Below are 71,882 nucleotides of genomic sequence, written 5' to 3'. Positions count from 1 at the left end.
CAACAAGATGGAAAATAACCCACGACAAAGGTTAACACTAATCATGTCTTATCTTCCAGCCGTAAGGGTCGAGGACCGTAACGCGGCATGTTCACCATCCAAAGAACAGCAAGATGGACGGTAACCTACGTCCAAGATTAACTCTTTATCTTAGCGTTTCTTGTCTTATATTATTTAATCTTGTCTTATCTTACAGCTTCCATGGTCGAAGACCGTAACGCGACATCGGCACCATCGAAGGAACAGCAAGGGGGCTGTCAACCCATGCCCCAGATCAATAACCTTGTTGGCAAGGAACAAACAACTGCTACCGGTAGGTTGTCAACGGACACTTGAATTTGTCTCATTATTGATATATACTAATAGAGATATTCGAACATTGTGTTTAACGAACTTTTCATTACAAAAATAAGAATACAAAGAGAATATTTATTACCAACCTGACTTAAGTGCAAAATCTTTAGAAAACTATCATTTACGAAGATATAGGATTTTAATGAAATTGATTTTGAACACCGTCGGATACCCCCGCTGCCCGATTACGCTCCACGCCTCATCATGTAAACTGAATGTGTACCGAGGGTGCCGACGGTAGATTTTGGACAGTATGACAACGATCAAGAGGGCGTCTCGCTGTATCTTTTATTTGAATACCAAGGCAGATTATTTTGTGAAAAACTTGGGATTGTTTTGTTTTCAATGAAACTACTTTAAAAAAATCAGAGTGGTGTTGTTTCGTCTAGGAACGGAATTTTATTATACAAAATAAATGTTTCCTTCTTTTAGCCACCTCAGTAAATCATAAACCGAGCCAAGAGCATCTGCCAGTCAAACAGCAACAGCCACAGAAACCGGAAATGGCCAAAATATCTCCAATAGAAAAAGAGCGAGAACGGAAACCCCAACCGGATGTGAAGACAAATTCAGACGGTAGTGGAAGAACAACGGCAGCTGGTGCGAAGGATGACGGAAAGCGAACGGTGGCAGCTCGCGAGGAAAGGAAGTCTGTAAACATGCCAGGTAAATCGAGTGGGTGTATAATCCCGCCAACGTTCAAGTTCAGATAACTTATATTTGTCTATGTTTTCTTGTAAAACATGGATTTTTAACGAAGTAGCGTGCTGTCAATTCCTCATATTTTGATAAAATTATTTAAGCATCAATCTGTATTAGTCAGCCAGCATATTTTAATACTGTACATCATGGTAATTATTTTTTTCGGTGTTTGTTTCAATGCTGTTTTATGAAGAATGCAAAAGTACACATAGTTGCACGTTTCATCAAAACTTTTCCTATAGTTTGTTAATTGCTTCTTTAAGAACAACGACTTGACATATCGGGCTTAAAATAGTGCACGTGACCTTGAATATTTTTTTTGTATTAAGTAGTGAATTACAGACAAAGCATGGATCGATGTAAGCTTTGAAAGACATTTTCAATTACCACTTATGATAAACCTTTTCAAACACGCAGACAGGCCATTGTGTATTTAAATAGAAAATGAAACGCAAATTACTCTCCTAGCCTATTCCACATTTTTTCCCGATCAGAACAACGTTAAGAATACTAAATATTAATAACAATAGTTTTAACCCTGGTGATATCAAGGTGAGAACTTTACGAAGCTTTCTTAAAAAGATAATATCAATCGAACAATGTAACAGAATTTTAATTGCCGCCAATTTTGCTATTTCGAATATAAACGGCAGCGGCACATTTCGGCTGTAAACTAACACAATAGTCGACCTTAACGGCAAACATATAAATAACAAATTATAAATAGTCAATAAACTAGCAAGGGAAGAAATGATTTGGCGAAAGTCATGACAACTGAACGTTTACAGACCTGTTATATGTACATGGACGAAAATTGTACTTAAAATACTCTATTGTGCTTAAGAATAGAAGCGGGATGGCTTTAATTAATCATTCGATGTTTTGATGAGTGTAAATGATCACAAATTACGGGCTACCTTTGGTTTTAGATAACCATCGGTGTATTCAATAACCGAATAAAGACAAATAAAATGTTAAGGTCGAATAAATTCGGATACTTTTAGCGCGTGGCTCAAAGATTGGAAGGAATGTAAAGTTATATCTGGAAATATGTTGAATGTGATAACTTAATCGTAAAAACTGTTGGAATGAATGCGTTTAATTACAAGCGCATACATGTGAAATTTAACTACAGGCTTGAAAAAACACTATTGTTCCTGTAAATAGTGACAGTAGAACTTTCTAATCGCCTCGGGTCCGGGCAGAAATCGTACAAACAGTATTTATTAAAACTTATAAAAACGCATGAATAAGTGAGTAACATGAATACACTGGAGTTTGTACAAACCCGCGGGAAGTCTTAGGAGTAACGCTATAGGATGTGATGGAAAGGAATAGAACATTACTTTATAGCATTTACTTTTTTGTGCCAATTACACCTTACTTTAGTGTGCCAAAAATTATTTAATTCTCAAAAATGGACAGTTTATACCTAGCAAACGCGTATTCGGTACAGCAGGCATCGCGCTTTAAGGACGGCGTGACGGAAGTTGCGCCGCCACACCACGCTCGTAGGTTCGGATATGCGATAAACAAAGTTCGCTTTAGCCGCTACATGAGCGACCGGAGAGTTTCTTCCGGCCGGATGTCGGCGGCGTCTCGGAAGCTCTTTGATGATGTAGTGAGTTTTGAGGAGGATATTGAACGTATTCGTATTTCAATTTCAGGCGCGGCCGGTCGCAGTACACAACAAGATGACCGAAAACGGTGAGTGCTTTCCATTTCATACTCGAAAACGAGGATCTCCCATTTCTTTTCAAACAGCATTTTTGTATCAAACGTATTTTTGCTCATTCTTTAACAAACCATGGTGAGAAATGTTTACATTAGTTATTATTAATAAACACAGTTTTTATTTACACAACTAATTATAAGACGGGCGGTTTTTTGTCCATATAACCTAATTCGTATCGAGATTAATTTCAATACGCTTTGTATACAGTACGCGTAACGTCGTGGCGTAACATCGTGGCGTAACGTCGTGAAACAAATATTGGTGATCTGATTTTAATGAGATTGGATATACTTTCGAAATCATAATACCCATAAAGGTTGAACTAATCATTTTGATAATCTTCTTCCTAACAGGTCCGAAACATTTACCAAAAGCGTCGACGTGGCGGGTGGAGGGAAGGAAACATCTACAGCAAAACAAGGGTATGCACTATGCACTAGCGGATTCAGGGAGGCGAGGGGGCGGGGGTCAAACGTCTGTGTGCGAATGAGAAATCAGAAAAACATATGAAAATATGACACCATAATGCATTATACTCAGCCTTAAACAGCTTTTAGTCGTGAGGTGGGGTGGGGTGGGGGAAGTAACACAATTTTCGACATTTTTATGGTATATCCTTTGTGGATTCGAAGGTGAGGTGAACATTCGATGCTGCGCCCCCTCTAACGAGTCGCTGGTATGTGAACCAAGCTACCTCTTAAATCGTGGATTTAAAACGTCGAATTCTTAAATAACAACAATCTCAAAAATCATTGTTTTGTTGTTGGATTTTTTAGGGGGGCGGGGACGGGGGTATCCTTGGCTTGTCCCTGTAACTTCCATTGTAATATTGATACTGCGAAACAATGGACAGAAAAGAAATGTTCGAAACGAAAACCGATTAACAATATACGTATATAGTTCTTAGCTTTTGAGTTAAAATGCCTTTCTCTTTGTGAGTAATCATTTTTTATTTAGCTAAATCTTTTGAACATGGTTTGCACTCAACGTGTTCAACAATTCCATACCAAATAATGAATATCCATGCATATCGATCTGAAAGCTTCCAAGTCCAATCATGTTTAATTAAAATAAATCATATATAAATACAGAAGTATAGTATACGTGGGCACTGTGCAAATCACCTTTTGTGGAGATAAGTCACGATGCTCCTAGCTCAGAGGCCAATCACTGTGGAAATATTGCACCTAGGCGTCAGCCCACATAAATATTTACCATTCCACTATTAATTATACACTTATTATGTACTTCGATTGGTTGTGGCAAAATTGACTCATGTGCGTCTTGCTTGGATCGCATTTGCTATTATATCTCAGGTATTGAATCCATTATGAGGTAAAACGTTGATGTTGTTAAACCAAACATTATGTAGGTATCCTTTTCAGCGGAGAAAGGATATGTAAACCGCCGTTTTGGTCATGAAAAATGAAAATTTAGCTGTCCCGTATGCTAATGACGCCGATGGATGAATTCCCGATGGCGTCGTAAATTAAACGTACACCCCCATTCTGACACGTCATGAATGCGTTTATTATTAATACTACCTATATTAACGTATGGAACAGTACCTATTACTCGCACCAATATTTAAGTTGAATGTTTACAAAATTTAAAGAGCAAATAATTGAGCACCTAGTGTAAATATAGGTACATTCATTTGAAAATAATTTGAAAACTTTAATATTTTCATTTTTATTTCCAAATCTGTAACTTAAATTATGCTTGCTATTTGGATACAGTTTTTCGATAATGCTATAGAAAGCCGTTATATTTGAAGTTACCGGAAGTTACCGCCAGATGACCACGGGCCGGCCGAACCTCCAAGGCTTCCTTCAGTGACAGTTCCGCTAAAGACGGCGGAACCCACACGTCAGCCGTCACCGGAACCGGATCCGCGTCACGTGTTGACCGTCAGGCAACAGCAGGCGGAGGCGGACCGGAAGCGCGCCCGCGAGCAGAAAGAACGACAACTGGAAAATCAGAGACAAAAAGAGAAGGAGCGCGAAATTACAATCGAAGCATCGCCGCGCAGAGCAACTTCCGAGAAAACTGACAAAAGTTGGTCAACTATTAAGTCGAGTAAACAAAATCCAGCAGCCAGTTCCTTACAGCCAGCGATGAAGTCTAAAACGTCAATGGAAATTTCGCAAGTCCCGCCATTAGAAATGTCGGACCGGAAACGAAGGGAGGTTACTATTGTAGATCCGAAAACTATGAAAGCGTATGACACTGAAGAGGGTGAAATTATGGATGAAGCGTTTATGCACGAATATGAGTACAAGCACGGTGCGGATTTACATTCTAAGACATTTAATGAAATGACAGATGAAGAAAAAATAGAATACTTTAGAGACTATATGAAAATGAGACCGGAACAAATTCGCGAGTTAACGTTTCACCCAAGAGTTACGGAGCCTAAAACTATCCACAGAGCTTACACGGGCGTTGACGTAGGCAATTGGGGCAGAAATAGAGTTAAGTCAAGTACACGGCCAAAATCTCGTAGAGTTAGCGTGTATAAGAAAGTAAAGACTGTCGCGCCACCGCAAAGGAAGGCGTTCGTACATAGTAGGTTACAAGGCGTGGTTTATAGACACATTAATAAAGTTTACGGCGCATCACCGCGCGAAGAACGAGAAAAACGTTTCTTTGAGAAACTTGCGCGGGTTCAAATGGATGATATGCAGCATCAGTATGAACTGTTGGCAGATCGGGAGCGGCGAACGTTCGAGGCCAAGCTACGACAACGTGATCAATTAAAACGTGTACGCAAAAAGTTCGAGGAAGACTCATGGCGACGTTTCATGACACAGTACGTGACCTCAAAGGTTGTCGAATCGGAGTATAGTAATAGACAGGACTATGGACTTCCAAACAATATTTCACGCGGACGTCCGCATCATGCTAACCCCTATGCAAGAAGTCAACGTCAAATGTATGCGTTGACGCCAAATCGACGTCAAAAACTGAACCAGAAAAAGTTCTCAAGCATGTTCAAATACAATATGGGCCCCGAGTATAAGGCTGGAGGGAAACCAATGAAGTTTGAAGGAATTGACACCGTCTACATTGATACGGAAGATGAGCAAGGTGAGTACAATTATTTCGATTTCGTCAACAGAATATTCGCGCCTAGGAATCGCACACGATGTAAATATACTCAGTCAAGACAATCGGAACAATTCTCAGACTATAGATTTTTAAGGAGGAAAATATGTATATGGAAATGGTAATCCTTTTTGATTTTTGCCGAGAAACCAAACTACCAGTAAATGAAAGTTATTCCAACACAAATTCAATATTACAAATATTGCTGAAATAATTATATAAGTGTTTTGTAATGCATAAAAAGTTTGAGAAATACATATGTTGCTTGTGATGTTTTAGCTGAAGAAAACTACCAACAGAAATCAATTCCAGGTTTGAATTCTAACAGAGGCTTTATTTAGTGCAGAATGCTTAGAACTAAATGTCATTTCTAATCAGATTCGTTCAAAGCTTTTGATCATGTGTGCATTTAATTTTGATAGAAGCAGATTGTGTGTTGGCTGTTGTATACTAACAAATGTGGTCAATTTCAGTAATTCATGATCAACGGACTATAAAAATCCACGAATTAATTCTAATGCTAGTGCAATATTTTCAATGGATAACTCATTCATTTCTCAGTGTTCAATAGATGTAGTATCATGTTAGTGCATTGGAGGTTGCTGAGTCTAGAAGTTTTTATTAACTTTAAGTTATAAAGTCATACAACGAAACAACCTGTTAGAGATCTTTAAATCCTTCTATGTTTATATGTTTTGTCTAACAATTTTTAAGAAAGTTTGGTTTCTTGTTACCTTCCACTTTGCAAGGGAAGTAACGCCAGGTTCAGGTATCTGGATATGATATCGAGATTATGTATCCTTGCGGCATTTTTGTTGCACTATTTACAACGCCTGTAGCTCCTTATAACATCAACATCTTATAAAACAAATACTTTTTTTAAAACGTATCGTTTCGTGTTACCTTGTTGTTTTTGAGAAAGTAGTTTAAGATTATTTGTATTTAATATCGCCAAGAACGTATTGCTCGGTATTCATGTATTTATTTCAAAGTCGGACTATACTCTTTATACTCTCAAATATACTCTTATATTTGCACTTATAGTTCATATACAAAGCTTTAAAATATACCAACATTACATGTAACATCAATTATATGCCTGGTGGATGGTGGATGAAACACCTTTGTTCATGTTGTAGGTCAGCCCAAACGCAAGAAGCAGAACGTTGATGCCATTATGCGGGAGGCGAAACGTATACTTGACCAGTCAGGTACGTACCTTAGGGCGTTACAACGTCAACAGAATCACACAAACATGTGAGCAGATTGGCCGTGTGATTCGCAAGGATGTGCGTTTGATACAGTTTGCGTTTGAGTGTCGAACTAGGACATTCTTGCGTTTGGGGATATCTCAAATAAAGAAAATAAAAAAAATACTTAAACTGTTTTAAGATGAATAACTCATAATTGACCTCTCTCTCTCTCTCTCTCTCTCTCTCTCTCTCTTTTATATGGTTAACTATATATATATATGACTGTTTACTTATAGACAACGAAGACATTGACGATGAGCCTGAGCGCATTCGTCCTAAACCACGTGACCGACAACGCCCAGCTAGGCCACGCCCACAACACCGCAGATCCCGTGACGTGAGAAGCGATCGCGACGATCGGTCATCAATGACAACCACGACGAAATCAGGTCACACGGGGGTTAGTGGGACTTCGAGAACAACGGGATCTCGTAAACCAGCGCCTTCCAAGAACATCAAAGATATTATAAGTACTCGCCGCAAGGAACGCTATCAAGCTACTTCGTTTGAAACGATGAAAGAGAATTTGTTGAAAGACAGTGACACTCTTAACCGTAGTAATAATGTCCAAAAGTTCACCGCTCATTCCGATAAGTCGCCCGATGAAGGGTATTCTTCGAAAGTATCTGAGAGTGTTAAGAGCGAAGAAAATGCTCGACCTATCGGACGAAGTATGCGGACGCCTCCGGATTCCCCGGTGCAGAAAAATGTTACAAAGACCACTGTTACAAAAGTAACTAAAACAACGCACACTGGTGGAAAGAAAGACGATGATACAGTTAGTACAGCGAGCAAGTGGAAAGTTAACGAAGGCAATGTTTATCTTGATCATACAGAGACTCAGATGGGCTCTATGAACCAAAAGTCTGATTCCACTACTAAACGAATTCCAAGTCGAACACCCAGTCGTGTTTCAAAAGCCTCATTTAGACAGGAATCAAAACTGCCTTCACACTCTGAATCACCAACAAAAGACAAGAATCTTTCCTTAGATACAAAGCAAGCAAGTCGCGCACCATCACGAATTAGCGAGCAACTAGCAAGTAAAGAAAATAAAAATGCAAAAAGAGCGCCGTCAAGGACTAGTTTTGCAAATAACGATGCTAGTGTTGCTACGAACACTTCAAATAAAACCACGGTTACAACTACAACAACAACTGTTACCCAAGAAAACAAACGGACTCCCTCTAACACCGATTCTAGAACTGCGCCAAAGGACAATTCAAGTGCAGTCTTTCTCACACAGACAGGTGATGATGACGAGGAGAAAAGTCACAGTGACGTTACAGCCATTGATGCTGTAAATGAAGTAAACAGAAGCTTTCATGAAGATTCGGTAACTAAAAAGACCCCATCTGTTAATGCATCGAGAGAGACAATAAGCGCGGGCAGGTCCTCAGTGATGGGTAGTCAATCGCAAAACAAGAAACCATCAAGTATCCTCGTTTCGAAAAACACCCCAACTGGTGCTAATGGTTCGTTGAGAGAAAGCGAAAAACAACCCAAAAGGGTTAGTGTTGTAGATAATCCGCACCGAAGCGAGACTCCGGTTCAGTCTGATTATAGAAATATGAATGGACATGCTTCCCCATATGCAAAATCAACTACAAGTGATAAGCCAGTGCCAAAAACTTCAGTAACGCATAATGTTAATAAAAGAGTTACTGAGAAAGTAGTCGAGCATGAATATGAAAGAGGGCATGGTGCTCATCCCAATCAAGTTAAAAAGGTACCTCAGAAACAGAATGAACCGACAAAAAACTTAGACAATGATGCATTAGTTTCTAAAAAGATAACGTACCAAGACAGAAATAAACAAACACTAGTCTCAAATCCAAAACTTAAAAGATTGTCTAAAGATTCTGGACAGACAAATCAGACTCGTCCATCGCGATCGCGAACGCCGATAGGGGATGGCCGAACCGCGGTTAATGGGGATATTAAAATGAATCGCGATGAATACGAGAAAAAAAACGCGGGTAAACCTAAGAAATCAACCGGTCGGCGTTCAAAGAGTCCTGGGACGCGCAAACGATCGAGTTCCAGCGGTAGAAAAGGAAGAGGGAGAAAAAGGTCAACTTCTGGCGAACGCGCAAGAAAGAAGTCTACATCTAGAGAAAGGAAGCATGCTGTTACACCTTCTCGGTTTCCAGATATACAGAAGAAAAACGGTAAATGGGAGGTCAGTGTCCAAGAAGAGGAGAAGGTGACTGAAGTGGCACCCGCGGCGAGTCAATGGCGAGATTTGGTGAATAAGTATATTCGTCAGCCCAGCCCAAAGGTCGGCAGAACAGATGATAGATCGTTATTGGATTCTAATTTGGATACGGACGACGAGGATGAAGATATCTTTACGCGAATGCAGAAAAGATACGATCTTAGTGTTAACAGTGATTCAGATCGCGATTAGTCTCATATTAAACTGCATGTTGTATGCTGTTCAATGTAATGTTCAAATTAAGGTAAAATCAGATCGAGAACGTGGTAGAAATTATTAAAGATCATAGAGCAACCATTCACATTTACGCGTGCGGTCTGTGTCATTGCACTGTTATTCAAACGTCTTTTTACGGAACATGGGTGTGCTCCGTAATGGGTTTGAATGCATAATGACATGTATGCTCTCTATAAACACTGCCAAAGTATATAAAAACAACCAATGAACGTGTTATTCACTTTTGCGTTTGATGATTTAGGATCACTGGAAAGGATATCTCTATAATTTTATTATTTGTTGGCTTTCAAATGATCAAATCGAAAACGACGATGCAAATGCTTAATGTAGTTTAAGCATAATGCATGTGATATGTAGATTTAATAAAGACATAGGATTTATTTACATTTACCTTATTTGTGTTTTAGTATTAGTTACTGTACTTAAGAAAATGTTATATGTTATTAGAGATATATAGATTTTATAAAACATATATATTGAATCAAAAGTGCTGAACTCATTATAGAGAATCCATGATTTGTGTGTATTTATTGTCAGTGTGGATATACCATCGTCATGCAAAGTACTAAATTGTATTTAAAATTTATTGCTTTATGTTAGAACACATATTTTGTATAGTTTTATTTCTTACTTTTCTGTGATAAATGATAATAAAACACCACGATATAGAGCATTTGCCTGTTCATTTGCCAAATGTTCCACACGAGAAGACGGAGTGGCGCGTGCAAGACACATGTATGTACACGCCAAGATAACAGCTCTGTCAGTAGTCAAAATGCCTTTTACTTGAGCATGGTATAGCAACATAATTCAGAAGAAAAAAATTCTTAAACCGATTAAATGTCATGAAGAATGTTCACAAAAACTACGTATTTTGCAACACAGAATTTGTATGGTACGTTACCACTACGTATAAAAGGACAACATTTCATTTCAAGGGTCATTAAATGTGTAGGCCTTTCAATCAATCGTATATGATGTAGGAATGTTAAAGTGATGCAGGAAGTAGCACTCAACTTTCGTCATAGTATTTAGAAAGAGAGAGATGATTGTGAGTTTATTCACCCGTCTATACTGCACGATGCACGATGATACAAATAAACCATGATCGATGTTGAAATGCTACCGTCATTGTCTAAAAGCGTCCGAGTGGTCTGCCCTTGGTATATGTATCAGGCATTCCTAGTAGTATATCTCCGCCCCGAAACCACGCTTTTGAGTCTATGAATTAGTAAAACAATAACTTGAACAGAAATCTATAAGATAGACACAACCTTTAAGCACACTTTTATTATTGTTGACTCTATCGCATAATCCACACATCGACTAGTGTAGGTGACATAGCATTAGAATATTATTATTCAGTGAAGTAGCAAGTATGGTATATCATTTATAACATAACTTTTTGCCTCGTTCAAGCGAGGAGATAGATATAAGGCAAAGACGACGACGATGACTACTGGTCATAAATATTTAGCAAAGGAGTTTACGACCAAATACGCCCAAACTTATTTCAGAAAACACAGGAGTGTTCGGTACGCAAGAGGTACGGGTAAGACCCTGGTTTATAGTATCACCTGAGATGCACACAACAACACAAAGTTAGAGCATGTATAGACGTTTCAATTATTCAGTTAGTTTTAACTAAATATTCTTTTACAGCGATCTTGAACCAAGTAATTACTACATTATATTATCCTTATCATCTTGTTGGCACGATGTAACGCGAACATGTGATCTTGTGGTGTGCGGCAAATCGAGGTACCTCGAGAAAACCTACATGTCTGACGTGATGACCACAAACCAAGCTAACATGCGCCTTGAGGCCGAAAACAAACTTGTAACGCCCTTGCGCATTAAACAATCAGGTATTCGCTGGGAGTGGTACTTGTTGATTGAATAATTATCTATTATTTCATAGTTTATACATAAACATTATCAAAGGAAAAATTGCTGTAATAATCTTAACCAATACGTACATGTATATGCATTCTAACAAGTATTTATGACACTCGGTAACCTGACTTTAGCTTAGAAATAGCCACAATTGCAGTTTGAGGTTTTACACCCGTAGGAATTAGTATTACAATAGCTGTGATATTTTTGAAAAGCATGTCTATCTTTATATCTTGTACTAAAATGCAAAAACAAAGACTTTGCCTGTGCTTATTAAAAGATGATGTCCATTTTGTGTGGCATCCCGTATTAAAAAATAAACAAAATTGTGTAAACGTACTGTAAATGTTGCTATGGATTCTGATAAGAGAACAAATGATAATTTAAAACACAAACTGTATTTCTGTAGCAACAGTCTGTCAAAACGAAAATCGTCAGAGAACACGTATGGTGGCTCTTTGTATGGACTAGCTTAGAAAGTATCTCGAGATCAATGAAAGTATGAACGATTTATTCTTATTTTCTAATACCATGGCCTCTAAACGCCAGCTCCACCACTTTACGGTGGTGCAAAGAAAAAGAGCTGTCGACAGACACCCGTGGTGGAGCTGTGCCCTACGTTTACATGAACAAACGTGAGTATGATTTATATGTTATTTGATAATTTCATTTAACGGACATATTCCGAAAATCGGAGAATGTGGTAGAATGAGAATGGTAAAATTAACAGCACCTAGCCATTTGTTTTCGAAATAGTTTTCAGTAAGGTTAAGGTAGTTCGCGTAGAGTTTTGTTACCGCAAGTAGTATGCATAACCAGCATAATGTTCAATGAATGATAAACATAGCAACTGTTGTATTCATTCCAAAAGCGTTTACATTTAATATTACTTCAAGCGCAAAACATACTCGATAGCGCCACCACTAGGGCAACAGCGCCACCACTTTTATAAATATGTGCATTTTTCCTTTTTAAGAAGTGCTTATCAGTTTTGTTGTGTTCCGGCATAGGTACTATACATAACAGTTATGTTTGCATGCGTGAGAATGTTCTTACGGGGTGTATAAGCACCGAAATGTACTTGCTATGCAATCAGATCTTAAAATATGCACAAGTCCGATTCGGGAGAAAAGCTCCTGACACTACAGTTTGCACAGTATTGAAACGAAATAGTAACCAGCCTACAGTAGAAGGGTTCTTACACGGTACCACATTCTCCGATTTTCTAAATATGTCCGTTAAATGAAATTATCAAATAAAATATAAATCATACTCACGTTTGTTCATGTAAACATAGGGCACAGCTCCACCACGGAAGTGTCGACAGCTCTTTTTCTTTGCACCACCGTAAAGTGGTGGAGCTGGCGTTTAGAGGTCGTGAATACACTACAACCTCAGACCGCTTGGCTGTAATACAAAGACGATTTGACATATTTGGCACTGAGCATTTGACCGACTTGTGGTTAGAGAAATAATCTCTAACACGTTCACTTAATTTATAATACAAACTATGGTCGTATTCCTTTAGTGTGGAAACTTTGTATATGATTATAAAATAGGAAACATGGACGGTAATATTGAAATTTTATTAATTCGTATTATAAATATTTGAAAAAAATAAGATATTATAAACACAAACTTAATGTCTTTTGTGTGTTGGTTTTTTGTTCAATGTAATACTATTAGTGAATTAAACGTACGACGAACCATTCTATCGAAAGCAATTAAAGTATAACACATTTCCTTTAGCTTGAATAATTCCATTTTGTATCATTAATATTTTCAGAAAGGAGCACACACAGGTAAAACAATATTTTTTAATTGTTTATACACTTAATAATTATGGTGTAAATAATAAACTTTTATGATGATGATTATTTTTATTGATTTTTTTATGAAAACGAACAGAGCTCAATATTGGATCAATATTTTTTGATTATGACGCCGATAGATTTGCTGAGATCATTTTCTTCTTTCTGTTTTTCTGTGATTTCATTATAAAGATGAGCATCGTTTTCTACATTGTAATATCGCAATATAGATCACCAAATGACCACTTACGCCGTATACAACGTACGCCGGATATTGCTTACGCGTGCGCTGTATACGTTTACTACAAAAACGTATTCATCTCATACCGAACACAGCTCACCGTAAGCTGTGTACGTGCACAGCCGTATACAACTCATTTCATCATTGTCGCCGTCGCAGCAGCAGCAGCAGCAGCAGCAGCAGTATCGTCATCAACACAGTAGTAGTAGAAGTAGATGCAGCAGCAGTAGTAGTAGTAGTAGTAATAGCAGTAGCAGTAGCAGTCATAGAAGTAGCACTACTAGCAGAAGCTACTGCTTTTGCTTCTGCTACTGCTGCTACTTCTGCTACAGGAACAGTTACTGTTACTGCTTCTAGATGTACTTCTACTACTGCTTTGACGAGATTATGATGGTGGTGATAACAATCATGTATACTCACAATTATGTTTAATACTGGCCTCTCACTATGTGAGCTAAGAACGTTAAAACAAAAGACCTATTTCAAAATCATATGAGTATATACCCAGATAGAAACCTCTTACGTAAGCTGTGTACACGGCGTAAGTTATATACGGAGTCACAGAGCACCATAACTTACATTTAACGGGTGACGTAGCCGCTGGTGGAATATCACCGTATAAGTTTTTACTGTGATCTATTGCTGTAACAAACAGTGTATTTGTTCTTTTTATCATATGCCTCTAAATGACATTATAGGACAGCTAATTGATTTTTATCAGAAAAATCTGACAACTTGGCGGGCTAAATTTTAAAACAATGGAAAACATGTCAATTTGATTTTTTTTTCCTGTTTGAAACTATAATCACTATAAAGAACAGAAAACATATAGTAACATTATGTTTTTAATTGTTAGGTAAAACTAGATGTGTCAATGCTACAATTTAGAATCAATGCACTCGATTTCAGTTTAAATGAAGAACAGAAATACAAACATTACCAATATGTAGTTGTTGGCCATGTATTAAACCTATATATGAGTAATTTGATAAACAATACCAAAAATGCACGGTGTTACCAGTCATCAACATGTAATACTAATGATTAATGGAAATATTACAGAACTAGCGTCCAATTTCGTATGGTGACATTATATTATTGTTTCTTCCAGGAGTCGATCAAGACAGAGACACGCCCCGCTCCCAACACGGGGCCGTAAAAGTTCATCTTTAAATGCAAAATATGGAGGGACAGAACCGTATTATGACAAAAAGAGGAGGAGCCGATCCTTAGCCCCATCACGCACGAAATTGCCGCGATATTCGAAAGGCTACCACGCCCTGCTCGCGATGGTCAAAGATCTGAAAGACATGAAGGAGAAGAAGCTGTCAGAACCCAGGTACGAGATGCCATCTGAGTCCGCCAAGTTGGCGGCTAGAGTTGAGGCGAAACGGAAGAGAGAAAAGCAAAGGAGAAGTCGAAGTTATAGCAGAGGTAGGGGATGGTCGTCTTATTATTCTGTACTGTTTTTAATACACTTGATTGAAATCACATTTTATCGAAAGCCATGATTAGTTACCACCGTAGCTTAATTAAGGGTTTAATTGTTGCATAATACATTAAATACATATATCTGGTCTTAAACATAAAGATTCTCCCACTGAGAAAAACAACAACAAACCACAACTGTATATTACACATGTACTTTTATTTTAGTTTGATTTAAGGTCAAATTGCCTGATTATATTGTATCCCTTCTTATCATGAATAAAGCTTTGTTACGCCTATTTTTCGCACAAACGAACCCGTCATATGCTGGAAGAATTCATGCGTACTGTACGCAATCGTTTTCATAAAAAATGTAACCCCACACACTTGTGGAACTGAAATGTAACCCCACACACTTGTGGAACTGAAATGTAACCCCCACACACTTGTGGAACTGAAATGTAACCCCACACACTTGTGGAGCTGAAATGTAACCCCACACACTTGTGGAACTGAAATGTAACCCCACACACTTGTGGAACTGAAATGTCATCCCACACACTTGTGGAACTGAAATGTAACCCCAAACACTTGTGGAACTGAAATGTAACCCCACACACTTGTGGAACTGAAATGTAACCCCACACACTTGTGGAACTGAAATGTAACCCCACACACTTGTGGAACTGAAATGAATTAACCACGTGTTAAAAAGAAGATGAAAAAAGAAGTCGAATGTTCAAAACGCCATATTTTGGATAACACGTAATCTCTAAATGCACAATAAAATCAGTTAGATAGATGGACGTTTATGTAGAAAAACAAGAAAATCACAGAACCGAACAGAACCGAACCGAACAGAACCGAGCAGAATAGATCATAATCGAATAGAAAAATATATATTAATAAGTACATACAAAAATAGAAATAATCATTAACCAGTGGTGTAAGGGGATGAGAGCGGACTAGTGGTAAAGGTACCGCCTTGCACGAGGTAAGAGGTTGTGCGATCGAGCCCCACAAGGGGAACAACCGCATGACCTTTCGAAATTTACACCAGTACTTAAACAGAGTCGAGAGTTATTTGTACGTGTCAGCTTCAGCTTTATTTCTTCACAATCGGAATAAATTCGTATAGACTTAACATTTTTGATGAAGCAAGGCAGGGCTGCAACTATGAACGACGCTAGAAATGTACACATGACACTTAAAACTGTTTTAAGTTTGTCTTACTTTCACTATAATATTAACGTTCAGAATTGTTGGAAATGGTCTTGGTCTAAATTCATAAAAACATCCATTACAACGGATGGGACTCTTCTCTTTCCCACCCACATAACACATTGCGATAATATAGGCAAGCAACATAAATTCGACATGCCCGCAGAAATGCGAGTGTACCCAATCTTTATATCAGTTCTACTCGCATACATTCGTTCATAATATTTCATTTGTATATGCGCACACGCCCCCCCCCCCCCCCGCTAAAAACAAAAGAAACATACGAACAATACACATCCGTTAGTACGCACGCGCGCACGGATACATGACACAGCTTTCCAAGTATTTGATGTGCTTAAATTCATTGTCCAGTGGAAAGGCGAGAGGATGTTCCATTTGCTGAAAGGAGTTTGATTCTCTGTATGTATTTATAAAAACAACTATGTAATTAGGTTATCGGCAATGCACTTTATTTTCTACAGAAGTCTTAACTCATAACCCAAACAATGCATGTATGGATACGTGTTTCAACGGTAGATCAATATTGATCCACGACTAATTAAACCACACCGATACAAATTCAATTTCAATACTTATAACATAATACATGGGTGACCTACCTACTAATAATTATTAATATTATATAACCTTTTGCATGAACTTGATTAAACTATCTAATCCGCTTTAACGTAATCAAAACACGCAGTTTATGCTTTGTTTCGTCGTATTTCAGGTAGAGGCATTTATTTTGAAGAAAATGGTGAACAAATACCCTACTACCGATCAAGATCCGTAGAACAGGGCAAACGAAACAGCACAACGTATCGACCAGTGACGAACGAGGATGACATCATCAATATTACGTATACAGGTCGTGCATCGCGCCCAACTTCAAGGGAATCCTCTTACTCACGTTCTAGCAGACGTCGAAGAAATTCGTTAGTACAGAAGAAAGTGGAATCCGTTCGTCCGTCCGATCGAACTTCGTACGATTTTGGCGATTTACAAGCTCGGATTTATCAAGAAATTCAGAACACTTACGGCGCGCCGGATAGTGACGCTAAGCATAAACAGTTTTTCCTCACTCTCGCAGTCATGCAAAAGGAACACAATAATTTGAAACGTCTTAAATTGAGTAGCAGTGACAAGGCGCTGTTACAAAAGTCCTTCGACGAAATGAAGACTTTGAAAAAAGAGACAAATAGTATTTTAGTAGAGTCGAAAAAGCGAACGTCGCCACAGAGTAGACCCTTAAGTATTAATTCTAAACTACAGTCTCTTATGAAGAAAACACCGAAGGAGGACTATTATTTGCGAAGGGAGCGGTCGAAAGAAAGGTTGAGGCTGAAACCGCTGCGTAATCAGAACTCAGTATTGAAAAACGACTTTTATGATCGTCAAAGATTGAAGGGCGATTGGCGATACAACGTTCATCTTGAGCAGAGACAACGGCAAACAACAGGTTAGTTGGGCGTGTGTGAGAGTATATGTTATCAGTGTAACAATTGCGCATTTAATTATGTTTTTTTTTGTTTCATATATATATATAAGCAAGGTTAATAATGTAACAGTTAGTGTGGTAAAATCACAACTGATATGTTACAAGAAATGTATCTATGTGAGTGTGTGTTTGTACTGACTTTGTTTTAATATTTCGACTAATGATGCCGATATCATCATTTGTTTCATTTAACGCTATAAACAATAATGATTCCTAATGGAATAAGAACCACTTAGAAGTTTAATTAATAAATAAAACTCTTACACATGTTTTGTTTTATTTTTGACTCGTTCATATATTTGTGTTATTCTCTCGCTATTAGAATCCCAAAGGTTTCCGGTCCGTCAAGTAACAAAAGACTTCGGAAAGTCTCCAATCTCGAGCGCCTTCGCGAACACAGAAAGTGGGGGATCGGCGTATAAACACCGGAACCTACACAAACCTCATCAGTCCCAAGGCGTTCCCGTACAGTACAGGTATCGGGACGCGAAGGAATCGCTGCTCTACTCACACAGATCCCGACCGCCGCCATTGGTGAATGATTTGTCCCACAAACGTAGTGAGGGTGTCATAAGTTACGATGTCGCCTATAGGCACAGAATGCATGGATTCGCCAAGTGAAGAACATTTAACAAAACCATTTCTATCGTATTAAACAAATGAGATTAGAAATATATACATTGTAATAAACGATTAACATGCACACAAAATTGCGACATTATAATGCTGGTTAAACAGTGTACCGCTACCATACGTCATATTTTATTGATGCAATTACATGATAGATATTTCGTCTTGTGTGTTTTGTTTAACATTTGCTCAGTGCATTGTACATACATGTCAAGGAGCATAATTTAAAAACAAAATTCGTTTTCTTGCAAGGTATCTTGTTTGCTTTTTTATACGAAGTTTGTGAGTATATTTATCTTGTATGTGTCAGAAAATGTCAGACAGAGGAACTATATATAGCATGTCGAATCATTACAGTCAGCGTTTGTTTGATTAACGAGCTCAGCCAGATCAACAAACGGATTACTCGGGGATCTCAGCCCTGCACATATTTCTATCATTTCAAGTTTAATTTGTACACCATTTTAGAAATCCGAAATTTCCTAAAGAAGTATGTATATATGTTTACGGCAAGTAGTTAATACAATATATGCTTTTAGTCACACCTAGGAATTAGATTTTAACATTTTAATAACTTAACACATACTTGATCGTATTAGCTAAGTTCATGAACACCAGAAGTATATTGTAAGAGTGCTGGCAAAACCCCAGTTCATGCTTTTTTGTTAATTCTATGTCTCTTATAAATGATAGTGCTGTTCAATTTAACTATTTACTAAGATATATTAGCACGGATATATTATTGCAATAGCAACTGTTTTTTTCTGCTTACTTAGAAACGACTTGGAAATGGGTCTTAATTGTATATCCTTCCAATGAAAATTCGTCATTTTTTAATTGAAACCGAAAAATGTTTTTATTTTATTTTTTTATTTGAAGTTGCTACGTACGAGTCTAAGATCCAAACCGCCGCTCCTGTAAGGTAGAGATCGTGATCCGTAATGACGGGGATACCACATGCTAGGAGCAGCTTATGTCATTGTATATGCCATTCCCGCCGACGCAACATAAACAACTGGCTTAACTCAACACGCAATCTGCGGCACGATGTAATGATACCTAGTGGACAATTTAGTCGAAAGTTATATTGTGGCTTGATATTGAATTAATTTACGGGGCGTGTTTAATGGTCACTTGGTCCATCCGCGAGTTTTGCCATACCAATATTATTATGACGGCTGCCCACGCCAATTTCATGAACACAGCTTACATAAGTGCTATGTGCTGTACACATTACACTGCCAATAGTTGTCACATCAAGAGCTTGCATCGTTTGTGTTCAAGATAATTGCTAATGTATTGTAACGTCCCTGTCCTGTGTTGTAACGTCCCTGTCCTGTGTTGTAACGTCCCTGTCCTGTATTGTGACGTCCCTGTCCTGTGTTGTAACGTCCCTGTCCTGTATTGTAACGTTCCTGTCCTGTATTGTAACGTCCCTGTCCTGTGTTGTAACGTCTTTGTCCTGTATTGTAACGTCCCTCTCCTGTGTTGTAACGTCCCTCTCCTGTGTTGTAACGTCCCTGTCCTGTATTGTAACGTCCCTGTCCTGTATTGTAACGTCTCTGTCCTGTGCGCGTTGACGTTTGATTTGGACGTGAGAACGAGCTGAAATTTCACAGCCGTAAAATATCTTTAAATAGTTTAACTATTATCATTTTTATTTCAATGATACATAGATCTCCAATATAACAATGAGTCCATGTTATTAACGTCACGGAGTGCTCTTTGGGGATTATGCCCGGATATTCGCTCGGTGAAAGAAGCGGCAAAAAGATCTTCCGACATTTGCTGAAAAATAGACGCAATGGGTTATTATTGTATGTATTCACTTTCATCAATCTGGAAGAAATACATATTGAATAATAAACATGTCGCAATACACGCGGTTAATTCCTTTGGGGCTAGATTTGGACAAGAGAGTTGACTTTATTTCAAAACAATTTTTTATCGATTGATCTTTTAATTATTATCATATTTTATATCACTGATGAATCTCTATCAAAAACAGGAAAGTATATAATAATTATTCATGTCTGATTGGTATTGTGCAATGGATCTCACGTTCACTAATTTGACCTCCTGGTATGTTGAACATTATCTAAATCATATGCTGTCTGACTCTTAAATCTGGTTCATAATACCTCCTGCCAATTATATTCTAATGTTCTGTCAATGTTGTTTGAAAAGATAAGATTAGTACAAATTAAGAAAGAGTAATAAATGATAAAGAAAAATAATCTGCATATTAAGTAGTCGTTAGTCAACGGCTTGATTGAGCTAAGTATTCAGTAGTTATCGTTTTTAAAGAATGATTTGCCGATTTATCTAGGACCAAAGATACGCTAAACTTCCATTGAGCCTTTATTTTATTATCCTCTGGCCTTTGCTAGTTAAACAAGTTGTTTCTATTTCTACAGAAATTGGCCTACATAAGGATACAACATAAATTATAATGCATGCTTGACATTGCTTCAGACTTTGTAGCGCTACCAATACAGACTTGAAACAAGAATCTATCGGTACCATCTGATCCGGGGTGCAACCTCTTGAACATGGGCAGATACGACTGGAAGTGATTGACCCACTCGTTGAACGACTCTAATACCCTCCAAGCGGGAGGAGTTCAACAAAACAAGATATCCCGAGGATTTGTGGTTAAAGCTTGAAGAACATTTTTGTGGAAAGAGAAAAAAGTGACTTTTCCGGAGTGTCGTGATAGAAAGATAATTTGAGTCGAGTTGTTCGAGTCGACGGACATGATTGGTTAAAGCGTCAACCTAACCGCGTATATATGCATACGGCTTGAAATTATTCTATAATACAGATCAAGTTCGTACAGACGACGTTATATTTCTAACGGATATTTGTATTATAAAACTTTGAGAAAATGGATTTTATAATACTACTCGAATTAATAGTTTATATGCACATTGGAGTCACGATAGGTAAGATTTCAGGCTCAGTAGCCGGTCTTATTTTATTTTTGATAGAAAATATTCTACATGTCACCCTTGTTCAGTGTATGCTGGTTTTACCAGTGCTAAACCTACAAAATCAACTACTGTCAATAAACTCGTAATTATTATAACTTGTTACATGATGTTATGAGATATATTACATTAACCGATATTGATGATAATGATGATGATGATGATGATGATGATGATGATGATGATGATGATGATGAGGAGGAGGAGGAGGAGGAGGAGAAAGAGGAGGAGGATTGTAATGATGTCTGGTGCATGGCTGCTATACACAACAATGATTTTTACGGCTATTATAAATACAAATTATGTGTTTTTACCAACAGGTGAAGTTCACCGAGAAAAGCGTTTCGTTCTTCAGCGGGGAACGACCCGGTTCGCATTTCCCATTCCAACGACATACCCCATTCCGACACTTCCCCTTTACACGGGTATAACACCGCCGACAGTATCCACTAGAACATGGCCGACAAACAAACCAGGGATATTCTTCACTCCCCCGACACAGTCAATTATAAATGCGACACAGATAAATTGTCCGGCCAAAAGAGACGCGAGTCGTCAAAGAGTTCTTCTCGACGATAATTTGTTGAAGCAGGTGTACTTGGAATTGATAGGGAATTATGACCAGAGAGTCACCGCCGCAACGGCGGAAGAAGCGGCAAAGAACTTCCAACATCTGCTGAAAAGTAGAGGCAATGAGGTCATTATTTTATATATATATATTTACTATCACCAATCTGCAAGTAATACATATTGAATTATAAACATATGGCAATACACGCTTTAGCTTCTATGGGATTACGTACAAGTTGAGCAGATGGTGTCATAACTAAAAAATACAAAGTGACCAGGTGCCTTTTTATAAAGTATTTTTTTAGAAAACATCAATTTAGCGATTTTAAATATCCTCTACTTTTTATTATATTTATCCATACGAATATATTATTTAAACCATTTTCTTGTTGTTGTTTTTTGTTTTATTTTAAAAACATTCTTTACATTCAACAAAAAGGCAAAAGTCCACCAAGTTGAAACTTTCCACTCAATTGTTTCATGTCCCAGGGACGGCATACTAGAACTTGATTTAACTGGAATTTTGCAGATTCGATTTTGCTTATCTTGAAGTCTTAATATTAGCAAAAAAGCACTGGCATCTTGTCCAGTGATCCTTAAGGGTCAGATTGCAGTACTTATAGCCACATATGTATATATCATACACAATATTGATGTAAAGAAAATGGAAAATACTTATGTATAGTCTTTTGATCAACTTTAAATTCATCGAGTGGACGAAAATACATTATTATCAAATTAATGAAGTACAACTTCTACTACTATAGAAGTATTCATTATAATTTTTTTCCAAAAAACATTTTTTATAAACATTAACCCTTATTATCGGAATGTAATAAATATGACTTTGCTTAATGTATATTTCTTGTGAACATTCAACTTGATATTTGTTTTGTTTTCAGATTTCTGGTCAAAAGCTTAAAGCAGAGATGTCAAAGGATATCCAAGCAGTAAAGAACTGGCAACAAGCAGTCCAATCCAATATGGCCAACACTACCGGGAAACTAAACAGTACCCAACACAGTAGAACTGGAAAGAAGTTACAAACAAGTATCAAACGCATTCTCAAGCAGATACATGTAACAAAACGAGATCTTAGATACATCCTTGGACTCTCGAATAGTTTGGACGAGATACTGCAATATAAGACACTACAGATGAGGTCGAGTAGGGCAAAACGAGACACCAACGGTAGGAATTAGTTCGCCTTCTTCTTTATGCATTCATGTTTAGTAGTTCATAAAAATTAATACTTGATAAACTCACCTGGCGATGGGTTTTTTCCACCATTTTGGGATGGGCCTGTCTGCTTGGAGAAGATAAACCATTTTAACTCAATTAGGGAAGTCTCATTTTTTCCTAGTGATTAACAGGAATAAACTTAGACAGCTTTAAGGCAAACTATAAAAAGTATCAAACTGCAATAAGATGTGATCTATTACTAATCATTTGTGTCCACACTGAAACTTTTACGGTTCTATTTTATTGCCCAAATCACATTCACATCATAAAGATTTTAGTTTTCCTTCACAATTAGGAAGTTTGAAATGTTCTATATGTTTGGAATGAAATTCGTTCTCAAACTAGACAGAATAAATCCTCTGATACTGGTTCATGAAATATTTGTTTTCCTAAATATTCTTATATTTCAAATCAACTTTCATCCTTCATATTTCACGTTATTTATATTTACAAAATCTCATCTCATGATCACAAAGCATATGTATGTTTTGCTATTATGTTTGTTTGACTTACACAGTGTAATCATACGCACATAACCATTGACAGTTTACAGCGAACTATAGTGTTAACCGCGCTTGCTTCGAAACGAAACTTAAATAATGAAATGTAAAATTCTTCTTTTTCAAGGCGCAGTGTCTCACATAGAATACTGCCAGGCCCGGGGTCATCCAACTGGCGATGGATACCTACACATGTGTACCTCATGTGCGCTTACTACTCAACTGCCCGAGGACAGGTTCCCGAGATATATCAATGAGGTGGATTGTCATCTCACAGACTGTGATTGCTTCAATACGCCTAATACTGGTATGTTTCATTTCCATTTTCATACGTTTTCAAATATACGCATAAATTGTTAAAATATGATAAATGCTTTGCTACCCGTATTTATATATATATATAAGTTATTGGTTCTTCGCTCATCATCACCACCTGATTTCATTAGGGTTTTTTTTTTAATTCCATTCGTGTTTGTTATTGTATTATATTCGACCTTTTTTGGTATCTTAATCCCTGTGAAATGATTTCTTTTTTGACATAATTAAAAAACCAACAACAAGACAATTGCAAATGAAATTCATACATTTTAATATTTTTCCCAACTCCGTTGTTCGAACTACTTCTAAAATATATTCTTTGTATTCTACTTTCAAGCTTGGTTCCCAATACACTTCTTCATTGCAGCTCACGGTCGATGCCAAAAGATAGTTCGGACAATTAAAATGCTGAAGAGAAAGGCTGGTGGATGTCGGCTCCTAATACAAAATGGTCAGCAGTTCATTCTGGATGACTGGCAAGTTTATGACCAAAGAATACGCGTTGGTTGCGAGTGCGTTTTCAACAAAAATTCTCAATTCGCAGGATTCATTCCATTGACAGGCTAAAGTATTTCCGGCTGTATGCTGGTAACGATATATGTTAAAATGGGAAGACATTCTTACCTTTTTCGTTTTTATCGACTGTGACGAGTAAAGCTGGTGATCATGTTTGGTTGTTTTCCTGAACAATTTGTTACGATGGTATGAACCGTCTTACCCGTAATACAGACGAACAAACAAAACTCCATACACCTTAAGACACCGTATTGCATTTCGGGTCGAGAAAAAGAGAGATGCGTCTGTTGTTGTGTTTTCTCTTCATATGTTATTTAGGGTGGCAGTATATATTCTTTTGAAGGTGAACATTTATTTTGTATTTTGATGCTGCCATTTTTTTAAAACGCCATATTTTACACTCTAAACTAAAGTTTTGTTATGGTTACTGTTTGCAGATGAGCTAGGTATTTCAAAGTTTGAAGCATTGAATGTTATTGACTTTTGCTCCGCCCGAAACCACGAAATGAATTTCAAGTCAAGTGGCACATCTATGGCTTATGAATAGATCAATGAAAGCTCTTATGCCGCCATTAGCGAGATAGTGTGTTCCTCCACGTAGAACACGTGGAACAAGTCTTTTTTTTTAATTCTTCCACTATAAGTAAACACCAATTTTTCATATTAAAAAACAACAACAGAAATGGGGATTTTTTTTTACTTTTGGAAAAAAAATATATCTGTTTTTGCATTGAGAATATGCCTAACGTTGGTCCCAAATCGGCCAGAAAACAATCACTCTCGAAGCCAACTACTAAAGAGGCGGGTTAATCTCATGCAAATCAGGTATACAGTACATCTACAGTTTGCATTGATTTCTCTACACCCGGTCAATTAAATTTTTTGCTTAAACAAACGCTCACAACAAAGCGATAGTGACAAGCGAAACTCTTTAAAGAGTTAAAGTCACCGTTAAGGTGAAATCAATTGAATATCAAAATGGCATTGCGATAGAGCTTTGTTTAACTGAATGACAAACACGCTCCGCTTATTATTGCAAGTTCATTTGCAAACAGGAGTATTTCTAAATCAGTCAATTTACGGTCTTGCTTTCTAAAGAGATAGGCAGAGTCCAGCAAAAGAGTTTTTTGCATGATACTTTTCTTTTATTAAAATCGTATCCACATGGTCATACTTTTTTATGACCTTTTTTCACGAGGTGCAAGTTTTTATAATCTACCTTTAATCTAATTGTGTTTCATATCTGTTATATATTGTCACTTCATTCTCCTCAACTTAGTTTACATGTTTTGAATCTCATGATCAGATTGAATTGTTGATGTTTATACAATCGGTTTATGTAAAATTATCACCCAAGAACGATTATGATCATTACGATACAAATACCATTGGTTACATTGCGGACCATACACACGCTTCATGTAGCTCTCGTCATGTTCTTCATATAAGTCTCTTTCATTGATTGGTTTAAGTAAAACTTATAACATGATTTAGGGTTTCTTTGTGTTATACGTGCAATAGTTCTATTATTTTGGTGCATTGTTTAATGATCATAATGTGCAGTAAAAATGCCTTTAAATAGGTAATTATTTTGTTGTGTATCATTTCATTTTGTGGTTTCAATTGTAGAATAAAATTTATGTTTAAATTATATGTTTAAGTTATATGTCACTTTCAACATACGTTGTACGCTGGCATACTATTAAAGTTTTGCACTTTCTAACATTTCTTGTACTTGATATATTTGTTAAAACAAACATCTGTAATTGTAAGGTTTGCAAAATATATTTATGTACGAGAGTGTGTTTTTTTTATTCTTTTGAAATTTGCACCGGCGGAATATTTTTCAACCTAAGTTTTTTCTAAATGAATTTGGATTTGACATAAACGAACAAAGCTTTTCTAAAATGAGTGCATACAAAACAAGCACGTGACGTAGTCTATGTACGTCAGCCAGTTATTCATAATGGCGAATTTGTAATATAAGGAGAAATGGAACATCTTATAATCTGCAAGATGTCCCAAACAGTATCCATGTTTTAATTAAATGTTATCAACAAGTCAATCAAAATGCCTTCTGGTTTCGAATTTGTAAGCTAAAGAATTTCATTCAATGTTTGCTTTATGTAATACATAAGAATTAACCTGGATTATAGTTTATTGCAATAAAGTAGAAGTTTGACAGTAATTTGTCTAAACTGATATGTTGGTACACAGTCTATAATTCTTTTATATTGATACGTACATATCTATTTTTATTCAACGCAGAAAGCTACGCTACACAAATATGCAGACGTTGGGTGCCTTATTCATATTAAAAACGCTAACACACTGAGCATCATATAAAATGGAATGCTAATGTAAATAAAAAAAATCATAGGTTTAAAACGATATATATAAATGTTATATATTATAAATGTTATATGACGATAGATCACAGCTTGGGGTTCAGATTCTCGAAACTCACACGAGACATCTGAAAAATATAAGTTAACGGAGAACTGATCACGGTTAGTCGTTCAGATGTTTTAAAAGGTAAAACTTAGGGCAAGGTTCTGTACAACACTATCATCTGGTTAGAAAAACAAGACATAACCTCTTTTATCTTTTTTCCTCCTTTTGGTAACTTCTACTTTGGGGGCATACACTACGTCTTGTATTGAAGACCAGGTTGCGACCGCCTCTAAGCTCATCAGTATACCCCTTTTGTGAGAGGCATGTACTTGGAATACTGTCTAGGTCCGAAGGCAACTCAATCATGAAAGCCTTCTAAAATGTTTGCTCAACATCAGAACTTTTTGCGAACAATTGCGGAAACAAATGATTTCTTAACTTGTATACGTGAACCAAGACCGGTACTTGATTATGACCTATAACCTTGTATACGGGAACAAAGACCGGCACTTGATCATAACGTATAACCTTGTATACGTGTACCAAGACCGCCACTTGATCATGACGTATAACCTTGTATACGTGTACTAGGACCGGCACTTGATTATGACGTATAACCTTGTATACGTGTACCAGGACCGGCACTTGATTATGACGTATAACCTTGTATACGTGTACCAGGACCGGCACTTGATTATGACGTATAACCTTGTATACGTGTACCAAGACCGGCACTTGATTATGACGTATAACCTTGTATACGTGTACCAGGACCGGCACTTGATCATGACGTATAACCTTGTATACGTGTACCAAGACCAGCACTTGATTATGACGTAAAACCTTGTATACGTGTACCACCAGCACTTGATCATGACGTATAACCTTGTATACCTATACCAAGTCCTGCGCTCGATCATGACGATGGCTTTGAATATGTCTACCAAGACCGGCACTTACTCATGACGTTTGGCCTTAAATATGTTAACCAAGACCGGCACCTGATCATGGCGTATAGCCTTGAATACGTCTACCGAGACCGGCACTTGACGAGTGACCTTGTATATATGAACCAAGACAGACAGTTGACGTATGACCGGTATACGTGACCCAAGACGGGGACTTGGACGTATGATCTTGTATGCGTGACCAATACCTGTTGAATGCGTGAACAAAGACCGGCACTTTACGTACAATCGTGTATGCGTGTACCAAGACCGGCACTTGACGTATGATCTAGTATGCATGAACCAAGACCGGCACTTGACGTATGATCTAGTGTACGTGTACACCAAGACCGACACTTGACGTATTATCTAGTATGCGTGTACCGAGACCGGCACTTGACGTACGATCTAGTATGCGTGTACCAAGACCGGCACTTGACGTACGATCTAGTATGCGTGTACCAAGACCGGCACTTGACGTACGATCTAGTATGCGTATATCAAGACCGGCACTTGACGTACGATCTAGTATGCGTGTACCAAGACCGGCACTTGTCGTATGATCTAGTATGCGTGTACACCAAGACCGGCACTTGACGTACGATGACATTGGATCTGTCAAAATATTGAAAGACAATAACCTTATGTAACGTTCCGGCTGTATGTTTAATCGGTGTCGTACAGCTTATATGGATCTCTTATATATATATTTTTCTAAGGCTATTTCGCCTTTTGATTGAAAAAAAATGATTGAAAAATGATTGATAATTATGTAAAATCATAATCAACCAATTGATCAGGGATCAAAAATTACTCATGGTTTTAAAAACTTTAATCATTTCAATAAGAAATGACCTTCTCTTACGAAAGCTTGTTTATTGGCGATGCAAACATACCCGAATCACAAATTGCAATGCTCCAAAGTTCCAAAGCCACCAGCTCTGTTTACCAAACTTGATCGCAATGCTCTATGTATATGGCTACTTGATCAGGAACAACACAATGAAATCCTTCGATGTGCCAAGTCTCTGATGCTATTCTATCCCGCAGTATATCTTGGGCGTACTTGCCTGGACACTTGCCAGCACATATATCGAAGTGCCCTGTGGTCAACGCAGATGCCAGGTATGAGGTTTACTAGAGTTTCTAGCCACCAGCTCTGTTCACCAGACAAGATCGCAATGCTCTTTGTATCTGGCTATTTGAACTGGAACGCTTCATAACCATATTGATATCAAGTTATTGGTGCCTTTTTTCCACAGATCGCAATGCCCCGGTGTTCAATTGAATACTTCACAGCCAGAATGTCAAGAATCATATTTATAGCCGTCAAACGACGATTTCCGGTTTACAGCTTAAACTTACCTTGGTCAGACGCAGAAAAAAACAATTTCGGTGGAGTGTATTATTATTTATACTTGCACACGGGCCTTGCCCATTCGGCAAGTGCTCTGATAAGATTGTTAGTCAGTTTAGGTTTATGGAACATAGTGCACAGACAGAATGTAACCCTGGCTATAGCTACCCCGGTTCTTTAACCTGCACCAGTGTATATTACTGTCACACGGGACCCCCATTTAACGTCCCTCCCGGAAGACGATTTTAGTGATGCGACGGGGAATCCCCTAGATTGATAGTCAAGTGTGTTAATACTAGACCACGGATCCGCCACGAACAGAGCCATAATTTCAGCCGAGTTAAGCGCTTACATACGCCCCGGGCGGTCGAGTTCATTAAACATATGGGCAAAACGGGTAAATACAACTTTGCGAAAACTTGTAGCGAGACAGCTCTATTTTTACTAATATTCTTCATGAAACAAACTCCCGGTTAATAAATAATGTTTAACATGAGTCCTTCAAAAGATTATTGTCGTTAATGAAATACTTGTACGAAATAAATAAGTCGGTAATGTAGAACTAACCTTTGAAAAACTCCACCAGACATTTAACTTCGTTTATGGAAATGACCAATTGAGAACAAAGGGTGGTAATCGTGCAAAGATGCCATTACGCTACACTTAGAAATGCGTGTCAAAAATGTCCTCATTCATTGAACTTTGAAGGATTATATATATTCAGTTGCTTAGCTGCTTTTTGCACATTTAAGCAATCAGGGGCTGGGCACCAACATTTAATAAAACATCTACCTCAACTCCTTAAAGTTTAACTTGCTCTTCTCAAACAATTTATTTTTTAGTATGATTAAGAATTATTGAATTGCTTTATTTCTAGCACTTGGAGCCAGCATAAATTGAAATTTGTCAGGTTTAGCCTGCATTTGATTGGAAGTAAACTAGTTTATCAAATGTTTTATTTTCTTCTTCAAGCGGTCTTAACGACATCAGGATTTTATCCCACACAGAAAGAGTATTGTAATCTGAATAATCCGTCTAATTGATTAAAAAAAGAGGTCCTTAAATCCTTTTGGCACGCCTTTCAGGATGGAGTCCCACTCACTGGTAATTTGACTATGTTAGACCGTTTATTTCTGTTGTTAGGTAGCTATGAATCAGTTTACATGCTGGGACAAAAGGGTGAGAATGCAATACTCCAATGAAATGTGATATATTGTGACAGCACAAAGGCTGACACGTGCGGCTTCTAATCGGACATTTGATAGTTCTAAAGTATGCCTAACATCTTAGTGTCTGAATATTTCAACCTCTCCACCATCCAGTAACACATTGTATGGAAATATATTATTGAGGCCGTCCTGAACTGTATCAGCTGATTTCGCGCAGTTGGGACCCTGACCACCTTTTTTAAAAAAGAGAGTCTGCACGACGAAAGTCTCCAAAGCCGATTTCACTGCAGTTTTGAATGTCTGTCTGGTTGTGTACCAGGAAAAGACAATCATGAAAATGAAACCTTCTACTTAGTGCTCAAGATTTGTCGATAATTTCAGTGGGTGACCTAGTTTAATTTCGCGACATGCCCCACATATTCGAACTTGCCCTAGATTGTACGATGACAATTATTCTGAGCAAGTTTCATGTTGGTCAAATACAAATTATACTTTCTTTGGTATCCTCACATTGTTTTCTTTAAATTGACCTCGTGACTTATTTTTGTACCCTCCATAAAATAGTTGCATTTTTCGCCATTAAAAGTTACTAAAGGTGACCAGCGGTGGCCAGATATTTGTCCATATTGGGTCGCCAAATTTATTTCGTACCAAAATGACGTCTATTTTCCGATTCCGATGAAATGAAACATTTAAACATGTTGTCGACGTTATATATTCGCTCTCGTTCGATATGGTTTCCTTTTCAAGTGGCACTTTTATTCAAAATCAATACATACACGTGTATAACAAACATAGTTATTGACTGATAAACCTTTAACTACTTACAAGATAATGCATCTATTGCAAATATTCATTACTGATAACAATATTGTAACCGTGTATTTAATAGCAGAAAGCGCAAAAGTATTATATGATTGGTGAATGCTAAATGAGTTACTGTGGTCTACTATAGTAAGGTATCATAAGGTAGAAGTATCGTGTTTTATGCTCATTTCTTTTAAATTAAACCCGGTATCCTTAAAACAACCATTGTCTTAAAACAACCATTGTTTTCGTCATTTATTCATCCTTTTTGGAATATTAAAACAATTTTATTATTTGTGGTAAATCTTATCTAGGAGTAAGAGTGCATCTTTAATGAAATGTATTTATGGATTACCCAACTTGAAAAAAAAACATTGTCATTAAGCTGTGATCAATAAAAGAAAATCAGCTATGAGGGCCTAAAATGTTTGGATAAGTATGTTGTCAAATACTATGAGACTATCATTTAAAGCCTATATCTGGTGATTTTGATTTTCTTATTTCTTAATTGTAATTTAACGGAACGAGTGTTGACGGTTATTCCTGGTCTTGTAAGAACACTGACTTTGCCACGAGTCTCCTTCTATAGAACACTGTCACGCCAGTGCCTCCGACTTTGCCACGAGTCTCCTTCTATAGAACACTGTCACGCCTGTGCCTCCGACTTTGCCACGAGTCTCCTATAGAACACTGTCACGCCTGTGCCTCTGACTTTGCCACGAACCTCCTTCTATAGAACACTGTCACGCCTGTGCCTCCGACTTTGCCACGAGCCTCCTTCTATAGAACACTGTCACGCATGTGCCTCTGACTTTGCCACGAGCCTCCTTCTATAGAACACTGTCACGCCTGTGCCTCTGACTTTGCCACGAACCTCCTTCTATAGAACACTGTCACGCCTGTGCCTCTGACTTTGCCACGAGTCTCCTTCTATAGAATACTGTCACGCCTGTGCCTCTGACTTTGCCACGAACCTCCTTCAATAGAACACTGTCACGCCTGTGCCTCGGACTTTGCCACGAGCCTCCTTCTATAGAACACTGTCACGCCTGTGCCTCTGACTTTTCCACGAGCCTCCTTCTATAGAACACTGTCACGCCTGTGCCTCTGACTTTGCCACGAACCTCCTTCTATAGAACACTGTCACGCCTGTGCCTCTGACTTTGCCACGAGTCTCCTTCTATAGAACACTGTCACGCCTGTGCCTCCGACTTTGCCACGAGTCTTCTATAGAACACTGTCACGCCTGTGCCTCCGACTTTGCCACGAGTCTCCTTCTATAGAACACTGTCGCGCCTGTGCCTCCGACTTTGCCACGAGCCTCCTTCTATAGAACACTGTTACGCCTGTGCCTCCGACTTTGCCACGAATCTCCTTCAATAGAACACTGTCACGCCTGTGCCTCGGACTTTGCCACGAGTCCCCTTCTATAGAACACTGTCACGCCTGTGCCTCTGACTTTGCCACGAGTCTCCTTCAATAGAACACTGTCACGCCTGTGCCTCGGACTTTGCCACGAGTCTCCTTCTATAGAACACTGTCACGCCTGTGCCTCTGACTTTGCCACGAGTCTTCTATAGAACACTGTCACGCCTGTGCCTCGGACTTTGCCACGAGTCTCCTTCTATAGAACACTGTCGCGCCTGTGCCTCAGACTTTGCCACGAGTCTCCTTCTATAGAATACTGCCACGCCTGTGCCTCTGACTTTGCCACGAGTCTCCTTCTATAGAACACTGTTACGCCTGTGCCTCTGACTTTGCCACGAGTCTTCTATAGAACACTGTCACGCCTGTGCCTCTGACTTTGCCACGAGTCTCCTTCTATAGAACACTGTCGCGCCTGTGCCTCAGACTTTGCCACGAGTCTCCTTCTATAGAATACTGTCACGCCTGTGCCTCCGACTTTGCCACGAGTCTCCTTCTATAGAACACTTACCAGTATTTCAGTAATAAGTATTACTAGCGTTGGTTTGGATATTAAGGCACTTTCGTGTTTTACATTTTTGAATAAATATAAATATAAAATTCAAAATATATACATATCTAAACTCAAATACTTTTACATCTAAGTCTTCTAACTACTCAAATCCTCATTTTCAAAGGATTTGCTTTATTAAACCGTGTCTGAACATGAAATTTTAAGAACTTCTATTCAACCAGTGTTTGTTTCTATACACGACTTCTGACACTTATATCAGGTTATTTAATCTGATTGATGGGGTGTTACATGCGTGAGATTTTACCTAATTCCCAAAGTAGATCGGACATAGATTTTGAAGTATTCTGTTTGTGTTTTTGTGTGCGTCTACAGAATTTGGGTTCTGTCCCTTGTACCATTCAACATCACGGTATGTCATTGTTTGCCTGGCCTGTCCCTGTAGACATACTGCATTATGAACTCAGTTATGTTAGAGTTATGTCCCTTTGACAAGCATTGTGTGAAATTAATCTTAAAACTCCATCAAATTGAAATGATTTCTTTTACTAGTCGAGTTCTTATACTGCACTACTTACAAAATAAATAGCCGAATGCATTAATGCATGAATAACAGTGAAACAAATATCAAAAATAAACATCAAAGTATATTTATGAAATATTTATTTAAATACAACTGAATCAGATAAAGACTGCAGACAAAAATAAGCTACACAATCAGAAAATAAAAAAAAATATTTATAGCACTATTACCAAAGGGAAAATCTTTACAGCATTTGTTATGGGTCTGGATATTAAAACATTTGTCATAGCAGCTTTACTCAAAATAAGTGAGTAACTGTTCAGCAAGTTAGCATTATTTCAGTAACAAGGTACAAGTTCTTATATTTAGAATACAAGACACATATTGAAATTAATATGTAACCAGGCAGAAAAAAGACTCACATTGCAGTTTTATTACATCAGAAAAGCTTATCATGGCAATTAATTCAAGCACATTAAATGCACCAGCACATTACAATATAAATGTTAAACAACAAAACCATGTAATTACAATAATGTTCTTTTGAACAGGGGGTAGCTTTTTGTTAACTTTCTACATTAACAAGCACAAGAATGATCACAAAGACATATTTTTATAACCAGTATTTTTAAGCCATGATTATTTAACCATTTTAACAGGGATTTATTTTGATGGTCTGAATGAAAAACAGGAACTTAAGGACAGAAAAAATACTACAAATTACCTAAGAGTTTGTCTTCTATACATAAATATATTTATGTGTATGGAAATAAAAGCTGCTTCTTCATTATGTAACTGTAATTATTTTTAGAATAAAACTTCAACAAGTCTTAACAATACATTATTTTAATTTCTTCCTGTCAAAAATATAGCAAAAACATGACAAATCTTTGATGGAAAACTTACATTATTAAAAAAAAATCAACAAAATTTTTCACTGTTTTTTTTAAATGTATCATTTAATTTTCATAGTGAAATTTACAATTTCCACAGCATGGCAATGGCCGTTGTGACGCCAACATCATTATAGTTGAAATTCATGAGTCCAGCGAAGGCCACAATTGAAATAAGGTACCAAATCTTGTGGACGGGGGGGAAGAATTTCTGCACATAATCTGACATCACGTGGTCAAACGCCCTGAAATAAAAGGAAAAAATCATATTTTCTATTGTTAATGCAAGTGAAATATCTATATAAATATAAAGCATGTACCATAATTAATTTCCAAATGTGAGTGCGCTTTTAATCTAACTGCTGTTCATTAATTAATGAGGTCTTCTAAAAAGGTCATTACATTATATACACAAAAACTTTCATTAAATTCACGTCATTTGAAACAAGAGCTTCCACAGAAGTGATGAAAATCCCCGCACCACACCTGCTCACAGGAATGTTTAACTGTTCATTTGAAAAGCAGTCATACAATGTAGCTCCATAAAAAATTAGTGGATTTAGAGGCCTGCATAACTCCATAAAAAATGCAGGATTAAAGGGGACATAACTCCATCAAACATTGGAGGATTGAAGGGGACATAACTCCATCAAACATTGGTGGACTGAATGGGACATTAGAGGATTGTAATCAATGTCAAACATAATCTGTATCTAATGGCGTTCAACTTGTGTACCAAAATTAATTGAAATCTGTCAACCAGTTCATGAGTTATTGTCCAGACACCTATTTTGGGAAAATTCAAACATGAAAACAGGACTATATAAAAATTGTTGTTTGTAAACAAAGTCAAATTGAACCTGTATATTTCTGTATTAAATATGTATACCAATTGATAAAAATTATCAAAAGTTTGAAATTAATAATATCTTGTTAGTTTTTTGAGTTATTAACAAAACCATAAAAATGGTATAGTTTCTAAGTATACGAAGGACAATAAATGCAATAATATTCAAGCATGAGTAGTACAACTTTTCATGAAAGAGCAAATTATTTCTGTGAGCAATAAAAGAAAGTTTGAACTTAATAGCTTAATTTTAAAGTCATTAACAAATCTATAAAAAATGTTCACAAATGGCCATAAATATGACAAGATTTAAGCATAAGTTACAAAACTTGTCACAAAAGAGTAATATATTGTTACTGTTAAGAAATTTCTGAAGCATGAATTTGATATGACTGGCTGACAAGTTTAAAGTTATTAACAAAACTCCCATAAAATATGTGTACAGACAGACAGATGGATGGGGTGATTACTATAGGGCATCAACATCCATAATTCAGTAAGAAGGTAATGGTTTGTAACCCATTAAATTCGACCTGAATCATATGGCCCTACACATGAATACTCCTGTATATTCCCCAAACAAATTTTGATTCAAAGGAATTTAAAAAGTATATTCATATCCAAAAGTGAATGATTATAACAGAGCGCTCCAAAACCATTTTCATGAATTTTAATATTGAGATCTCAGATCAATAACAACAAGAGATGTTTGTCAACATTATGCCCCCTTCCCCCTGAGCGCCATGTTATCAGGATTATTTGCACAATTGAATGAAATGTGCATGGACCGAAATAAAAGCTGGTTTGTCATTGACATTGGATGCCTTTGAGGCAGTTGTAAGATTATGACCATTCAAAGTGTGAAGACAGTAAGTACAGTTTTTTAACCATGTTCAGATGACGACTGATATTTGCAGATAAAAAGTCTTAACAGCAGGGAATAAGTAAATATGAAAAAATTTAATGTTGAATATGAGTTATGACCATGAACTTTGACTCTATGACCTAAAAATTCATAGGGGTCATCAACTGGTCACCCCAAACCTAAATGTCAAGTTTGAGGGCAATGGGTGCAGGCATTTTCAAGTTATCGCTCAAACAATATTTTCGCATTCAAGGTCACTACGACCTTGACCTTTAAATCAATAGGGGTCATCTACTGGTCAGGCCCAGCCTCCATGTCAAGATTGATTACCATAGGTCAAGAAATTGTAGAGTTTGCATTCAAGGTCACTGTTACCTTGACCTTTGACCCAATGACCCCTAAAATCAATAGGGGTCATCTACTGGTCAGGCCCAACCCCCAAGTCAAGTTTGAGGGCCATGGGTGCAGGCATTGCCGAGTTATTACTCGGACAACCTTTTATCATTCAAGGTCACTGTGATGTTTGACCTAATGACCTCTAAAATCAATATGCATCATCTACAAGACAGGCCAAGCCTCCATGTCAATATTGATGATCACAGAACTAGATATTATTGAGACATCACATGGAGAAGCTTTGTTTACTTCTTCGCTTTAAAGGTCACTGTGACTTTGACCTTTTGCCTGACGACCCCCAAAATCAACAGGGGTCATCTACTGGTCAGGCCCAAGCTTCATGACAAGTTTGATAAACCTAGGTCCAGGAATTGTCCAGTCACTGTGACCCAAGGGTCATCTACTGGTCAGGCCCAACCTCCAAGTCAAGTTTGAGGGCCATAGGTGCAGGCATTGTCAAGTTATCACTTGGACAACTTTTTATCATTGAAGGTCACTGTGACCTTGACCTTTGGCCCGATGACCCCCAAAATCAATAGGGGTCATCTACTGGTCAAGCCCAGCCTCCATGTCAAGTTTGATGACCAAAGTTCTAGGCATTGTTTAATTATCACTCCGACCAGCTTTGAAATTCTTTTACCATTAAAGGTCACTGTGACCTTGAACTTTGACCTGATGACCCCTTAAATTAATAGGTTTCATCTACAGGTCTGGCCCAACCTTAAAGCCAAGTTTGATGACCATACGTCAAAGATTGTTGAGTTATCACTTGAACAAGCTTTGGTCTACCAACGGAACGACCGACCAACATGTGCAAAGCAATATACCCCTCTTCCTCGAAGGGGGCATTAATATATTACTTATAAGCTAGGTTCTCAGACATTGCCACCAAATTTTACAAAACAAAAAAGCACCATCATTTTTACACTACTTAAAACTAAAGAGTGAACAAACCAGAAAGCATGCATAAAGATTGAAGTGGTGAAGACAAAGTCCATAACAGGCCCCTGGAAGAAAAATGCGGAGGGCATGATGGCTATCATACTGACGGCCAACACTCGCTCAACCTTCCAGTGGGTGGATGCAAACATCATGTGCTTTCCTTGCTTTTCCTCTGAAATATTTATAGTTAATTAAAGCCATTTTATACACAACAATTTGGAGAGAAAGTAGCTAATATATTAAAAGTAAAATATACCCCCATACATACAAAAAAGTCCTTCATTTTCAACTGCAATCTTGCATTATAACAATTCAAACAAACACTGTTGATGATTTTAAGGCGTCTGAATATCAATTATTGCCAAAGTTTAAGTTTCTTAATTAGTGACAGTGCAATAATACCGGGTGTATAAGGTCCTCTGCGGGCTCTGAAGTACTCAGGAACCGGGATAGACGATGCTGCTGCTGGTGTTAGACATATTGTCTTTGAGGGAACACTTGCTCGTAGAAGAGATGGTGAAATTTGTGCTTTGAAGATCACTGATCCTCCTGCAATGTAAAATAACAGGTGCAGTCTGCGAAATAACCCATGTGCCCGATGCCCGGGGCAAGTAAAAATCCCGTCGGGCAAGTAAAAAATCGTATTTGCTTGCCCGATCGGGCAAGTGAAAAAAGAGAACGAAATCGTTTATCCGAAAATCAACAAACAAAGTAAATACGCTAAATTTGATGACGTATTACTCGTCTTTGTAAAAGTCGCTAAATTTGATGACGTTTTACGCGGTCTGTATCAACTGGTACACTTAGGCCAAAAAAAAAAATATGTCTGGTTCAGGAAACCCGACCGACCCTATTTTTTACCCGCCGACCCTAAACTTTTTTTTCGAAATCGCGGCCGAAAACCGCTATACTGCGTATTGAAAATTTTCTTTTCTGTAGTTATTGCTCTTTGGGTTAATAGAGCGCGTTTATATCGATCTTTGGGTTAATAGAGCGCACAACAATGGTGGCGCCCATGGCGTGTTCACCAGCCACTTTGATGGCCATAAAACTCTAAAAATGTGAACATGGAGCCTAGCGGCAGGTCATGAAAGCGGTCCAGCATGGTTGCACAGCTTCGGAAGTATTCGAGGAGCTCCATGGGCCAACCAACCCCAAACTGTTTGCCACCAGATATGAAGCCGCAACTAGTTTAGGCCCGGGCGGAACGTTTTGGCAGGTGAAATGTGCCTTCCTTTGCTTTTGAAAAAAAGATCGAATTTAATATTTGTATTTTTGATGTCTTTTAAAATTAATACCAGAAAGGTACAGGTAGTTGATTAAACCTTATTTCCATTGTGGTCCTTACAGAAAATACAGGGTTGAAATGCTCTGTTACTATGTGGTTAAATGACTGCATTGAAACAAGCACACATCACAATACCACATGCTGGGAGTTACAAAGTGATCTGACTGCTCTGTGCATCGTCTACACATAGACAACATACGTCCAAAAAAAAAAAAAAAAAAATGGAAAAAATGCCTACCCTCCTAATTTTTTGGGACAACGTTTCCTGAACCAGACATATTTTTTTTGGCCTTACTCCGCAGTCCGAATCAATAGACGCTTATAACTATGCGTATAAAATTGAAAGCCGATTGGACGATTGATTTAAACCAGTCCGATGCAAGCGTTTCAAAGACGAAGGTCATAGATCAGAAAATGTCATTTCTGATCCAGATGAGGAGCCGGAGGACCTAGTAGGGATAGATGATGATGATGATGATATTGCACAGCAGGTACTTAAATATCTAAAACTTGTGTTGTTGCTGAGAGGTAATTGCATGAAATTTCATTTCAGAAAATTATTATACCGTTACATGAGTAAATATGTGCCTTGTAATTTTTCAGGAAACGAGTGTCATGAAAGACTTCTTTGGTGAAAAAGACGAAAAAGACGACGATGATGATGATGATGATGATGATGATGATGTCGAGATGACAGAAGATACTGTTTTCTCTCTTCTTTTGTCATTTAGAGAATGAATAAAACAACTCTGATGTGATCTTTGCTTTATATTTTATTTGAAATTTATTCGGGCAAGTGAAAATTGGTCCGGGCAAGTTAAAATTGCTAGGGAGATGCCCGAAAGGGCAAGTTCATCTGAAAAGTTAGTTCGCAGACTGCAGGTGAGTTTAAATATATCTTATAAAATCAAACTTTCATGAACTATTGTTAATTTTTCTTTCCTCTTTAAATGTATATGTAGAACCCTCGCACTAATTCAAGTACTGTACAATCAGCCGTTCAACCATAGTTTATGAAAGGAGGAGCAATGGTCTGTCTGAATATTTGACAAACAATAAAAACAACCACATTAAATATTATAACAAAAAAAATATTGTACAGTTGGTAATTTTTTTATTTAGTTGTCAAAAGTGTTTTAGTTTTGTAAGGAAAGTCTCTGGAAAAGGGAAAAGTCTGTACAAACTTCAGACTGAAGCGCTGTACTATAACCTTGGATTTAGTATCCTTATTTACTATAGCATGTTTAAAAGACCAAAAAGTGTGTAAAATAACTTTCTGGAATGGTAAAATCCGGAAGTCCTTCTCAATGTATTCTGTTCTTGCAAATTACGGAAGAATATGAACTTGACCTTCGTCTTGGATGTTAACAAGATGTTACGAGTATTAAAGGTTTAGGTGAACGAACCGTCTTTTCCACTAAATTAAGCAATTCATTTAATAGGTCAGAGTTTTAAGGAAGATGTACATAAATCATAATGTCATTCAGAAAAATCCAAATTACCTCGACCTAGACAGCGAAAAAGTACCGAAGATGCCATCTTCTCTTCGTTTTTCAGTAAAGGTGAAGGTCATTGAAACTACCCTAAATAAAAACAAAAACTGGCTGGTTGCAGACAACTAATACCTTCTCTGTCGTCTACTCTGACGCGTTGACGTCCCCTGTCTATGCATCGTTGTTCAACTGAAATAATTTCTCATGTAATCAATTTCATTGTGCGCTGTGTGGTACAGTGATACAGTTATGTAACGAATATGTGTATGACAAGGGTGTTAAACAGTCTAACGTTTCTTCAGTAGTTCAGCGATTTATAATTACATGACAATTTCGGGTCATTTACGATTAACGAAGTCAAATCCTGGGACCTCTGGTCAGATTAATATCCTGCATTGGTATGATATATATCTTTACTGATTCATCGGGCAAAATCAATATTTACGAACTATTTTTTCAACAAACAATCATATAGCTTATTGCCAAGTGTCCTAAATATAGCAAATATTTCTGGTTGTGTTTTTGTTTGTTTATGTTTCATTTTTTATTTAAAATTGAAGCTTGATTTTTCAATGGCAAATTTCCTTATCGAAATATGATTTTTAACTGTTTAAAGCAGGTGAAACGCGATCAGATTTAAGATATTTCATCCACTTTGGTTATGTTTGAATAAAAATACAAACATTTGTTTTATCATGAAAACCACTATCTGAAACACACACTACTATTGAGTTTACTCATCGTATCTTCAAACATAACAACATATTTGTCCTCAAACCATCCCTCACCGTCAAAATGTTGCACGGTCTGAATTTGAACTATTTTCCAGTAGGTAAGGGTCACACCTCAGAGTGACATCGTTACTTAGATGTTACCCGTCCCGTCAATGACAAATAGGCTACTCATTCATTAAAATTGTTTATTAAAATGTGTATGTACAAACATTATGTTATGATGATATGACAGGGGATTAAACACTGTATCTGTCTCTTAGCTCTCCCCTACATACAAAATTACGTGTTCCTCATATTCAATGTGTATATAATAATACATTCATGTATAAGTATTGCAATCATAAGATATTTTGCTATGTTTGCTATATTTAATGGCCAAAGGTATTTTGTATACTTGTTTTCTGGCGGGCTGATTCATACTATTATTGTTTTTTTCAAATAAGATATACATGTATGTATATGCTGTTTAATTTGAATAAAAAGAATCCTTACCAAACTAACAACCGTAATGGCGATTTTAGAAAGTCATTTAGGCAGTCACAATTTCTACTACATAAATTACTATGACAAATACTAATTGCATAACAACTTACACATACGTCATAACCTCACATTGTAACTGTCATGTATGAAATTAGTCACTTTGTACGATTTATTCATTCAAAAATTGATTTTCAAAAGGCCCTTTTCTGTCGTTAATGAAATACGTAGCTCACTGCTGATTGGTTGACGCACTGTTACGGAAATACGAAAAAATACACCACTTCCGTAATGTGTTGAAAACTTATTGGCGAACGAGAATAAAACTCGACAGTTGAAATAAAATTTCAGTAACTAAGTATCAAGCAATCTGAAGCGGATTTTAATTTTCTTTTCAATTTTGGAAATAAGACAGGTAAGTTTCATCCTTTTAAGCAATTAATGTAACAATTTATAATGAAGGATTTTAAACAGAGATCACACCAAGATCGTTAACGGTATTGGCTGTTAGAATCAGAATTATGAGTGATAAAAATATGATGATTATGTAAAAAAAATGATGAAAAATAGATCGATCTTAGCATATATTAATTGTATGTGATGCACGTATATGAACTATTCAAATATGAAAAACATAAACTCTGTTTAAAGTGTGTTGATTGAATAGGCAGAACTTTAGTACATCATAACATAATTATATTATGCTTATTATGGAAAATTGGCGATATTTCTTTACCTTCCAATAACTGTTTTATTTTGCAGAAATAAGCATGTGGATAGCGGTCGGTTTATTGTGTGTGGGCCTTATCCAATTCGCGGCCTCTCAGGGCGCAAACAGTGACTTCTCAAACTTCGCAATGTTTTCCAATGGCGGCGGCGGCAGTGCGGCTGCCACCAACTTGGCGTCTGGCGGCCCGGGATCCAACGCTTTTGGAAGCCCAATGCCTACGAGCTCATCTGGTACATTTGGCAGCGTCGGAGGCGGCAGCGGACTGACCCAGCAGGACAGTGGAAGTGGAAGCGGGGGCTTGGTATCCGCGGGAACCAATCAGAATATGGGAGGATTTGGACAGTCCAGCCAAGGCCAAGGCCAAGGAATGAACCAAATGAATAGTATGCAAAATCAAATGAATGGGCAAATGGGCATGGGCTCCGGTGGACAGATGGGAATGAACAACCAAATGGGAATGAATGGACAAATGGGTATGAATGGCGGCCAAATGGGTATGAATGGACAAATGAACCAAATGAGCAACCAAATGAGCAACCAAATGAACAATCAGATGGGAAATCAGATGGGAAATCAGATGGGAAATCAGATGAGTGGTGGAATGAACCAGATGAATCAGATGGGAATGGGAGCCCAGAACGGTATGTCCCAGACCAACAACGGAATGTTCTCGGATCCAACCGCAATGGGAAACTTCAACCGTGGCGACTTCAACCAGATGGGATTCACAAATTCCCAGGCTCAGAGCTCTCTATTTAACGACCAACTTGCACAAAACGGACAATTCAACGGACAAGGAACCCAATTCGGACAGCAACAACAACAATTTGGACAAACTCCCGGAATGCAGGGAATGGGTGGAATGCCAGGAATGCCTGGAATGGGTGGAATGCCAGGAATGCCGGGAATGTCTCCATTTGGACAGTTTGCTACCCCCTTCACCAGCAGACCCACCACTTTTGGCCCCTTCCAGGACCCCAATATGAACATGTTTGCCCCTATGAACCCAATGATGGGACGGCGACCAATGATGATGGCCGGCCCCTTTTCACCGATGATGGGACGTGGAATGATGCCGGGAATGGGTAAGTGATTTATATTTGACTGATTGACCTTGTTTATATTCTTCTTCTTGCTAAATAATGAGTAAAGTTGGTTTTATTACTTAAGTAATTTACATAAAATCTTATGTGTATTTTTGTATGTTAAGTTTTCTTGAATTTCATTTTAGTATAATTGTAAATTGTTTTGAAACTTCTTATAAACGTTATTGTTTTTGCAAATAGTACATTGTATGTGTTCAATAATGAAAAAGCACATGGACACTCGCACGTACCCAATCGAAAAAGGACGGTATCCTTTACAATTCCAGTCATAAATGACAACTAATAAATGAAAACAACTGGACATTTTAACACATTTAAACACCCTTGAAGTAAATGTTCTAGGGTGACTTACAATATCCTAATGGTTTATAAACGGACGCACACATTAAGTTTGACACCAACTTCCTCTTTCTCGTCCAGAAATTGGAAGGACCATCTTTGACGCAAGGGGCAACCCCGTTGGCTCCACTTCCTCCGCTAGGCCCATTGGCGGTCTCACACAGTCGAGTGCATTTGGACAGCAGACCCAAGGTGGCTTCGGATCCCAGGGCGGTCTCACTCAGTCGTCCGGCAGCATGAGTGGAATTGGACTTCCTCTTAACGGACAGATGGCTGGTATGAGCAACGGCGGGTTCGGTAACGATGGTTTCGGCCAATCAAATGGTGGCTTCATGACCTCTTCATCGTCATCGACACCTTTCGGAAACGCTGGCTTTAGGGGGATGGATGGTGGGGCGTTTGGTCAAAGCGGCTTATCCCAGGCTGGTGCTTTTGGTGCACCCACTGGCGGTATTAGATCCACTGTTTCTGCAAGCGGAAATAGCTTTGCTTTGAACAATAATGGTAGACCCGTCACAAGCCGAATTCAGCCTTTCAGCGGTATTGTTCCACACCAAGCTTCTACGGTTTTGCAAAACCCGGGTCCCGGTAGAACAAACTTCGGGGATAACACCGGCAACACTAATAGCGCACCAACTAACAAGTTTAGTTCCACAAACACTGCCACTTTGAACACATTTAACACGAACGGTATCTCGAATGGACAAGCGTCGAACAGCGCAAACTCCAACTTGGGTAATACCAATTCTAATAGCTTTGCAAATAGTGCTTCAAACACATGGAACACAAACTCCAGTGGAATGAACGCAAACAGTGCTTTTAACTCAAACAATGCTGCTCAAAGTGGAAGTGCTATTAATTCACAAAATCGTCCTTCAAGCACGGGTATATTTGCTAACACTGCTAGCTCTCGCTTATCTGCACAAAACAGCAACGCAAACGGGCCATCGGCAAACTCGTTTACTGGCAAATAGTTTCGACATTTTAAGGGCATTGCGTATTTATTATTTCTCTATTTAGTTTGCACAAACTTATTTTTAATTGCTTTGTAAAATACCAGTAATTTATCCAAAAATGCGGCTTCGTTTGTATCTAGAATTGTTATATCCCAAGTCTTGTCACTTTTGTTTTACATTGTACTAGTTTTCATATCACATAATGACACACTTCAGTTACCTAGGTTTTAAGATATGTTCATTAATATTGTTCATTATTAATTTTGTTATTATTTTTATAATAAAATTGTTGAAAACCAACCATTGTTTGATAAATGATACCATATTGGTACACACAAGTTGTTAACAAAAACGCGGACAAATCATGCCACAAAGATAATACTACTAATAACATTTATATCATTCTATTTAGAGAACATTTTGTTATAATTCGTTTTCTCTCCTTGGCTTAAAGTGTCAAGGGACACTGTTCGTCGAAGAATACAGGGTACACATGCCTATCATCTGGTTGTAACGTTCGGGAGAGGCTGCGAGTGTCCGTGTGCATTGCATTATTTCAATCAAATTTATTTCGCTTAAATGCCATAGCAACCCAAACCATTTCCTCATTATTGTTTCTATGGCAACACAGGCATGATGCCCCCACCCCCTGCTCCAATGCTCCCTTTTAACATGCCCACAAGTGTCCCCACCCCCATGATGTTCCCCATGCAGCAGGGTATGCAGACTATGCAGGGTATGCCGGGTATGCCGGTCATGCAGGGTAGGCAGGGCATGAGCCGGGGAAAATAAACTGCACACTTATTTATGTGCATGATAAAGGTAATATAGCATTTACGCACTGGTTTTGTTGATACTTTGTCTTTCCTGCTTTGCCTGCTATGCCATTGGCATTCTTACTTTTATTTTGCTCTTGATTTCATTTCTATCGCTTCACCACTTTTCGTAAATGTATAATCTAGCACTTTATCATTTTGTTATTAAAAAAGGCATCGTGTGCTTTTTTCCTTAAACACATATCTTACCAGCAAAAGTTTTGGCCATAATTCACGCATGAGTGTTATGGCTTTCCGTAAAATGTATCGTTTCAAGACAAACTAAAGAAATGAAAAAAGCTATGCATTTTTCAAACATATTTGTTATTTCTATTTTAAATTAATGGATATTAAATGTAAGTAAACAAGCAGGCTGGTGTGTGTTAGCCTAAATTTCTAGAAAAATCTTCAGCGTGGCACGCTTTTACATTTAGCAAAATTACTTATTAAGACTTGACTTAACAAAGCCAAATATAGTTAATCATTTTAAAGTCTCAGAACTCTATTTAATCACGTTTGTACAAAGTATACAGCGAATATACAATATTGTGTATATATGCCATATTTATGTGATAATTAAGAATGTATTTTATGCACACTACATAAAATACTTATACATTGTTTGAGAGGTGATATTTTGGACAGTTAATTGTCATTTTCAGTGGGCAAAAGGAGGAGGAAGTAGTTACCAGGCCAGTGGTGGTCTGGCATGCGCAGCGCTGAGGGGAGGTCATTCGGAACACATTGAACATTTTCGCAGAAAATAATTTGCTGAGAGAAGAAACAAGTGTTTTGATTGTGTCTGCGTCTGCGTTGCTTCTAGTCATAATATTTTGTAAAACGTACATATAGAGGTGCTTTGCTCTTGTATTGTTTATTGTAAGTTTTATTGAGAAAAAAAATGTACACATGTAGAAACAAAATTTTGTGTTTGTAATTTCTGCTCAGTGTTTCTACTGTAATGTGGTGTTAAACCTATCCAACTATTAAGAAATCCATGTTCATGTACACACTTTAAAGAGTCCATCGTTAATAATGTGGCTGGATATTTTGATATATACGTGTTTGAACTAAAAACTTAATCCCTGTGTTTTCGGTTGAAAATAAAGTTGAGGAAGTAAAAAAATCATCTTGTTATCTCTTGAGCATGTTCCGACCGATTGAAGATCTTGAAAGCGTTATGAACAAGAGGCCGTGTTATAAACGAATACAAAACCAGTGTCAGAACTATAATTATGAATTTAAATTGTACATATTAATAAGCCTGGAGCAATTTTCCATCTAAAACTATTTTATTAAAAAATATATTGCAATCAAGAATAAAAGATTCGACAAAAATCGATCGTACCATACGATAATGAAAGGCTACTTAGTTCGGGCTGTGTGTTTTGTATAGAAGTGCGCATATTTCCACTTCCTGATGTATATATGGTACGCTCTCCATATATGGCGGACATTAAATGTATATCGCATATAGATATAAGATGTAAATATTCGTTCATGGTTACATAATAAAGCTTAAGACTTGATGTCAAGACGGCTGAAGTAAATATCTTTTCAAATAGACACTATGACCGATCGCGTAACACATTTTTTCTCTTTAAAATATCGTTGCAAAGTTTAGCCGACTGATGGAAGAACCCAGAATGGGTTTAATTTGCTGGTCTAACAAAGCTCTTTTTAGCTCGAGAGATATGAGAAAGAAGTGATATCGACAACCGGTTTTAATACTTTATTTTATTTTTTAAGTCCCTAAGACTTTTTTTATTTGTAATGACTTGTCAGAAATGCTCTCTAAAAAGAAACTAGTCGAAGTGCATTAAGATTCCTCAAAACTTGTACATAAACGGCGACTCTGATACAGACAGGGGGTATTACAAGGAAGTTCATAACTTGTTGTCAAAATAACATCATCGGATATACAGTTTCGGTGCAAGAATTAACAATTTGTGACATGTACCTTGAAAATGGCCGTTGATTTTCAAGAGTTCATGTCAGATAACATTATAAGGTTTGCGTATGTTGTCAAAGATAGAGCCCAAGGCTAATAATATATATGATTAGTTCGTGTATTATGTACATATACACACCTAGACACATCCACATACACGGAAGTTGTCCGAAAATTGTGATCGATCTAACATCGATGAAATATGGTGAAATTTTACTTAATGATTTCGAGAGTATGACTGTTTCAAACTATTGAAAGGCCTCGGGCCTCAGATGTCAAAACATGTATACTTTATGTCAACACGTTATTTCGTAACTTAAACATTAACGATTTGTTTTGTTTCTGTTTTGTTCAATGTGTTTAAAGTAAAGTACAAACCCAAGGTACTAATTCCAAAATTCAATCTCTTAAAAAGTGCATGCCGTAGATGAAACATTTGCTCTAAAATCTAATACAATATATATATATATTAACAGCCCTGACTGATTTCAATATTAGCCGTTCCATGTTAGATTAAAATAGCAACATATACGTAAAAATAGACATCACAAGATATATTCTTTGAATCAGCAACTAAGCATTCAAAGTAACATTCGATTGCTATGCATAAACAATTAACAAACACTTTGAATATAAAATGATAAATTATTAAATTGATAATTGATGGAATATCTAAAAAGCCCAAGGAAAAATATTTTATATTAAAAGGAAAACTGCATAACTGTTTCCAACATAAACATGTTAATCTGACATCCATTACATATATGAAAGTACTATTTTAAAATTTCTGACTGTTGAAATAAAAACCAAACATTTGCATTTACGAATATTCATGACTATAGTGAGGCTGTATACGAAATGACCCCCCCCCCTTTCTCGAAATATCTTAAGTACCAGGATTAGCTTAACTCACCATATTTATTTGAGTAAAACTTATGTAATATTTATGTTCCTCGGTGTTTTTGGACTAAAAGTATATATTTTTTATAATAATCACGATAAACTAATCTGTATTCAGTTATATGAAGTTTAAGTAAGAACTTTGGTTCCCTAAAATCCGCCACTGTTCAAGCTTGTTACGCTCAAAAAACTCTCGAGAAATTGTAGCCAGTTGTTGGCACACCCTGCAAAGTAAGGATACTTTAAAATACAATACATATCTGACTCGTTGACCATTTCAAAGCTGTATATAGATACAACACCTATCATTAAAGCAGGTCAGTCATGACTTGGTATATAGTCACACATTTGCCTACTATGTTAGCATGCTGATACTAGACATGAGCCCAGTTATGGTCAAATCGGAACGCCGAAGTATGAATGACGAACGCGTGACATATGTAGAAAGGAATCCACTAACGGTACATATGATTGCATACTGTAGGAGGACTGTGTGAGAATTAAACGTTCTTTATGATATAAGCCACAAAATGAATCTAGTATAACGTATATACAAACATTTTACAATACAAGAAAACCGTATTAAAAATTTGCATCATAAGTTTTAGATTAAAAAAAGATAATCTGAAAGCCTTAAAAGGACTCGCTCGTGTTTTTGACAAACAATGACTGTTGCATCTGGAAACACTTATTTTATAATTAGTTTAGCCTTTGTAATCGAAAATGCAGAAAGGAATACAGTTAAAGTACACGTATGTTAAGAAGATGTTATAGTCTTTTAACCCAATCAATCCCTTAACCGCCATCTGCAATGTATTTGGATACTTATCCTATTTTTTCATGAACAAGCAGCCTCGTTTGTGTCGATACTTAGTATATATGTAGTTACAATCAAGACGCTCATGTGGTACAGGGTCACTCATCGAGGGCTTTTATTTTGAATCAAATTTTAACCAACAGTCGTTAGAAATATGAAAAAAATAAATTTAGTACATTATGTTTCTATGTTTTATTTTATTTCATAAAAATAAATAGAAGAACTCATTTTGAACACATTCAAAAAATGTCGCCAACGTGGAATATATATGTGAGAGTATCCTTTTAAACAAAAACTAAACAACGGGGCTGGTATTGTAATTGGATCTAAGAGCGATGTAGCTAATCTCAGCTCTGTGTTTACATGTTATTAATAACTGACCAATACAGTGAATGGAGGCAAATATGAATTACCTTAAGATTAAATTTAGTCGCAAATAAATCCATTCCTTTGATGATACAATAACGAGCTGTACTACAAAGGGAAGCAACCACTGCTTGCAAGTTGGAAAGATCCCGTCTAAACCTAAAGATCTTCATGAGCTTAAAAGTCGCTGTTACATACGTCAAATAATTTCGGACTGGCAAAATTAGAAAAAAAAATATATTCGAACAGTTAGAATACAATTTACATGTTCAACACGATGAAATTGCAGAAAGGCAATCTTAAAGGACTAGGCGTACTCATTATGAATTTCAACTTTCCCGTTGTTTTTTCAACGTCCGCCTACTGCCAATCATCTGATACACAATCCCTGTGGCGGAATTGAAAAGGTGCCAGGCAATTAGATTGTATTCCGAGTTAGTTATACTCCGCTTATTCTTAATCATTAAGATCTTATTCCATGTCATCAAGCTATGACATAATACCAGTAAGTAACTTCAATATTATACACGCTTATATTTATTCACACAGATAATACATGATTGCATGTCATTGGTGTTTCTATGTTGAACTAACTGACTACCAGTGGGGCCTTGGTAACTAGCCTGTGATGGCAAATGGCGGTGGCCGATCCAAAGCCGAAATGGTTCTGGGGGCACTGACAGACGGTGAAGGCGTCCGGCTTATACACTTCACCCTGTTTGACGATGGTTCTGGGGTCACTGACAGACGGTGAAGGCGTCCGGCTTATACACTTCACCCTGTTTGACGATGGTTCTGGGGTCACTGACAGACGGTGAAGGCGTCCGGCTTATACACTTCACCCTGTTTGACGATGGTCCCGTCTGGGGGCACTCACAGACGGTGAAGGCGTCCGGCTTATACACTTCACCCTGTTTGACGATGGTCCCGTCTGGGCCCTGGTAGTTATTGCCTGAAACGTGCTTCTTGTACTACAGGGTAAATAATCAGCCATGTATATTGTAGGAACAGGTAAAAGAATCCCCGACAAGAAGAGAAACATTACAAATGAATACTTATTAAAATCTGACGACTGAAATGTTTCCCGACATTTACATCAGGTTGGCAACAAACAAAAGTCAAACATTGTGGAAATTAGTTAAGTATAGGAACGCAAGCAAACAAAAAGTTCTCAGCTCTATGTTTTACCATTAGGATAAGTTAGGCAGCACTGGTTTGGGTCCTGAACGGTGTCAACACATGGCGTGAAGAAACAGTCGACGATGGCGCAAAATATTTGCCCGTTCTGGCCACACTGGCATGGCTGACAGGGGGACTTCCGGATACTGTCGCCTACCTGATGGAACAGTAAAAGGTTTATTTTATAATTGTAAAACCTGTGTTCTAATGTGTTGATTTTGTATTTTGTGTTCAAATCACCATAAATATGTAGGAATAATCTTATCCCGAAACATGGAAGAGCAGCTCAAAACAGTCTAGTCTGACTTCATTAAATCATTATTAGGTCGTCTGAAATTCTATTTTATTTTGGGGGTGGTGGTTGGAGTGGGGATGGGTATGGGAGGGGTATTCCAAAGTTAAAGTGGAAAAAAACTAGAGGCGAAACGAACTATCAACGGGGCCTTAAATTTATGTGTATAACATATTTACTGAGCAGTGCTTGATCTTTTTGTATAACATTCCGTTATAGACGGAAGTACGTTCATAGTACATATGTTAACTTGTATAAACTTGGTTGGTAATATGCAAATTAGCAAAGCCTGGGTTCTGTGTGTATTGAAAGTTTACCGTATATAAAGACCAGTGGATCCCTAAAGAGTCAAGCATACTTTTCTCCGAAGGGATCTGTTTGTGTCTGTTTGGCGTCGCACGTGACATATATATTACACTGTCATATCCCCTAGCTCCGGCGTAATATGTATTCTTTTATTTTATTCTTCAATAATCAAGTGTAAAGCTGGCTTACCTGATATAAAGTACCATTCCAAGTACATCCCTGTGGCGCTGTCACGGTATGAAAACAGGGTCTGATCTCACCACAGCGGCGAGGGAACCCGCAAACAGACCGGAAATGATTACTATACTGCACAACATTTTGGCTCAACTAAATATACTTGGTCACTTTTTAGTTCAAATATAAGAACCTGCCCTTAAGACACGTAAAAGGAAGATAAGAGAATTGATAACGATGATGCCCTTTCTTTAAGTTATAGTTAGATGACATGAAGTAACAGTTTAATGATAAATAATAGGCGGAGTGAGCGTAGCGAACGAAACTTTCTTTGTGATAAGATTATTTCTTCATATCAGGTCATCTTTCTGTCTTAGAATGCATCATCATTGGCTGACAAATTTTCAACACAAAACCTGACGCATGGAGCGTGTATCGGATGAGTGGCAGTAGGCCGACGTTTAAACACTCTCAAAAGTTATTTAAAGAACTCCGATCTCCAATCGAAAACAACCTCGGATGTATATGGACGGATTGAATGTCAGAATTCCTATCACTTAACTACGCTGCAAGTAGATCGCGTAGTTATTTCAATTTAGCAGTCAAACCTAGTGAACAGAATACAATTACCACGTTTAAACACTATACTGAAGTAATATTATTATCCTTTTTCATTTTATGAAGTACTTTTACTAATGCAACGGCATACATTATAGGATGTTTTCGATGGAAGTGGAGAGTGGTTGCAGTGGAAGTGCCGTGAGAGCGCCATGGGAACGCAGTAGCACGCCATGGAGCTCCGTAAAAATGCCAAGGTCGCCGTGACATCGCCATCTTCATGAAAATACGGACCATACGGGAAATTTAACAACGCCGTGCAATAGCAGCGGCAACGCGGCTAGGCGTGACAGGGCTTTAGAACGAATTTGGTTGTGTGACTTGGAATATTTCTTCCGAACATCAGAGTTCTCTTAAGTCATTGTAAGACTCCAGTCAAGCTGGACCACGGCATTCTCATTTATCAGAGGGTTGACAAGGATAAATCTACGCATAGCATCATCCCTCCAATGGACCAAGTGACAGGCTCTCTATAAATAGGGACTGGCCTATCTTTCATAATTCCCTATTTTAGATATGTTATATCGTCACACAGCCCCTAATATTGGTTCTCACTCACTCACCGCATCAACTGGGTAGGGCATCCCCCATATGGCTTGAGAGTGCACGTGGACGGGACGCGGTGGGGTTAAGCCCAAATGCCAATGACACAGGCAGACCGTATAACCTATAAGACCACCTCCGCTACCATCCAATTATTGGGCAGAAACAAGTTAAGGTCATGTGATATTTCTTTGTTTCCATTCTTTACATCAGCCAAAAACAAAGAACGAATTACAAAATATGATAAATATGTATGAAAAAGAGAAACAATATAAAAACGCATTTAAACATCAAAATAAAATTAGGAAAACATAAACTTATAAAAAGAAGCTCTATGAAAACAACAATAGCAAAAAGTACGATTATCCATTTTTCGTAAGATAAATATAATAAAACTAAATACATTTCACAAACACAACATCCAATACCCGTAGTGTATATAACGAATTAACATTTACTCATCTTCAAAAATACAAAAAAAACCCCATATGAACACAATACAATGAGGGTAAATGCACGGTCTTTTTTTACAAATTAAAAGGCTTTTAAAATATAAGTTATAACCGTTGTCTCCACTTTGAAAGCCAATTGATACAGTTGGTAAGATAAGATTAGTTGTAATCACAGAACTCTCACTAACTCTTCACCAAGTAGTTTTAAAATATGTGATAAGTTATCTCCCTTCTGACGAATAATTATGTGTAGCTACACTTCGGAGCTGTACGTCTCATTGACAGTGAATGGCACTCCTGTAGTTAACTATATTATTATCAACCAGTCTGAAAGTCTGCGTATTCGGTGATGCTCTCTGATCACTATTGGTATGTTTGTCAAAGGCAAGTTTTTCCACCGCTGACAGAACGCAGACTGATATATAAGCACATGATATAAATAATCATGAATGTTCTTAATCATGATGATCATATTCTAATCTAGAGTCAAAAACTGATATTTAAAGAATAGAATTTATATATTTTTAAGGGTAGACCCCAACGCTTGTTCATTTCGCTCGCTGAGAGAATGAATCTTATTAATAATAATCATTGGAGAATAAACTTTACATAAGTATATACGCGGTATCCAAGTACCATCGACAGACGTTAACGTTTTAAACCCTTGAAACCGACCGTTTAGCCGTTCCGGTTCAAAAACTGAAACGCTTCCCACTCGCACGTGCTCATTGTTCCGCACGTGCGCTCCTCGCGAAGCACGGGACAATAGTGACCGGGATGAACAGCACGCCGGAGGATATTCCGTTGACGTTCCTGACGCCCAAACCCACACGTCACGGAACACGCTCCCCAAGTTGACCATTCGGAAACCAGGCAGCCGGGTCCCGCCGCTAAAATGAAAATTAAGTTAACAATTTTGAACATGCTTGAATTGGAGACCACCATTTATTCCTGACAAATTTGCAAACTTACAAGTTCGAGAATCGGGCCCAAACGACTTAAATACTAAATTGTGCTTAATATCGTACGAAACTTGTCTCTCATCAGTTTACACGTTCCATACAGTTTTCGTCCAGTTTGCAGCAAAATCAGAACGTCAGCAAAATTTGCACTGCTTTGTTTCCGCTATTAGCGTGCGTGTAACACAAACAATTTACAACTAGACTAAACAACGATGTCGGAAAAAACAATTAACACCAATTAACGCACTTGAAACCGACATTCCATTAACTACATGGTCATGGTCATGTTTTTGGATAATTGAGTTAAATAGAATGGACTGGTAACACATAGGTAACAGTATCAATCAGGGATGAAAAATAAAATTATATAACCAATAATCAGCATTTAGATTTCATTTTATATCAAACTATACTTTAAGCCATTAAAGTTTATCTGGCAAATAAACATTGACGTTTTGTTCGGTGATTTGCATTTGAATGAACAGTAAGGAATCCTTAAACTTTAATGTTGATTTTTTTTAAAGCAGTTTTATAACTTGTCAGTTCTTACGACTGTATGGTGAGATGTATTTAATGGTAATTTAATTACTTACGTTAATTCATACTGCTATGATAAATGTTATCTACACTATGTGTTAATATATTTATCAACTCATAAATCTATGCAGTGAAACACCCTCTTGATCAATTCAACCACCACAATGCATTACCTATTAAGGGTTCTGCTCTCGGAACTTCTATTTCATTAACTTTTGGTTCTTTTGATTGTTCTATTGCTTTGTCAATAATCTTTTCCAACTTTGGAATAACTTCACTCGGTTGCTCAAATTCAGTTTCATCACTGTATATAACTAAATTTCTTTCCTGTTTTACAGGTGGCGGGACCTTTCCTTTCCGGCGATACTCGGCAATTTTCGTAAGGTAGACTTTCGCAATAGGTGGCAGTGATGTAATATTGCTGTAATAAAAAGAACTGGCCGAATGAGCGGGTTTGTTTGGTGAAAGCGAGTAAATGTTTTCTCTTGGCACGGAGTGCCAATCCGGGGAGGTAAAAGAAAGCCCCCTGTCCGTTCCTGCGTCAATAGGATAAAGATCAATCTTGATATGGTTCTTCCATCGCCTGCGTTCACACAGATCATATGAGGATACGCCCACAAACCAGTCTGGGCTTGGAACCAGTCGAACCATGAATGTGACCTGAAATGTAAAGACATCCGATTTTTTATTTATTGTAATTGACATTAAGATCAAGCGTGTTTTTTTCAAACTTTTACTTCGTGTACAGGTTAAGGTTATATGACCACAAGAAAAGCCATTTCCATTCGGCGATGTATTTCATACACGATCTTCTTATGTGTTTCAAAGAAAGGTAAAACCACCAATTAAACTTAAAAAAGGCGACCAATATACCCATCTGAATGTGGACATGAATTAATACAACTTGCGCATCTTGTTGTTGTTGTTTTTAACTTTAAACTTTACCCGTACGAGTTCTGCATGCTATTCAACTACATCACTTTCTTTTATGAAACTACTTCTGGTGTTGTATAGCTTAAAAGATTTGGTATGTATAACTCTCACTGAAAGGTGAAAATAAATGAATAAATGTAGTAAAAATCGGAAAAAGGAAAACACTCCGACAATACAGATAGGTTTTCGGAGGTATGGATTTTCATGCCATGGTAATCCACAGACTATATTATCTATATGTGATAATCCGTTTGTATTACAGAATCGCTGGATGCTTTTTGGCACATGCTTATAAAGCATAAATCTATGTTTCATGCAAAAACATAACAACAGTTGTCATTATAGAATTCTTTGATGAAGTTCATGCTAAAGTGGCCCGTAAAGTCGCTTTAATGGTCGTTTGCGTTGTAGGCGTCGAAGGATGCCGTAAATATCATGATGCAGTATTGTTTGTTCGAAACAACAGTCTACTTGAACATGACGTCAAAGGCAATAAGTAATGGCAACAGCCTTTGCAGATTTGTGTTTGTTTTGCCGATGTTTGCTGCCTGTGACGTAATCCCTAAAATGTCGACTGTCATTTGCACTACTGGAAAACATAAACTATTTGTTCTTGCCACACTTAAACAGCTTAGAAAACCATTAACTGAAGACCGTTCAATAAGTGATACAAATGAAAGACATGCTGTTAAATAAAACAACCGTTAAAGTACAAATAACTCATACTTGCATTTGTTTTATGTATAATGTACACTGCTGGTTCAGTAAGTACAAAGCAACTGTCATTACCGCTGCGCTTTTAGGTCGTTGGCTGTTTTCAATGCAGGATAGTCATGGCAAAGGTGTTCGACCAGTGGCTATTTGCAATACATAGTAGATTGACCATTGTCTATTTGCAATGCTCATTATTTTGAAAGTGGGTTATTTGCAGTGTATAGTTGTGTGACCGTTGGTTATTTGAAGTGCACGGTAGCCATTGCAAAGTGCAAGTGACCGTTGGCCAATCGCAGTGTACAGTAACCATTGTAAGGTTTGTGACCGTTAGCGATTTGCAGTGCACAGAAAACTTGCGAGGGGTGTGACCGTTGACCATTTGCAGTGCACAGTAACCATTTCAAGGCGTGTGACCGTTGGCCATTTGCAGTGCACGGTAACCATTGCGAGGCGTGTGGCCGTTGGCCACTTGCAGTGCACGGTAACCATTGCAAGGCGTGTGACCGTTGGCCATTTGCAGTGCACGGTAACCATTGCGAGGCATGTGACCGTTGGCCATTTGCAGTGCACGGTAACCATTGCAAGGCGTGTGACCGTTGGCCACTTGCAGTGCACGGTAACCATTGCGAGGCGTGTGGCCGTTGGCCATTTGCAGTGCACGGTAACCATTGCGAGGCGTGTGACCGTTGGCCATTTGCAGTGCACGGTGACCGTTGGCAATTTGCAGTGCACGGTAACCATTGCGAGGCGTGTTGCCGTTGGCCACTTGCAGTGCACGGTAACCATTGCGAGGCGTGTGACCGTTGGCCATTTGCAGTGCACGGTGACCGTTGGCCATTTGCAGTGCACGGTAACCATGACGAGGCGTGTGACCGTTGGCCATTTGCAGTGCACAGTAACCATTGCGAGGGTTGTGACCGTGGCATTTGCATTGCACGGTAGCCATTGCAAGGCGGGTGACCGTTGGCCATTTGCAGTGCACAGTAACCATTGCGAGGAGTGTGATCACTGGCTATTTGCAGTGCACAGTAACCATTGTAAGGCGTGTGACCGCTGGCCATTTGCAGTGTACAGTAACCATTGCGAGGAGTGTGGCCGTTGGTCATTTGCAGTGTACGGTTACCATTGTAAGGCGTGTGACCGTTGACCATTTGCAGTGTACAGTAACCATTGTAAGGCGTGTGACCGTTGGCCATTTACAGTGTACAGTAACCATTGTAAGGCGTGTGACCGTTGGCCATTTGCAGTGCACAGTAACCATTGTAAGGCGTGTGACCGTTGGCCATTTGCAGTGCACAGTAACCATTGTAAGGCGTGTGACCGCTGGCCATTTGCAGTTCACAGTAATCATTGCAAGGCGTGTGACCGTTGGCCATTTGCATTGCGTAGTAACCATTGCGAGGGTTGTGACCGTGGTCATTTGTAGTGCACAGTATCCATTATGAGGCATGTGACCGTTGGCTATTTGCAGTGTACAGTAACAATTGCGAGGTGTGTTTCCGCTAGCCTTGTGTAGTGCAAAGTAACCATTGCAAGGCGTGTGACTGCTGGCCATTTGCTGTGCACAGTAACCATTACAAGGCGTGTGACCGTGGCATTTGCAGTGCACAGTAACCATTGCAAGGGGTGTGACCGTTGGTCATTTGCAGTGCAAAGTAACAATTGCGAGGTGTGTTTCCGCTAGCCATGTGTAGTGCACAGTAACCATTGCAAGGCCTGACGCCGCTGAACATTTGTTGTACACAGTAATAATTTCGAGGCGTGTGTCCGTTGACTATTTGCATTGCACGGTCATCATTGCGAGGGGTGTGACCGTTGGCCATTTGCAGTGAACAGTAACCATTGCAAGGCGTTTGACCGTTGACCATTTGCAGAAGCAACCATTGCAAGGCGTGTGACAGCTGGCCATTTGCAGTGCACAGTAACCATTGCAAGGCGTTTGACCGTTGACCATTTGCAGAAGCAACCATTGCAAGGCGTGTGACCGCTGGCCATTTGCAGAACACAGTAGGCATTGCAAGGCGTGTGATCGCTGGCCATTTGCAGTACACAGTAGGCATTGCAAGAGGTGTGACCGTTGGTCATTTGCAGTGCACAGTAACCATTGGAAGGGTGTGTGACCGTTGGCCATTTTCAGTGCACGGTAACCATTGCGAGGCGTGTGACCGCTGGCCATTTGCAGTGCACAGTCACCATTGTAAGGCGTGTGACCGCTGGTCGTTTACAGTGCACAGTAAGCATTGCAAGTCGTGTGACCGTTGGCCATTTGCAGTGCACAGTAACCATTGCGAGGTGTGTGACCGTTAACCATTTGCATTGCACAGTAAGCATTGCGAGGCATGTGACCACTGGCACTTTGCAGTGCACAGTAACCATTGCGAGACGTGTGACCGTTTACCATTTGCAGTGCACAGTAAGCATTGCGAGGCATGTGACCGTTGGCCATTTGCAGTGTAAAGTTACCATTGCAAGGCCTTTCGCTATTTACAGTGTACATTTATTATGACATAGCTTTCGACAATTTGTTATTTGCAGTCTAGAGTAACAATTGCAATGCGTTTGGAAATTGGCTATTTGAAGTAAAACAGTTACCACGGCCTGAAACAAAAACACAAAACAATGAATAGAGCCACACCATACCAGATTGTGCGTTCCATCTGCTATAAAGTTGGCCGCAGTTTTCCCTAGCCCTCCGGAAATGGGTGCTGCGGTAAATGTGTCCCGGATGCCGCCATAAGCCTGCGCCTCGATATCAAATCCCCGCGTGTTACCCTCCTCCGCGAACGCTTGGACCGCCTCCGACGCAAGGGCTCCCTCTCTCCACATTGTGTATCGGTCCGAGTGGCTTCTTCCTGGAAGAGAATAAAGGGGAAACAAATTAAAAGAACTTTTGACTATTTCACAGCCTGTTTACTTGTTAATATCTTGTCACTTTTCTCGAACGAAAAACAAGTATTTCAGAGGAAAAGGCGTCTAACCAGTCTTACACCAACTTGCCGTTAAGCAAATATGCCTTGCTATTCAAGTAATACTTTGCAAGAAGGTAAAGCAACGCAAAAATTCTGCCAATGACCAATGTCCAAACGCCTTGCCATGATTACTGTAAACTGCCAATAGCCAATGTCCAAACGCCTTGCCATGAATACTATAAACTGTCAATAGCCAATGTCCCAACGCCTTGCCATGATTACTGTAAACTGCCAATAGCCAATGTCCAAACGCCTTGCCATGAATACTGTATACTGCCAATAGCCAATGTCCAAACGCCTTGCCATGATTACTGTATACTGCCAATAGCCAATGTCCAAACGCCCTGCCATGATTACTGTACATGATTACTGTAAAATGCCAATAGCCAATGTCCAAACGCCTTGCCATGATTACTGTACATGATTACTGTAAAATGCCAATAGCCAATGTCCAAACGCCTTGCCATGATTACTGTACATGATTACTGTAAAATGCCAATAGCCAATGTCCAAACGCCCTGCCATGATTACTGTACATGATTACTGTAAAATGCCAATAGCCAATGTCCAAACGCCTTGCCATGATTATTGTACATGATTACTGTAAACTGCCAATAACCAATGTCCAAACGCCTTGCCATGATTATTGTACATGATTAATGTACACTGCCAATTGCAAATGTCCAAAAGCACTGCCATAATTATTGTACATGATTTATGTACACTGCCAATGACCAATGTCGATACGCCTTGCCATGATTACTGTACACTACTAAGAACCAAAGTCCATGATTACTGTACACTTCCAATAACATTGCCAATATTACTGTACACTGCCAATAGCCAATGTCCAAACGCCTTGCCATGATTACTGTACACTGCCAATGGCCAATGTCCAAACGCCTAGCCATGATTACTGTACACTGCCAATGTCCAAATGCCTTGCCATGATTACTGTACATTGCCAATGGCCAATGTCCAAACGCCTTGCCATGATTACTGTACACTGCCAATGGCCAGTTTCAAAACGCCTTGTCATGATTACTGTACACTGCCAATAGCCAATGTCCAAACGCCTTGCCATGATTACTGTACACTGCCAATGGCCAATGTCCAAACGCCTTGCCATGATTACTGTACATTGCCAATAGCCAATGTCCAAACGCCTTGCCATGATTACTGTACACTGCCAATAGCCAATGTCCAAACGCCTTGCCATGATTACTGTAAAATGTCAATGGCCAATGTCCAAACGCCTTGCCATGATTACTGTACACTGACAATAGCCAATGTCCAAACGCCTTGCCATGATTACTGTAAACTGCCAATAGCCAATGTCCAAACGCCTTACCATGATTACTGTACACTGCCAATGGCCAATGTCCAAACGCCTTGCCATGATTACTGTACATTGCCAATAGCCAATGTCCAAACCCCTTGCCATGATTACTGTACACTGCCAATAGCCAATGTCCAAACGCCCTGCCATGATTACTGTAAAATGTCAATGGCCAATGTCCAAACGCCTTGCCATGATTACTGTACACTGCCAATAGCCAATGTCCAAACGCCTTGCCATGATTACTGTAAACTGCCAATAGCCAATGTCCAAACGCCTTGCCATGATTACTGTACACTGCCAATAGCCAATGTCCAAACGCCTTGCCATGATTACTGTACACTGCCAATAGCCAATGTCCAAACGCCTTGCCATGATTACTGTACACTGCCAATAGCCAATGTCCAAACACCTTGCCATGATTACTGTACACTGCCAATAGCCAATGTCCAAACGCCTTGCCATGATTACTGTACACTGCCAATGGCCAATGTCCAAACGCCTTGCCATGATTACTGTACACTGCCAATGGCCAATGTCCAAACGCCTTGCCATGATTACTGTACACTGCCAATGGCCAATGTCCAAACGCCTTGCCATGATTACTGTACACTGCCAATAGCCAATGTCCAAACGCCTTGCCATGATTACTGTACACTGCCAATAGCCAATGTCCAAACGCCTTGCCATGATTACTGTACACTGCCAATAGCCAATGTCCAAACGCCCTGCCATGACTACTGTAGACTGTCAATGGCCAATGTCCAAACGCCTTGCCATGATTACTGTACACTGCCAATAGCCAATGTCCAAACGCCCTGCCATGACTACTGTAGACTGTCAATGGCCAATGTCCAAACGCCTTGCCATGAATACTGTAGACTGTCAATGGCCAATGTCCAAACGCCTTGCCATGACTACTGTAGACTGTCAATGGCCAATGTCCCAACGCCTTGCCATGATTACTGTACACTGCCAATAGCCAATGTCCAAACGCCTTGCCATGACTACTGTAGACTGTCAATAGCAAATTATGAAAATTTGCACGGATGATGCAGGGGCATAAATGCTTATTTTTCATTGATTTTCAGATAGAACATAAAGTTTGGCAGGGAAGAGTGTATATTTCTCTCGGATTGTTATGACTTCCTTGTAACAAGCAACCTTTTTCACTGGGATGGGATTATGGTTATGAGTAACACAGACATACAGACAGTTCAAGGTCTGAAGACAAAGCAAATTTTCTTGTGTTGTTTTTATTCAGCCACATTCACTTTTCTGCCTATTCTTTTGTTTGATGCATGGCTTTTTCATTTAATTTATAATTATAATAGGTGAATATTCCGAAATATTTGAGGAGAATAAGGTCACGTAAGATATGACTAGTTTATTTACATTTGTAGTAACACACTCAATTCAATTACTTTCGATACTTCTTGATTTTTACGATGCAGTGCCGTATGCCCGTCGATAAAAGGCTCTTATTGAGGATGGACATTTAAATTCATAAACATATTCAGAAACATCTGACAAACGGATAACAATATAATGGACTGCACATCATTATCAATGTAAATTTGAGAGGTTCAGAGATAATAAAATATTAAGACATGATAAATGTTCATCATTTTCCAATCAGTTAGTGCCACTGCAGATTTATACTGCTTACTAATATTTGCACGGCTTAACTGGTGTTAAGTCGATATTTCATTTCAAGATAATTGAGTGATTTGAAAGCTGTCTTAATCATAGACATACACCATGCTGAGATATCGTTAAGCTTGAAAATATGCTTGTGGGACGTTTACCATAGCTTGTGCGGAGTCTAGACTTCCTATATATGCTGAACTCAGTGCTATGAAAATTGGCAATAAAAGCGGGAAATGCTCAGGGAGATTGCAAAATGATTAAAAAAAACTCTAAATGTATTTTGAAAAACGGACTGAACATTATTTGGAATATTAATTTGATAGGTTGAGAGAAAATAAAATATGCAACTAGCATACTAAATGTTTATCACTTTCAAAAAAATTAATACGTCCGCAAAATCAGACTAATGGATACTGTTTGCATGATTTAAATGGTACTGAAGTCGATATTTTATTTAATGATATTTAACTGCCTGTGAAGCTGTCTTTATCATAGGAATCCAAAATACTGACTTCAATGTGCCCGAGTCTAGACAGCTCATACGTTAACGAGTAACTTTTATATTTTATTCTAACTGACGGTTTCCTTCACATTCATAAGTCGACCGGTTGTAAGGTTGCGTAAACAAGGGTAAGATTCGCCAATAAATATCATATTACAAACTTGCAATTGATTTTTTCTAAACTTAAAGGTACTGAAACTGAAAGAGAAATAGATGAGAAACAGCTGTAAAAGGGGTCGACCATAAATTGACTTTTGCTCAAAACGTTTATATAATCATAATTGTATACAGAATGAGAGGATGTGAAGATACCCCTAGTCATGACACTGGTCATGACACTGAATACATACAAAATGTGAAGATACCCCTAGACATGACACTGAATACATACAAAATGTGAAGATACCCCTTGACATGACACTGAATACATACAAAATGTGAAGATACCCCTTGTCATGACACTGAATGCAAACAAAATGTGAAGATACCCCTTGTCATGACACTGAATGCAAACAAAATGTGAAGATACCCGTAGACATGACACTGAATGCAAACAAAATGTGAAGATACCCCTTGTCATGACACTGAATGCAAACAAAATTTGAAGATACCCCTTGTCATGACACTGAATGCAAACAAAATGTGAAGATACCCCTAGTCATGACACTGAATGCAAACAAAATGTGAAGATACCCCTAGTCATGACACTGAATGCAAACAAAATGTGAAGATAGCTCTAGTCATGACACTGAATGCAAACAAAATGTGAAGATAGCTCTAGTCATGACACTGAATGCAAACAAAATGTGAAGATACCCCTAGTCATGACACTGAATGCATACAAAATGTGAAGATACCCCTAGTCATGACACTGAATGCATACAAAATGTGAAGATACCCCTAGTCATGACACTGAATGCAAACAAAATGTGAAGATACCCCTAGTCATGACACTGAATGCATACAAAATGTGAAGGTACCCCTTGTCATGACACTGAATGCATACAAAATGTGAAGATACCCCTTGTCATGACACTGAATGCATACAAAATGTGAAGATACCCCTTGTCATGACACTGAATACAAACAAAATGTGAAGATTCCCCTAGTCATGACACTGAATGCATACAAAATGTGAAGATACCCCTAGTCATGACACTGAATGCATACAAAATGTGAAGATACCCCTAGTCATGACACTGAATGCAAACAAAATGTGAAGATACCCCTAGTCATGACACTGAATGCAAACAAAATGTGAAGATACCCTTGTCATGACACTGAATACATACAAAATGTGAAGATACCCTTGCCATGACACTGAATACAAACAAAATGTGAAGATACCCCTTGTCATGACACTGAATACAAACAAAATGTGAAGATACCCCTAGTCATGACACTGAATACAAACAAAATGTGAAGATACCCCTAGTCATGACACTGAATACATACAAAATGTGAAGATTCCCCTAGTCATGACACTGAATACAAACAAAATGTGAAGATACCCCTAGTTATGACACTGAATACAAACAAAATGTGAAGATACCCCTAGTCATGACACTGAATACATATAAAATGTGAAGATACCCCTAGTCATGACACTGAATACAAACAAAATGTGAAGATACTCATTGTCATGACACTGAATACATTTAAATGTGAAGATTCCCCTAGTCATGACACTGAATACGCCCCTTGAATTTCGTTACAATGTTTTGATTTAAAACTGTTCAGACTAAACTTTTCTTTGATACAAACTACGAAGTGACAAATACACAGCTGATTTATGCTTGTTTCGGAAATGAAATTACAATTTCAGTTCAATGGTTTAAAACTAGTATACCCTAATTTGTATAAACTGTAGCTAATGGAAATAGTGCATCTCCAGTTTAGATAATCTTCATTTGGACGCATTTTTGTATTTTATAATAAAACTTATTGGAGCCAGATTTTGGCCAATGATTACTTCAAAAAGAACACAATATATTTTGCACATACCTATAAGTTTTGACCACTGCGCGTGTGGGCGGTATTTCGGGTACATTCTGGGGTATCCCTTCTCCGACCACGCCCCCTGAAATGCCAGTTCGTACTCAGCCACGATGTTTGGCTTGCACTTTCCGCTGTATTTTTTGGTCTTTTGTTTATTCTTTCTGACATTCTTTGCGTCACACATCACCAACACCACCAGAACAATGACACAGGATATTACATTTGTAATGTTTGCCATTTTCTTTAGGTATATTTTTTTGTGTAAATAGTGACCCTGATCCTTGTTCCTGTCAAATCAATGTTTGTTCGTATACTTTCTTTTCTGTATAGTTTAGTTGCCAAGTCCTATGGAAAATATTGCATTGCTTATGATTTTAATATATCATAGAAATGACGATTTGTTTGTATGTATGTTTGTATGTTCACAATTTATGTCCATGGAATGCGTTGCACAAAGCGAGATCAACCGTTTGCAAATGGCTCAGTGTTTAATAAGTGACTCTCTACCAACTAAATAGATTAATAGCAAAGCTCTCAAAATATTTCTTATCAGCGTTTTACAACGGTTTGTAATAGATGCGCGTCGACCCGGTATATTTGAAATTGGATGAAAGTTGCTCCAGCGTGGGCTTATATACTAGATTTACGGGAGAATGTACCCAGTAACTCCCAAGGCTCATACAACGTGGGATCATTTTACTACAGAACAGAACAATATAATTGGGGAAGAACGGAGGTCGGGCATAGTAATGGAGTTAAACATCAATAATTGTAAAATATTGCTTCGGTAAACAGGCCTAGTTATGAATAATTTGGCACAGGTGGTAGAACAGATTTCAAAAGAGAGCATAAATTATGATGTTTTTGTTTCAACAGCGGTAACCAACTTTTGCGGCTATTTGAACACGTGCTCATTGGTAAACAAAACCTGTTGGTGCCAACCGTTGGCCTATGTTCTAAGACATGTAAGCAATACGTTGTTATGCATTAGAATAAATGTGTATTTCTAGTCCAATTAAAACTACGCTGGCTACGATTGAAACTCTAATCTGTGTGGAAACGGTAAACTCAATGCATATGATTTTCGTTTACAAATTCTTTATTTAGCATTACACGAACGTCCCTTATTATGTGAAACAAGCTAAAAGCATAGATGCAATAAACAATTGCTTACGATCTATGTTCATATACCAGCTCCAAAAAGATGCCTTGTTTCCGACAATATTTGCTACGTCATGGCTGTTTGAGTGCGTTCCGCAGCGCTTCTTTATATCAAGAGAGCTAATGTAAGCGTGCAAACATCAACAGCAAACTAAGACTGTATATATTAGGTAGCCTCTTCTCCTTGCACATTTGTTGTATTCTCTCAACAACATGGCACATTTTCAATCGCTTATCAGCTGAAACTAGAAAGTATATATCTGTTCCTCTAAAGTGATGATTGTTTAAACCATAGACCACACTGAAAAGTAATTGCAGATGAGAAAAAAAAAAAATGCACTGCAAAATGAGTGCCAAGCACCAATCGCAATAAACAAGATCATAATACTTATGTAAGCTATGTTGAAAGGTGTATATTTCCTGGAAATGATTGATGTGGCTGTTTAAAAGGAAGGAACAAACAGAACGCAATAAACCATTTGTTACGTAATATTGTTGAACAGCAGAACAGCATAAAACTAGGAGCCAGAAGTCAGGATTTTTTATACTGCCTAGAACAAATGATTTTAACTTTTGAGAAAGATATAAACTTGAAAAACGTAAAAACGTGTGAATAATACCACAGCTCAATTTTCTTTTTACCGCTGACCAACCTCTTTAATACCGTGTACTGATTGGCGATCATGGAAGTGAACTCAATATGGTGTATGGGAAGGCATTCTGCATTGAAAAACGTTTTATTAGTAAAGAGCATCTGCATCATTTGGTATGTTCAGCAAAAAATTTAAGCGCCAGGTGGTGTTCGTTTGAAACCTGCGTTTGACGTCATGTTGGGATTTGCGTTGATAAAGAAACAATCTTCTATAAATGTTTGAGAACCCAAACAACCGCATGAACACATTTTGCACCAAGACTAATGTGAACCGACTGCACTACAATGGATACTGCAAAGTCAAGACAGGTACACACAGAACAAAGACCGACCCTTCAGACACAAGACCGGTACACAAACAACAAAGACCGAAACTTCAGAGACAAGACCGTTAGACAAACAACAAAGACGGACACTGCAGAGGCGAGACCGGTACACAAACAACAAAGACCGAAACTTTAGAGACAAGACCGTTAGACCAACAACAAAGACGGACACTGCAGAGGCGAGACCGGTACACAAACAACAAAGACGGACACTTCAGAGACAAGACAGGTACACAATCAACAAAGACCGACACTTCAGAGACAAGACAGGTACACAAGCAACAAAGACGGATACTTCAGAAACCAGACCGGTACACAAACAACAAAGACGGACCTGCAGAAACAAGACCGGAACACAAACAACAAAGACGGACACTGCAGAAACAAGACCGATAGACAAACAACAAAGACGGACCTGCAGAAACAAGACCGATATACAAACAACAAAGACGGACCTGTAGAAACAGAGACGGGACCGGTACACAAATTACAAAGACGGATCTGCAGAAACAAGACCGATAGACAAACAACAAAGACGGACACTGCAGAAACAAGACCGATAGACAAACAACAAAGACGGACACTGCAGAAACAAGACCGATAAACAAACAACAAAGACGGACCTGCAGAAACAAGACCGATATACAAACAACAAAGACGGACCTGTAGAAACAGAGACGGGACCGGTACACAAATTACAAAGACGGACCTGCAGAAACAAGACCGATAGACAAACAACAAAGACGGACACTGCAGAAACAAGACCGATAGACAAACAACAAAGACGGACACTGCAGAAACAAGACCGATAGACAAACAACAAAGACGGACACTGCAGAAACAAGACCGATAGACAAACAACAAAGACGGACCTGCAGAAACAAGACCGATAGACAAACAACAAAGACGGACTTGCAGAAACAAGACCGATAGACAAACAACAAAGACGGACCTGCAGAAACAAGTCCGGTACACAAACAACAAAGACGGACCTGCAGAAACAAGACCGATATACAAACAACAAAGACGGACCTGTAGAAACAAGACCGATAGACAAACAACAAAGACGGACCTGCAGAAACAAGACCGATAGACAAACAACAAAGACGGACACTGCAGAAACAAGACCGATAGACAAACAACAAAGACGGACACTGCAGAAACAAGACCGATAGACAAACAACAAAGACGGACACTGCAGAAACAAGACCGATAGACAAACAACAAAGACGGACCTGCAGAAACAAGACCGATAGACAAACAACAAAGACGGACACTGCAGAAACAAGACCGATAGACAAACAACAAAGACGGACCTGCAGAAACAAGACCGATAGACAAACAACAAAGACGGACACTGCAGAAACAAGACCGATAGACAAACAACAAAGACGGACCTGCAGAAACAAGACCGATAGACAAACAACAAAGACGGACACTGCAGAAACAAGACCGATAGACAAACAACAAAGACGGACACTGCAGAAACAAGACCGATAGACAAACAACAAAGACGGACACTGCAGAAACAAGACCGATAGACAAACAACAAAGACGGACCTGCAGAAACAAGACCGATAGACAAACAACAAAGACGGACACTGCAGAAACAAGACCGATAGACAAACAACAAAGACGGACACTGCAGAAACAAGACCGATAGACAAACAACAAAGACGGACACTGCAGAAACAAGACCAATAGACAAACAACAAAGACGGACCTGCAGAAACAAGACCGATAGACAAACAACAAAGTCGGACCTGTAGAAACAAGACCGATAGACAAACAACAAAGACGGACCTGTAGAAACAAGACCGATAGACAAACAACAAAGACGGACACTGCAGAAACAAGACCGATATACAAACAACAAAGACGGACACTGCAGAAACAAGACCGATATACAAACAACAAAGACGGACCTGCAGAAACAAGACCGATATACAAACAACAAAGACGGACCTGTAGAAACAGAGACGGGACCGGTACACAAATTACAAAGACCGACACTTCAGAGACAAGCCCGGTACACAAACAACAAAGACGGACACTGAAGAGACGAGACCGGTACACAAATTACAAAGACCGACACTTCAGAGACAAGCCCGGTACACAAACAACAAAGACGGACACTGCAGAGACGAGACCGGAACACAATTCACAAAGACCGACACTTCAGAGACAAGCCCGGTATACAAACAACAAAGACGGACACTGCAGAGACGAGACCGGTACATAAATTACAAAGACCGACACTTCAGAGACAAGACCGGTACACAAACAAAAAAGACAGACACTGCAGAGACGAGACCGGTACACAAATTACAAAGACCGACACTTCAGAGACAAGTTCTGTTTAAAGGTGCTACGTTCTAACAACACAGACAGGCGACCATGTATCATACTAACTTTACTGACTACTAAATGTTAAGAACAACCACCGAAACAGAAGTAGACAATATGCGCCACATTTATTTTAATCAAACAAACACAATGTAACTTTAGGTATTTTCTAGACCACTTGTTAAGAAGTGTTATCACATCAAGACAAGATGCATTTGACACACTGCAAGGAAATTCATCAGGGAAAATCAATGTGACGTCATTCCTTTGCTACGATTTGATCGGACGCCAAATAGAAGCAGAGGTTAAGCCAAACGAAAGTTCGAGTCGTTCAAGAGTACGTGTGTAGTAGATTTCTACATGGTAATAAAATGAGGTATCCGTTATTTGTTCCAGAGTTTTAATTGAAAATGATGAGATAATTATCCAGTTTTTGGCAACTTGTTACTCACATCTCCGCTTTTAAGAGTCAATTCAGTAAATAGGCATCATAAGCAATCTTGATTGTTGTTTTTGATAAATGCTTAGTAATAAAAATCCTATTGTGTTCATTAACAACCATTGGTTGATTACAGAAATGCACTATGTTGTTATTGTCCATTTGTCAATCTTTCAACAGCAGGTCAAAATATTATTATTTCTATAAAACGCCCAATTTATTAATTATTCTAAATTATTCTAAAAGGAATAAGATATTTAATCAAAACGAAACAACCAATTGTCTGAAAAAAAATCATGATATCATAGTCTGGATACATGGTCAGTCAGTTATTACATGTTTGTAATAAAGAAGTGTTCTAAACATTTGACTTTGAATGGCCCTTAAACAATCTAATAAAAAATGAGAATTTTAAATTTCTTAAAATGTCAGCTGCGAGATTTCGAAACAAGTTTACATTTCTTCTGTGTTTCATTGAAATATTTTTATTGATTTATTGATAAAGGTGAAATTCGGGAATATAACTGGTCAAATAACCATTGCAACAATAAAAAAAAAAATCACGTTAAAATTATTACTACTGAGGTGATTTGTTTTAAACCGAGTAATTAATGATGTCCTTGAACTAATGCATATGAAGTACGATTTGACAATAATGCCAGTGAATTCTAATTAGTTTGTAGTATAATAAATTCGACATTAATTAATTCAAGGCTATAAACTGTAACAAATGATGTTAAATGATGATGCACATTAAGAAAAAATAAAACGATTTTAACATTCAGCTGGTGATATAGTGTCTTTAGTTTCGCAGGCGTTAACTATCATCAATTCAGATTAGCGCAACTACGATAAATTAGGGCATATTAAAGGACTGATGTACTTGCATATAACATATTGCTGCACGTTGGTATACGGAGACACACTTGCAGCCCATTACCTGGCATCAAAGGTGTACCGTGCAACTAAGAACCTTTATGCTTTAACCCACTAACCCATGTCACACCTAGCCGCGTTGCCACTGATATTGCACGGCGTAGTTAAATTTCCCAGAGGGCAGTGAGATCGCAGGAAATGTTGACATTTTTAAGAAGATGGCGATGTCACGGCGTTCTCACGGCGACCTTGGCGTTTCTACGGAGCTCCATGGCGTTCTACTGCGTTCCTACGGAGTTCAACGGCGTTCTACTGCGTTCCTACGGAGTTCTAGTCTGCGCCCTCATTACGCTCTCACGGCGCTTCCACTGCCTGCATCGAGCTGTCATTGCGCGCGCACTGCATGTACACTAAGCTTTCACAGCACTCACACTGCGCTGACGGTGTGTTGTTTTGTACTACCTATAAAAATCTCCACAAGTTCTCCTCTCGAATAGTTGAGACCTTACCCGCCAAATGAGCCGGAAAGGTGAAGAAGGCAGAGAAAGACAATTGAACGTGATATCAATAGTCAACAAGTACAAAAGATGCTGTATCATCCTGGATCTGCTGGACCTGCATATAACCAAGCAATTACCGTGCTTGCTGTTGTACATCAGTCATACTGGAATGAATGTATATTTGCATATATCAATCCTTTATACTATTTTATTGAGTTCAATGTCATGCAAACGCCGATTTATCGCGTTCACTGGCGATGCCACTGCGTTGCCGCGGCGATTCATGCGATTCTATTGCGTGCAAATTGGCATTCTGGAATTTTCACCTTGGGAACACGGCCCTATGTGACTGGGGTTTAAGTAATGGTTAAAGGTTGTTAAAGTATGTACTTGAAAAAATAAATGCTTTGATGCAACACAGTCGCATAACCATTCATTTTCTTTAAAAACATATACATGTATGTACACACCAACAACATTTAACTTTTTAATCGTCAACATACGAATGTGAACACTGCCCACTAGGTCGGCCAGCCACTGGTAATATCTACCAGTTCGCTCACTGCTGAAATACTGAAATTAATGTATTTAAAGAATACTGCCTTCTCATTAGACAACACAATATGTTCACCACTAATGTCGGCTGAAAAGGCATCATATATGTTCCACTTTTGGCGTCGGTGTCCTATCCGACTTTTATCCTTCGCATGGTAATACACTACCGAATCTGACACGACAGAGTCTCGATTTTCCCGAATGCGCTCCGACAGAGATCAGAGAGTAATCAGACAGTAAACCGATTCTGACAGAAGATCTTGACGCAACCTGGATCCAATCGGCAAGACAGGGCAATGAAAAACTTTTTGGCGGCGTCGGTGGCGGCGTCGGTGTC

General features: G+C 38.4%; 7 protein-coding genes across 23 annotated transcripts in view; 4 read left to right on the top strand and 3 right to left on the bottom strand.

Annotated features, from left to right (window-relative positions):
* Window positions 1-10,277, top strand: part of LOC128211208 (uncharacterized) — a 51,345-nt gene extending 41,068 nt beyond the window's left edge. For 10 of the 11 annotated variants that reach the window (XM_052915732.1, XM_052915724.1, XM_052915723.1 and 7 more), the window contains 8 exons: window positions 197-313; window positions 787-1,020; window positions 2,724-2,763; window positions 3,145-3,213; window positions 4,569-5,881; window positions 6,179-6,211; window positions 7,039-7,110; window positions 7,389-10,277. In XM_052915732.1, coding sequence (XP_052771692.1) covers window positions 197-313; window positions 787-1,020; window positions 2,724-2,763; window positions 3,145-3,213; window positions 4,569-5,881; window positions 6,179-6,211; window positions 7,039-7,110; window positions 7,389-9,562 — 4,052 coding nt within the window. In that variant the 3' untranslated portion in view covers window positions 9,563-10,277. The remainder of the gene's footprint in view (window positions 1-196; window positions 314-786; window positions 1,021-2,723; window positions 2,764-3,144; window positions 3,214-4,568; window positions 5,882-6,178; window positions 6,212-7,038; window positions 7,111-7,388) is intronic. The other variant, XM_052915722.1, reaches the window with a different exon arrangement.
* Window positions 10,278-11,387: 1,110 nt separating this feature from the next.
* On the top strand, window positions 11,388-18,326 carry LOC128210611 (uncharacterized). The gene is made up of 5 exons (XM_052914962.1): window positions 11,388-11,475; window positions 13,290-13,305; window positions 14,667-14,989; window positions 16,938-17,666; window positions 18,028-18,326. The coding sequence occupies exons 1-5, from the start codon at window positions 11,388-11,390 to the stop codon at window positions 18,324-18,326; spliced, it is 1,455 nt and encodes a 484-aa protein (XP_052770922.1).
* Window positions 18,327-21,258: 2,932 nt separating this feature from the next.
* LOC128210610 (uncharacterized) lies at window positions 21,259-24,522 on the top strand. The gene is made up of 5 exons (XM_052914960.1): window positions 21,259-21,280; window positions 21,646-22,022; window positions 22,798-23,086; window positions 23,765-23,944; window positions 24,323-24,522. Exons 1-5 carry the CDS (start codon window positions 21,259-21,261, stop codon window positions 24,520-24,522), a joined length of 1,068 nt encoding a protein of 355 aa, XP_052770920.1.
* A 9,205-nt stretch (window positions 24,523-33,727) lies between these two features.
* On the bottom strand, window positions 33,728-40,436 carry LOC128212491 (putative succinate dehydrogenase [ubiquinone] cytochrome b small subunit, mitochondrial). The gene is made up of 4 exons (XM_052917973.1): window positions 40,338-40,436; window positions 37,950-38,096; window positions 37,560-37,719; window positions 33,728-34,742 (listed from the first exon to the last, which is right to left on the bottom strand). Exons 1-4 carry the CDS (start codon window positions 40,372-40,374, stop codon window positions 34,583-34,585), a joined length of 504 nt encoding a protein of 167 aa, XP_052773933.1. The 5' UTR covers window positions 40,375-40,436; the 3' UTR covers window positions 33,728-34,582.
* Window positions 40,437-41,868: 1,432 nt separating this feature from the next.
* Window positions 41,869-46,599, top strand: LOC128212187 (uncharacterized PPE family protein PPE40-like). 7 transcript variants are annotated; one of them, XM_052917508.1, is made up of 4 exons: window positions 41,869-41,957; window positions 42,305-43,357; window positions 45,305-45,391; window positions 46,151-46,599. In XM_052917508.1, the coding sequence occupies exons 2-4, from the start codon at window positions 42,313-42,315 to the stop codon at window positions 46,171-46,173; spliced, it is 1,155 nt and encodes a 384-aa protein (XP_052773468.1). In that variant the 5' UTR covers window positions 41,869-41,957; window positions 42,305-42,312; the 3' UTR covers window positions 46,174-46,599. The 7 variants fall into 7 exon arrangements, with proteins under 7 accessions (XP_052773468.1, XP_052773467.1, XP_052773466.1 ...); XM_052917507.1 differs by having other exon boundaries at window positions 45,305-45,409; XM_052917506.1 differs by having other exon boundaries at window positions 45,305-45,418.
* A 3,501-nt stretch (window positions 46,600-50,100) lies between these two features.
* LOC128210609 (von Willebrand factor C domain-containing protein 2-like) lies at window positions 50,101-52,266 on the bottom strand. Its single transcript, XM_052914959.1, has 4 exons — window positions 52,183-52,266; window positions 51,489-51,605; window positions 50,711-50,858; window positions 50,101-50,474 (listed from the first exon to the last, which is right to left on the bottom strand). The coding sequence occupies exons 1-4, from the start codon at window positions 52,264-52,266 to the stop codon at window positions 50,260-50,262; spliced, it is 564 nt and encodes a 187-aa protein (XP_052770919.1). The 3' UTR covers window positions 50,101-50,259.
* Window positions 52,267-52,922: 656 nt separating this feature from the next.
* Window positions 52,923-65,267, bottom strand: LOC128212310 (spondin-2-like). The gene is made up of 4 exons (XM_052917700.1): window positions 64,697-65,267; window positions 58,873-59,084; window positions 54,759-55,245; window positions 52,923-53,976 (listed from the first exon to the last, which is right to left on the bottom strand). The coding sequence occupies exons 1-4, from the start codon at window positions 64,926-64,928 to the stop codon at window positions 53,765-53,767; spliced, it is 1,143 nt and encodes a 380-aa protein (XP_052773660.1). The 5' UTR covers window positions 64,929-65,267; the 3' UTR covers window positions 52,923-53,764.
* Between the last annotated feature and the right edge of the window lie 6,615 nt (window positions 65,268-71,882).

The sequence above is a fragment of the Mya arenaria genome, chromosome 12, assembly GCF_026914265.1.
Source record: "Mya arenaria isolate MELC-2E11 chromosome 12, ASM2691426v1".
In the NCBI taxonomy this organism is placed as follows: Eukaryota; Metazoa; Mollusca; class Bivalvia; order Myida; family Myidae; genus Mya; species Mya arenaria.
The sequence above is the reverse complement of the archived record's forward strand: the minus strand, read 5'-3'. Positions and strand labels throughout refer to the sequence as shown.

What these genes read in the sequence shown, in the direction of transcription:
- LOC128210611 (XM_052914962.1), top strand. Translation starts at nt 11,388, where the DNA reads ATGTCTGACGTGATGACCACAAACCAAGCTAACATGCGCCTTGAGGCC. An exon ending in AAGTCGAAGTTATAGCAGAG is followed by an intron (nt 14,990 to 16,937) that starts GTAGGGGATGGT and finishes GTCGTATTTCAG; the next exon opens with GTAGAGGCATTTATTTTGAA. An exon ending in GAGACAACGGCAAACAACAG is followed by an intron (nt 17,667 to 18,027) that starts GTTAGTTGGGCG and finishes TCTCGCTATTAG; the next exon opens with AATCCCAAAGGTTTCCGGTC.
- LOC128210609 (XM_052914959.1), bottom strand. Translation starts at nt 52,266, where the DNA reads ATGGCGTGCTACTGCGTTCCCATGGCGCTCTCACGGCACTTCCACTGC. An exon ending in CATCGAAAACATCCTATAAT is followed by an intron (nt 51,606 to 52,182) that starts GTATGCCGTTGC and finishes AATGTTGTGCAG; the next exon opens with TATAGTAATCATTTCCGGTC. An exon ending in CTGCCTAACTTATCCTAATG is followed by an intron (nt 50,475 to 50,710) that starts GTAAAACATAGA and finishes AGCACGTTTCAG; the next exon opens with GCAATAACTACCAGGGCCCA.
- LOC128212310 (XM_052917700.1), bottom strand. Translation starts at nt 64,928, where the DNA reads ATGGCAAACATTACAAATGTAATATCCTGTGTCATTGTTCTGGTGGTG. An exon ending in GCAGTGGTCAAAACTTATAG is followed by an intron (nt 59,085 to 64,696) that starts GTATGTGCAAAA and finishes ATTCTCTTCCAG; the next exon opens with GAAGAAGCCACTCGGACCGA. An exon ending in CAGATGGAACGCACAATCTG is followed by an intron (nt 55,246 to 58,872) that starts GTATGGTGTGGC and finishes TTTACATTTCAG; the next exon opens with GTCACATTCATGGTTCGACT.
- LOC128210610 (XM_052914960.1), top strand. Translation starts at nt 21,259, where the DNA reads ATGCACATTGGAGTCACGATAG. An exon ending in GCACATTGGAGTCACGATAG is followed by an intron (nt 21,281 to 21,645) that starts GTAAGATTTCAG and finishes TTTTACCAACAG; the next exon opens with GTGAAGTTCACCGAGAAAAG. An exon ending in CTTCAATACGCCTAATACTG is followed by an intron (nt 23,945 to 24,322) that starts GTATGTTTCATT and finishes TCTTCATTGCAG; the next exon opens with CTCACGGTCGATGCCAAAAG.
- LOC128212187 (XM_052917502.1), top strand. Translation starts at nt 42,313, where the DNA reads ATGTGGATAGCGGTCGGTTTATTGTGTGTGGGCCTTATCCAATTCGCG. An exon ending in TGGAATGATGCCGGGAATGG is followed by an intron (nt 43,358 to 43,798) that starts GTAAGTGATTTA and finishes TTTCTCGTCCAG; the next exon opens with AAATTGGAAGGACCATCTTT. An exon ending in CCGAATTCAGCCTTTCAGCG is followed by an intron (nt 44,258 to 46,150) that starts GTATTGTTCCAC and finishes TGTCATTTTCAG; the next exon opens with TGGGCAAAAGGAGGAGGAAG.
- LOC128212491 (XM_052917973.1), bottom strand. Translation starts at nt 40,374, where the DNA reads ATGGCATCTTCGGTACTTTTTCGCTGTCTAGGTCGAG. An exon ending in TTTTCGCTGTCTAGGTCGAG is followed by an intron (nt 38,097 to 40,337) that starts GTAATTTGGATT and finishes TTTACATTGCAG; the next exon opens with GAGGATCAGTGATCTTCAAA. An exon ending in ATCTTTATGCATGCTTTCTG is followed by an intron (nt 34,743 to 37,559) that starts GTTTGTTCACTC and finishes CTTTTATTTCAG; the next exon opens with GGCGTTTGACCACGTGATGT.